Here is a 72,089-nt window from a genome sequence, read left to right on the forward strand (position 1 = left end):
ATTCTTGAATAACAACCTCCTGCAGGCCATGCCCTCAGGCGTCTTCTCTGGCCTGACCCTCCTCAGGCTAAACCTGAGGAGTAACCACTTCACCTCCTTGCCAGTGAGTGGAATTTTCGACCAGCTGAAGTCACTCATCCAAATCGACCTGCATGACAATCCTTGGGATTGTACCTGCGACATTGTGGGCATGAAGCTGTGGGTGGAACAGCTCAAAGTGGGCGTCCTAGTGGACGAGGTGATCTGTAAGGCGCCCAAGAAATTCGCTGAGACCGACATGCGCTCCATTAAGTCGGAGCTGCTATGCCCAGACTATTCAGATGTAGTGGTGTCCACGCCCACACCCTCCTCCATCCAGGTCCCCGCGAGGACCAACGCCGTGACTCCCGCGGTCCGGTTGAACAGCACTGGGGCCCCCGCGGGCTTGGGCGCAGGCGGAGGGGCGTCGTCAGTGCCCTTGTCTGTGTTAATCCTCAGTCTCCTGCTAGTTTTCATCATGTCCGTCTTCGTGGCCGCCGGGCTCTTCGTGCTGGTCATGAAGCGCAGGAAGAAGAACCAGAGCGACCACACCAGCACCAACAACTCCGACGTGAGCTCCTTCAACATGCAGTACAGCGTGTATGGCGGCGGCGGCGGCGCAGGCGGCCACCCACACGCGCACGTGCACCACCGCGGTCCCGTGCTGCCCAAGGTGAAGACACCCGCGGGCCACGTGTACGAATACATCCCCCACCCACTGGGCCACATGTGCAAAAACCCCATCTACCGCTCCCGAGAGGGCAACTCCGTGGAGGATTACAAAGACCTGCAGGAGCTCAAGGTCACCTACAGCAGCAACCACCACCTGCAGCAGCCGCCGCCGCCGCCGCCACCGCAGCAGCCGCAGCAACAGCCCCCGCCGCAGCTGCAGCTGCAGCCCGGGGAGGAGGACAGGCGGGAAAGCCACCACTTGCGGAGCCCCGCCTATAGCGTCAGCACCATCGAGCCCCGGGAGGACCTGCTGTCACCGGTGCAGGACGCCGACCGCTTTTACAGGGGCATTTTAGAACCAGACAAACACTGCTCCACCACCCCCGCCGGCAATAGCCTCCCGGAATATCCCAAATTCCCGTGCAGCCCCGCTGCTTACACTTTCTCCCCCAACTATGACCTGAGACGCCCCCATCAGTATTTGCACCCGGGGGCAGGGGACAGCAGGCTGCGGGAACCGGTGCTCTACAGCCCCCCGAGTGCTGTCTTTGTAGAACCCAACCGGAACGAATATCTGGAGTTAAAAGCAAAACTAAACGTTGAGCCGGACTACCTCGAAGTGCTGGAAAAACAGACCACATTTAGCCAGTTCTAAAAGCAAAGAAACTCCCTGGGAGCTTTTGCATTTAAAACAAGCAAGCAGACACACATAGTGAACACATTGGATTAATTGTGTTGTTTCAACGTTTAGGGTGAAGTGCCTTGGCACGGGATTTCTCAGCCTCGGTGGAAAATATGAAAAGCGTGTGCAGATTCCTTTAAAATTTACACGTGGGAAACATTTGTGTAAACTGGGCACATCACTTTTCTTGCGTGTGGGGCAAATGTGGAGAAGGGCTTTATGGAGGGCGATTTGCTGCGCGGGTGACTTGTGAAAGGTCGCAGTCATTTTTATAGTGGTTGGAAGTGCTAAGAATGGGGGATGATGGCTGCGCATAGATTCTACTCTTCCTTTTTTGCTCCCGCCCCACCCCGCCCCCGCCCCACCTCCCTTTCTCCCCTTTTAAGCCACGGGTGGGTCTAACTGGCTTTTGTGGAGAAATTAGCACACCCCAACTTTAATAGGAAGTTTGTTCTCTTCCCCCCTCCTTCTCTCCTTCCCTCCCCTCCCTTCTCATTTCTTTTCTTTGTTTTTAAAGGATGTGTTTGTATGCATTCTGGACATTTGAATTAAAAAACAAAAGTATTGTGATCTTGAAAAGGATCACCATAGATGTGGACAAATCATTAAAATTACAGAGCTATATGATCCATAATTGATTAGTCAAAATAACTTATTGATGAAATATACAAATATTTTATTGTAGCACCTATTTTTATATGCACATTTAGCATTCCTCTTTCCTTCACTATTTAGCCTATGATTTTGCAGAGGTGTCGCACTGTATTAGGAGCTGCATTTCCAAAACTGATGTGGCATCAGGAAGGCATTTTCAATCATTAAAAATGTGGAGAGTTTAATAGCAAAATCTGTAAAAGCCAATGCAACCCACCCAGTTGAATCTGTATTTTTTTTTTAAGAAAAATGAGCTGATTGTATCCCAATCTATATAAAAAAAAAAGGGCAATTAATCGGGCCATTCCAGTGAGAATTGTGTGCAAGTTTTTGGTTTTATTTGAAAAGATTCGAAAGTATTATTAGTGAACCAAAATGACATGATTTGACTACTATTGTAGCCGATTTTTGATTGTTTAACCAAACCCAATTGCATTTGTACAGATCCACATGTACTGGCACCTCAGAAGACCAAATTATGGACTGTACAAGTCTCTATATAATGTCTTTATCCCTGTGGGCAGCAAGCAATGATGATGATGACAAACAGGATCTCTGTAAGATGGGGCTACTGTTGTTACAGTCTCATATGTATCCCAGCACATGTAATTTTTTAAATAGTTTCTGAATAAACACTTGATAACTACGTCAAATATGAGGGATGGAAGTAATGATTACTTAAGGTGCAAAAGACTTACCTATGTGTAAGTTAAGCCTTTGTTGGTTCAGGGAAGTATGATTTTCTAAATGTGTCACTTAATGTGTTTATTAATGATATTTCAATTATACACATTTTTTCCTGATTGAAGTATTCATCTACTACATGGAGTGTGGTAAGTAGTATATTGCATATTCACTTTTTTCTCAATATAATGTATTTGTCATATCAGTATTATTTATTCAGTCTGTGGCTTTCCATAGTTTTTCTGTTTTTAACTTGTGTAAAACTACCTTCAACAATTATGATGGATTACTTATCTAAAGTTGATCAGTAGTCTAAATGCTCAAAATGTTGGTGGATATGAGTTTATCGTCTTTGAATAAGGTTTTATAGTGATTCTAAACTACAATTTAAGCATAAGAAATGTTTGAATTAATCTGAAACTTAAAGAGCTATGAACTTCACTGCTATTGGTGGATCTCCCTATAATCTCACCTGGAATTTGTACAGTATCAAGGGCTGTTCATGAACTCTGTGTTTAACAAACAATTTCCATGGCATTCTGCCACAAAGAGGCAGCATTCACCCATGAGTAAATTGACAGTAACTACTTGAATTCAGATTGAACAGGTGGTTACAGTTTTCCTGAGGATTTAAAAAAAAAAAAAAGTAATGCTACATTGACCAAGTACAGTAAGCTATTCATATTGTCTGCAACATTTTCTTTTCTAAAGTTTTTTTCAAAGAGGTAAGAAATAAGCATAATAATGCCATGGTATTCGCAGGAAAAAAAGTGCATCTCTTGCTCTTCATCTACCTCCTCTGTATTATTAGATCGAGGATTAGAAAAGAAAAAATAAATACTGGCATTTGACTTCACAGTTGAGACTGTTATCCTTCACAGCAGCAGAGTTTTTTTTAAATGTTAATATCACTTCCTCAACCTTATTATATATAGGTATGACAATTTTATAAATTATAAAATATAAATGTAAAATGTAAACCTCTTTGTAACTTACTTTTATTTCTTAATTGATGCACAAAATAAAAAGATAAGAATGACTTAAATTTAATGACTTAGTTCTGGACAATATAAGTAACTTTCAAAGAAAGTTTAGTGATGTAATTTTCAAAGATTTACAAAATTTTATTTTAAAACTACAGCATAATTTTACCTAATTTTGTCACATACACTCTTTTTAGGGAGTGGTTCATTTTTATCTTTACTCTTCCTAAGGTGTCCAATATTTTATTTTAATCTTGAAAATAACAATTATAGATTGATATTTAAAAGATACTCCTAATTTTTATATTATGTTTTCCCATTGTATTAAGAAAATAAAAGTAAACTCATCCTTTCATAAAGTCGAAAAATTTTTTATCATCTCAGAATCATGAAACTGCACAGAATTAAAAAGTGAATTATTTTTCTCCTACCAATGGTTTCCTGTCAATACATTAACTTTTAAGGTAGATTACAGGCTGTATAATCTTGAATATCTAATTTCTGTTGCTTTGAGTTGTTCACTGAGTAGATAATTAGACTGGGCATATCAGTAGTTAGTGACTGGATTAAGAAACCCTGCAAATTCTCTTCACCGAATTTTGGGGAACAAAATATGTAATGTTTCAGGCATCAGTTAAATTTCAGATGCAATCTAAGCTACTCTTTGTGCTTGTTCGATTTAATATATTGCACAAATCTCATATAAATGTATTTCCAGGTAGATATTACAAAGTATTATTTTATGTCTATGTGATTATTATGTAAATACTTAAATTATCTAAGAGAAAATAAATATATTCCAAGTAAATGTAGATAATTTGTATGCTAATATAAAAATGTATTTACAGCTAAACTATTGATTGAAGTTGTAAGTTAAACCACCTTAGAATAGAGAGCAGACTTGGAACATGTCTTTTGTTTAGTCAAGATTATCACCTTTACACATGAAAAGTGGAAGTTTCTGACAAATTTCCTGGGTACCCAAGTCTGTCCCTCACCACTGTTCCCTTAATACTAGCAAGAAAATCAAACTAGGTTATAATGACAACATCTACGCATACTGTGAAAAAAGTTACTGTTTAAGAATTGAATCCAAGATTGCCGTTTCTGTCCTTATGTATGAATTATATTTGTGTTACTACCTTGTGTTGTTGGCAAAATATTCAAATTAATACTTATAATTTTCTTTTTTCTAGTCTATTATTTCTTTTTTCCTTATATCTCCTCCTTCCCTCCTTCATACTCTCTTTTTTTATTTTTTTCTTCATTATTTTTCAATAAGATAAGGGAAAAAGTGAAAATAGCTTAGTCCTACTTTGAAATGTCAAAAGCTGGCTATTTAATTTCAAGAGTTCCATAGATGGTTACCAAAGTCACATGACTTCAGATTAATGACAGTACAGCAGATCACAAGTATTCTGTTAACTCATTTGGAAATGTGCTCTTCTTGCACTTTTCAGAGGGCTCCAAATTAAAATATTTGCAGGTATGTCAAGACACCTGGAATGACTACTTTTAAGAATAAATTTTACACTAAGAAAAAGGAACTAGAAACATCAAAGCAACAGATTTATAGACTAGAAGCCAGGCAGAGTTAATTAATTAATTTTCAAAGAATAAAATGTTGCAAATGTATAAGCTGTTATTATATTAACCGTTTTATGCATATGTTTCCACAAATCCTTTGAGGTTCTCTACTATTGCAAATAGGTATGTGAGAATAAGATTAAAGTAGTTGGGTAGACATTAGTCAGGTGCTTGAAAATACGTATCTAACAGCTATCTGCTGATAAACTTTATATTCATTGATATGGCATTTGACAGCTGTACATTATTATTATTAATTTCAATTCAACTTAATGCCTTTCTATAACTAATCATATATATTTCCATGAATATATGTAGCATGTATATGACATACAAAAATAGATGGATTATGAGTCATTATATACACATTTTTCCCAAGTTTTTTTACATTTTAATATTTTCAAGAATTTCAAATTATACTTTTATTTTCATGCTTTAGGAATGTTAGGTCGGGCACAGAAAATTTCATGCAGTAAAATATTGGAATGCGACAATAATAAAATACTTTCTGTTTCTTCCTCTGGTTTTAGCAGACCACAGCATACTAGGCACAGGTCAAATACTTCTCATGGTAACTGTGCTAGTATTATAAAAACTGTACTAGTATTAAAAGAACAACATTTAACTCTCAGTTTGAGAGACTTAGATTGTTTCCTATAAAAATCTTCTGAATATCAAAATAGAAATATTTTATAGAAAATTGTTATCAATATATAAAATAATTTGATTTTTTATTTTCTATTAGGTATCAAAACAAAAATGTTATACTGCAAAATGCTTAAGTATGTCAGATACATTTTTATTGGATGTTAGGACAGTCACGTTATAGAGGAGAGTAATAGTCAAGTAAGTCATAGAGATATGTGGAATAGAAATCTTAGAGTTTTTTTAATTAGGCATCTTTATTATTAATCATGAAGAAATACTGTATATTTCTACTATAAAATCAACATGTATATACTTTATAATGGTTCTAAAAGTGGAAGTTATGAACCATTGTTTTGAAGGATGTTTTTCATTTTTGTCATTTTTAATTTTAATTTAACATATGCTTAGATGAGATTATGGCATTATTTTAAAGATTCATTTATACCTGGTCCACATTGAACAAATTTATTTGCAGACTGTGTAGTTCGAGAATTTTTTCAAGATATTATAAATTCAATTATTTCTTGATTGTAATACTTGAATATTGAATCATTTATATTCATTTATATTTATGCAAGCAGCAAAATTCTGTTGGTTTTTGGTGTTCCGGCACGTACATGTTTTATATTTTTACTCACACATTCATTTCTACTACAAGTGATCATTTCTAGCATTCTCAACTAACACACTTTTCAAAAATCTTACTGTATAATTCATTAAAAACAACACAATAATGCCTATTGAAACCAAATTTGCTGTATATTTTCAATTTAGTATCTGCCTATTGAAATAAAATCTGAAGAGTGGCAGTAACCCCAGGTTAATTGATTAGCAAATTTCTTTTAGGATACTATAATACTTTGACTAGCCTGTTTCATACATGAGAAGTTCATCAGTGTCATGCAGACTAAAATTTTATATACTGAATAGAATAATTGATATATAAAAGTGAAAACTTGACTAATAAATGTATATCACCTGTAATAATATATTTACATAAATTATCCACAGAAAAATTATGCTTTTTAACTTTATAAACATGGAATATTTTTTGCTATATTAATATCCAAATTCAAAAGGGTGCTTCACTCTGAAAATTCTAACAATAGTGAAACACTTATAGCTATCAAATTTATTGAAAACTTGAGTTTTAATATCTACTTTAAAACTCCACTTCAAAATATAAAGTTAATGGTACATGTTTTCTTTATATGGCTTAAATCTGCCCTTGTTAAACTTTCCTAAGATATATAATATGCCTGATAGGGTTTCTTCATATTTTTCTTTTTGTTTAGCATTTAGGTACCTAATATTAAAATATACAGTTATGAACTACCACTAGTTAAACTGTAATTTTTAAATGATATACCTCAATTTTATAATCATCTCCAAATTTTTAAAGCTAGTGAACATGAATATATATATATATTTATATATATATGTGCATCCAAATAAGAATGCTGAGATCTTTAAATTACTCATTTTAGAGAATATTCAAAATTATTCACCAGACTGTTATTTAAAACCATTCAGTCAATATAGTGATATATTTGTTACTCAGTTATGATAAAAAATTTCTAATTCTGAAATGGAAATGTAGTACCATACTGGAAATTGATTTTTGTATGTTAAAAGATAATTATTGAGTATTCAGATTATAAATTTTAAATATCCTTTCCAAGATTTTATATATATAAATAAATATATATAAATATATATATATATTAGATATACAAAAAATTATTTAAAGAGGGTCTTTGTATAAAAGTAACCATTTTAGGAAATTACTAATTTCGTATGGCTTTCACAGTGTTGACTTTTAATTTAACAACTAATTCCATCTTCCTTATAACTTTTTAACCTAGACAAGGTATTTTTTTGCTTAGCAAGGTACTTCAGTCATCTGTTGTCCTATTATGTTTTTGGCCTATTCTCTGAATTTAGAAGCTCTGTGCCCAAGGTTAGACATATGAAAAATGGTCTCAATCAATGCCTTGAATTCTCACAACTGAATCATTCTACCACCACCTCCCACCTCCTTGTTTTTTTGAATAAATGGAAAAAAAGATGATGCTACATCTCTTTATTTTGCTAACAAATTAATTTTAAAAATATCCTAATTCAAATTAGTGACATCCCCACATTATTAAAATAAAAATATGACAATTCAATTTCTAACATGACAATCAAGAACTATGTAAGCAGGACTTAATGGGAATAAGGGATGAGGATTTAAAATTGTCATTAAGAACTTATCATTCATTGGTAATTCTAAACATACAATATCTAAAAAATAAAGGTGACAAATTCTTTTTTAGCATATTTAAAAATATACACTTTTGTTGACAGGGTAGGTCATATAATTTACAAAATGCCACTGTTGCATGCTTATAAACCCTTAGAAATTCTTACCAATTTCCTTAAAAATTATTTTAAATTCAAATGCTTTTAGCCTAGATGAACAGCTTCCATATTTCCATATTGTCTTAACCTAGAAACTTCATATAATTTCATATTATCAGCTAGACTATGAGTGTATTTTAACTTTGAACCATGTTTAAATAAAATTTCATCCTCTAATATTGAAATGTATCTCTCATAATCATGGATTTTTATGTATTGTTCTTGGGGAGCTCAGAGTTTATCAAAAGCTTTATGTGTGATATATGAGGTAGCAAATTTTATGTAGATTCATATTAAGGAAATAAAAACTATAAGAAACACCAGAACAAATAATTTTACATTAAAAGGAGGAGCTGGCTTGTTGCATCTTAATATTGTATTTGAAATATAAATGTATTTCTTGGAGTCTCCCAGAGAAGAAATTATTCCTGTTCAAGTGATTTTGTAAAACGCACTGTCCCACAGCCCTTGGACATCATAAGAGAAGTGGTAGCAGTAACTTAAGAGTTATGTGAATACAGAAGGAAAATTGTAGTTGCAGCATACAGCATACACCAGAATCTTTTCCTAAACTGTTCAACTGCTAATATACTTGATGAGAGTGCAAATGGTCAATTCAACGGAAATATGTGAAACATCAGATATTATGAGAATCACTTTTAGAATGACAGGTATAACTAGAAAAATCTGCTCCAACAGAATTAGGACCAAACCTTTTTAAAATGCGGAAAGACAAAATTGCCAGTTTTATTCAATGTCTTGAACAAAATAATGGGTACAATAAATATTTTCTTCACTGTTGCTTATTGGGTCTATGATAGGTTGTTTGTAAATGGATATATACCTACAGGAAGTAAAAGATAATGTAATCAAATTCTCAAACTCTCTGGATATGTTTGTTTCCTTTTAAGATTTTTTTTCTTGAGAAAGAAAACACACAATCTAAAATAATTTTGGATTTTATTTCCCCTATGATTTTTATAACAAAATGTTACTTAGCTTTATATATTGCTATATATATATATCTGTTGCTATATAAATATACTATTAGTTGGATTTTTTTTTCACTGTTGATTTGGTTTAGCCATCATCATCTTAGTTTTTTGCCTCATTGAAAGTATAGGTTGTGCCTCAAATGGGGAAGTAAGAGTTGCAAAATATTTGCTGTTATTTTTATCAAATGGTAGCCAATGGCTAAAGGCAAAATGGTGATTCTGTTATTATTTGTTTCTTTGTCCCCCACAGATTGATGGTGTGTCCTTTGACAACTTTCTTTGTGTCTCTGCTTTAACTTCAACTTGTAAAAATAAATACAATGAACTTGGTTTACAAATAGCTGAAATAAATTTAGATTGTAAGTTTTCTCTACTAGGTGTATGTAAACTGTGACTCTAAAATCAGCAACATAATAATTAATTATTACTGCTATATACATTATATACCTATGAAAGGTATGATTATATCTTTTAGATGAAAACATCTTTATCTTACTGTGTATGTGTCTAAGATTTGTAAAATACTTAGTTTAAAATATATTTTTTAATTTCTCCATTAACTTTTATTTTACAAAATGTAATGTTTGTTGAAAATTAGCAACAACTTTAAAAGTACAACACCTTTGAAAAAGAAAGAAATTAATAGTTTAGTTTTATTAATTTTCTTACATATTTATACCTTTTGAAATGATAACACTGAGCTTTCAGTACATTTAACAAGATATGTGATCAATATTTCTCAAAAAATTAAGTGATATTTCTAAATTAGATGTTAATTTTTTATTTGCTTATTTTGTTTGCACATTTTGGAGTTATATGTGGGGTAATTTCCATTGTATTAGTTTTAATTCAAACAATACTGAGCATACTTACAATATCTAAGGATCTTTGGCCTTTTTTGCAGAGATAATTGGAAAAGGTACAATTAATATGCAATGTAACTTTCATCATTTTAACATTCTAAATTTAGCAGCCGATCTTCTACCTAATGATTAATAATATAAGTTGCTCTAATTTCCTTTTATCCGCTATGGTATAAATTTGACTGTTAATCCAATGATAAAACTATTTCTATTTTTAACAGTTTCAAATATCATTACTATTGCTATTTGCTAGTCTCAGTGACAATCTGAGCTCCTCCTCAGATGGTTAGAGGAATCTTTAAACAGTGTTATAAACAGATAATTCTAATGATGAAAATTTAAAATTGTAGCAATGACAAGTCCACTATAAACATAATAAATAAATCACTACCTTCTCTATTAATGAACAGAAGCTTTAGTACATTAAAACTAATGTCTTGAAAGTTTTAGAAGTGTAGCAAGCTGGTACTCACACCTAATAAAAAGGTCTTAGTGAATATCATCTTATACCTTAGAACATTTGCACTGTTCTTTACAAATGTTGTTTTGATTCCATGCAAGAGAATTAACCCAGAATTATTTTTGACCACAAATTTTTCTTTCTAATTAACTGGCCAAACACAATCTACATAAAATAGGAAATACTTCCTTTAGTATTTACTATATAAATATAGTAAAAACAAACATAGTTTGGATAATGGTTGTATATATCACCATATTCTAGAATTGTGCATAGCATTAAGTAAGCACCTAATGGATTTACAAATATGTACTTATAGATGTCTGCAGACCAAGGTGAACTCAATGAATATCATAAACTGCTTGTGTGCTCCATCATAACGCCATTTATCTTGACATAATCTGCAAAGATGTCTCAAATGTCAATAAGGATATCAGGTGAGTGTTTAGTACTTTGGCATGAAAATTTTTAGAAAGCCATTAGTATGCTATTAATGATATCTAAATATATATTAAACATGGAAAATATTTTTCAAATGGCTCCCTTTTAGTCTATGTTTGTTATAATTAAGTTCAGATAGTTAAGAAAAAATGAAAGTAGAAATAGAGAATTTTGGCATAAGACTCATTTCCCAGGCTTTAATTGTAATTATTTATTTTGCTTTGATAGTATAATTGGTTACATTTTTCAAAAATAATATGAAAAGTAATTGTTTCTGTTCTGCACTTACATTACCATTTTAAAGTTCAGGGTATGCCTTAATGGAGATCCTGGTGAAATTTTCATGCATTTTCAACAAATATGTTCCTGGTTTTGTTAAATCTGGTGAGGTGTTCATCTATTTATAAAGCTTTTCTGGGTACTATGTATCTTCCCCTGGGAGTAGAAAATCAGTTCATCTTTTTAATGAGAATGTTACCTCGAGGGAAAATGTAATCTAGGAGGAATAATACATTCCTCAGGACAGTTGCCTACATAGAAACACATTTTTCTCTGTGGCTGACTGCATGTATATTTCAGTGGAAAAGTTTTAATATTTTAAGATATCATTGCATTTCGTCATAAGGCACCATGACTAAAGGGCACAATACTTTTTAATATATATGGACATATTTTTCTAAGCTTTTTGTACATCAATTATAATTTGGGAAATTTTATTTGCTGTGAAAATTTTACCTGTATTCATATTGGAGGTAAAACAAAATAATTTTAACTTTCAATTTGCATGTTATGTTAAACAAAACATCAGAAAACAGGAGGCATAAGTAAAGAGGCATTGGAGTTTCACTTATAACAGCACAATTTTAGAAGTGTTTTAGCTATTTTGATAGCAAAATATATACTCTTCATTCTCTCTCTAAACTTTAAACTTGTTGAGTACTTAGATGAAGTATTTGCTGTCATCATTTTGAATACTTTGGAGAATGTATACTTTGAGATTGTGAAGCAGTTTGACTTTGTATCCACATCTTTTAATCCTTAACATTCTATTTAAGATTCATATGTTTCAAAGTTCTCACTTCCTTTGCCCATTAAAAATATGGGAATACTACTAAAAAAATCTTTGTTCTTTAAATACCCATTTTTTTTTCTTTCACAAACTCTTTAATAATTTTCCTTCCAAAATAAGAATAAATTTTATATTGAATATATAATGCATTATGTTAATATATTTATACATTTGTATTTTTCCATTATAAAATATATACTTGCATAATCCACCTATAATAAATAACTTTATTTTATGAGATAATAATATTATCAAAGCATTTCAATAGAAATCTGACAGATTACATTTTATAAAACAGATTACATTTTAAGAACAAATATAAAACAGATTACATTTTAAGAATACTATACTTATGTGGAATAATGAAGAATAAATATTAAGCATCTTTTCAAAGCAACTAATATAATCAAAAGGAAACTTAATTGTTATTTTGTATTTAGGACAGATAATTTTTTCCTGTTACTTCTCTAATTTCTTAATATCCAATCAGCTTCATAGTAATGATTCAAAATTAAATCATTTGAATTTCTGTTATTATTTTTAAACAAAATCATTTGTTGTATAAAATAAAAAAATGGTTAACTAATTCATAAACTAAATGTAGCTATTTCATTAAGCATTTAAATAACATTTAAACTAAAATCAATAAAAAACAAATCATTTGAGCAATAAATTTTCTAAATTAGAAATGCAAACCCAATTATAATATTGGGTACTAAAGATGTTTCATCATATGCTGGTGCATAGTAAATACTTTTAAAAATAAAAGTACACAGCTTTTTTTCTAAAATTTGATCCATTTTTTAATACATGAAACATGACTGTAGGAATAGTACTAACATGAGAACTTCAGTTTACCTGACTTTTTGAGTGGGAATATGGGTATTCATATGCATTAGCACCTACATTTATAGTTGAAATTACAATTTTGTTTGTTAACCTGAAAAAAAGACGACATAACTTGTGGACAACTAAGTGAAATATGTAAGCTCTACATATTGATAAATATTCCATCAAAATGTATTATATCCTATTTTGAATAGTTTTGTAAAGTGACTTGGAAAAATACAATCCTATGGGTATTTTCAGAAATTTAAATTATTTTTGTTAAAATTAAATAATATGTATATCTTCAATGCAAATTTTATATAGCTAAATTTCTATTTAGAGATATATTAAAGTAAAATCACATCAAAATGTAGTCATTATATGTAGTGTGAATAATACTATAAGCAATATTACTTCCAGTGCCAGAGAAAGAAGAAAATCATAGTTTAAAGAAGTAATTTTTATTTATAAATAATCTAAAAAATGTTTATGTGGGTTTTCACACGACAATCAATGGTAGTATGAATTTTCACACTCATGCATACTCTGGGTCACAGCTATGAAAAAAATTTAATCATCTCAATAGGAGCAGCAATGTGTGGTTTAATCTTGCTCTCTATTATATGTACTACAATTAAAGATTCCTTTCAATTTGAAAATCTTTCTTTAAACAAGAAATTTTCTGTGCAGACGAAATGGGATTACAGTGAAGCAAAGGAAGCTAAGATTGTAGGTATTACCAAATTAGGACAATTTAAAAAAAATTTTAGATATATAAAAATAATTTTGCTCTGTCATCCAGGCTGGAGTGCAGTAGCGGAATTCCCGCTTAACACAACCTCCACCTCCAGAGTTCAAACCATTCTCCTGCCTCAGTCACCCAAGTAGCTGGCCAGGCTGGTCTAGAACTCCTGACCTCAGGTGATCTGCCCACCTCAGCCTCCCAAAGAGCTGGGATTACAGGCGTGAGCCATTGCGCTGGGCCAAAATAAGAAATCTTAAATTAGGTTTAAGGAGTTCTAAATTTAGTATCCGTTGTATCTGTTACATTGTAAATAAATATATATGATAATCTTCTAGGAATTTGAGGTACATAATTTTTAACAAATTCTTAATCTCACTGCATTATAATCTGCCACGATGTTGCTATTAGACTTGTATACTGAAATATTAGAAGTACTATACAAAATTCCATATGATCTCATTTTCTTGAAATGAATTAGGTTATTGTTGTTGCCATGTTTTTCTTCTAGAAGTCATTCTGTAATAAAACTCTTTGTAGTTGTTATTATCTGCAATTGTTACACCGGACCAATGGGTGCTATAAAGAAAATCTCTACTAAAAAAATGAAAGTCATTTCTTATACCAAATATTTATTCAGTCACAAAAATATATATTCTTATATTTTGGCTGGATATCCCTACAGATTTGTAGCTGAAATGCTAGAATGAGATTGTGTATTACCTAGGATTGGGGGCTTGGAGTCTCACATTTTTCTCATTAACTTTTTATTTTTTCCAGATACAGAATTTTGGTACAAACATTCCTGTATAGTGATTATTTGCATTAACCATATTAACATGTTTACATTATTGTTGGACTATATTTCATGATATATTATTATAGTGTCGATTGCTATAATTATATGTGATTCAGGAATTTTAAAAATATTTATCTCTGTATCTAGATTATCCTATTCCTTTCCGGCACTGAATGTAATATGCATGTTTATCTGATAACTCTTCTGTATTGCTACAAGCCAGAAGGAGTTGGAAACTAAAGTAAAAAGAGTAAATCTTCACTCAAAGTTATTGAAAGGCTCTTGGAAACTGCGACTTGAAGCAAACAACATATAAGGAAAGCAGTTTTACCATAGGTTAATGCTATAAACAAGAGTTAAGTTCCTAGGACATATTTCTAGTCACAAAAACCATCACTACATCTCAAAATAAAGACCAAAAACACTTCTAATACTAAACATTGAAATGTATGTATACACACACACACACACACGTACACACACATACATATTTAAGAAAGATTAATAAAAGCAAGTAAAATTATTTTTTACCCAGTTATTTCATTTCAGGGGCTCCAGTGGCTGCAGCCTATCCCAGCAGCTCAGGGTGAAATGCAAGGAGGTAACCATGGGGCCAGATGCCGTGGCTCTTGCCTGTAATCCCACCACTTTGGGAGGCTGAGGCTGGTGGATCACTTGAGGTCAGGGGTTCCAGACCAGCCTTGCAAACATGATGAAACTTCATCTCTACTACAAATACAAAAATTAGCTAGGTGTAGTGGCACACACTTGTAATCCCAGCTACTCAGGAGGCTGAAGCTTGAACCCTGGAGGCAGAGGTTGCAGCGAGCTGAGATCATGATACTGCACTCCAGCCAGTTGACAGAGGAGACTCTGTCTCAAAAGAAATAAGTAAAAGGAACTAACCTTGGGTAGGACATCATCCCATTGCAGGGTGCACTCACACACACACACACACACACACACACACAAGCAGACACTCACTCCCTCAGACTGAGACAGTGTAGACACACTGATGAACCTGCTATGCACATCTTTGGGATACTAGAGGAAACTGGAGTACTCAGAGAAAACCCATGCCAACACAGGAAGAACGTGCACACTCCACACGGACAGTGGTCCCTGCAGCGTTTTTGTGTTTGTTTCATTGTTTGTTTTTCCCTCATCAAGTTTGTAACGAAACAATGTTGAATGAACTAACATTATTTGAGGAATTGTTGTACATGTATTTTGGCATTTGCGTATATATGGAAATCAAAGATAGTTTAAAGCAATTATAAATCTTTGTACATGTTGACATTATTCAATTCAGTTAAATGCTTTATCATGGTACATTGTGATCACTCTTTAAATGGTTACAATACTTTGAGTTCTGAAAATCTGTTAAATTTACATTGTTCTAATTTTTCATAACTAGGAATTCACTGACTCTGCTTGAGGTATGCTAGGAAAACTGAAGTAGATAAATCATACTTCCCTTTTCAGTCTCTTCTCTCTTTTGGTTTTAATTTTAACTTGAGGTTCATTACTTAAAGAAGTCCTGTTCATGTTGCTGCAAATGTATTCTTTCTAATTGTTAATTTGTTCATGACGTTCTGCTTTATGACACTGATATTACGAAGGTGCATCAGAGATCAAAAAGATTTCAAAGCTGTAGAACATACCTCTAGCTATGGAACCACAGGGTATGTGACAGCAATTACATTAGGGGATGCTGAGCTGGAAACCCAATTCAGCACCAGAGACAGAAATACTGTATTTTAACACATTCATCTGATAGGGAGGGCCACGCCTGCCAACCAAGTAGAAAATGTAGGCTTCTATGATAACTCACCTGCCCTTTGGGGGTTTATATTTTTCATCTTGGTTAAAAAGTATACATTGACAGGGGATTTAATACAAACATTAAAGAAGACATAAGATAGCCACCAAATCTAATTATTTTCAACTACTGGATATCAGAGCTTTAAAAAATTATTTTTAACTGCATTTGCTTCATTTACCAAATGGGATATTGATAGAAAATGGAGTGTATTCTGACAGTCACATTTTTTTTTCTTATGTGCAGGTGATTTTAGTATCTGTCATGTAGTAAATAAATAAATGTAATATTCTTCTAGGAATTTGGGGTAAACAATTTTAAACAAATTCTTAATTTCATTACATTATAATCTGCCACAACATTTCTGTTAGACCTGGATACTAAATATTAAAAGTACTGGATAAAATTTCATTTGATCTCATTTTCTTGGAATTAATTAGGTTATTGTTGTTGCCATGTTTTTCTAATCTAAATAATACTGTAAATTTCAGGATAACTTTTAAAAATATATACTTAATATATTTATTCTGAAATTAGTTAATAGTTTTAAAAACAGGCAAAGAAAATATGCACAGGTTTTTGGCATTTATTGGTTGATGTAATAATTATGTGTATTAAGTAAATATAAATAATTATCATATTAGCAAATCAATGCCAAATAATTTACTAAATATACATAATTATTACTATGAGCATGGGCAAAATTTATTTTGGCGTTTAACTGCTCCGTTTTAACTCATTAATTGATACATATGTCTTTTATTTCCACTTCAATAAATATAATTAAATTTTGTGAAAGCTGTGTTCTAATGAACAAGTTATTCTTTTAAAATATTCCTTTTAATTCTAATTTAAATTTCTTAATTAAAGATATAACTCTGCAATAGTAATAGTATAATGTGATTCTCTTCTAAATTAAACAGATTTCATACTCATTCTTTTAAAATGTAATCAAAACCACAGAATTACTTTTAGTCTTCTGATTGGGATTTTTAAAAATAAAACTCAAACTTAGGCATTAAATACATTTTCTATTAGATAAGATAACAGCATACAATAAAATGATTAAGTAGTGTGATCGTGTCAATATTTCAATATCATTCGTATTTTTAACATACATAAAAATATTTCAGTACATAACCAATAAAGAAGAATTCACATAGCCAGCAATTTTAAACTGGTGCAATAAAGTTATGTTTTGTGTTTGCACATGTAAGAGAACTGAAAACTGAAGAAGTGAGATGCAAACAATGTCTCCTTTGCTCAACATGTTTTTTATGTTATAATATATTCGTTCATGTTGTGTTATACAAATTTTACAGGAAGAGTTGCTCATTTTATCAATTCGTGCATTTTTTAATTTCATATTTTGTAAGCAATCATGAGCATTTTTTCTTATGAATTGCACACAACAAGAACCTGCTGAAGATTAGAAGGAAGGAGCAGCACATAATTTTAGCAATCGTTTTATCTTACCAATCACCAGAAGAAAATCATGCCAAGAAGACATGTGAGATATCATCTCTGTCTGTCATGTTTTCAGGACAGAGTGTGGCTCACTAATGTTGCCCTTGTAAGCTATACTTTGTCAAATGCATATATGATTTTCCTCTTAAGGGGACTGTAAGCTAGATGTTAGCAATGCTCACCCTCTTCAGATTTCATTGTCGAATATACTAATATTTCAAAATAAGGTTTTCATCTAGAAAAAGTTAAGGAGATTTTGAGTGTACAAATATAGCCAATGCAGGGTAAATTTCAATAGAGATTTTTGTTTTAAATCTCTCCCTTTTTAATAGTTTTTACAAATAATCTGACACTAGGTGTCAAGTAATTGAGATAAAAGTGCAAAACCATGTTAAATACTGAACTCTAATAGTGAATTAGTCTCCCTTTTCTACTTGTTTTGCCTTTTTAAATGAAAGATTTCAAGTATGTCATTGCAGCATTATTTTTGACATTTTTTTCTTAGAATGGTTATTTGCAAATAACTCATTTACTATATCACTTTTCTAAAAAATAGATGTTTGAATTATTTAAATATCTCAAGATACTCATTATATAAATGTAGATCATTATTTTTGACAAATTATATTATTGTGAGTAAATATTCAATGTGTAAAATATAGGACTTCTTTATTCCTGTTTTACACTCCAGTGCCCTAATTCCTATCTACTATTTTAATTTTCTTTTTATATGGTATATTGCATAATGTGGAGTCAACTATTTTTTAAAACATTTACATGATGATCTGAAAGTTTCTACTCAGGTAAATAACAAAAAACTAATTTGGGGGACCATGCATTTTAAATTTGTTAAAAATTGTTTTATTTGTGTGTGCATATATAATTAAAATTTGAAAATTGGTAAATTTATTCTACATTTAATCTTGCTGCTTTGAGTTCTCCTGAAGTACGCAATAATGCTTTGAGGAGTTATATAAAATATATCATACAGAAGTGAATGTTGCATTACTGTTATTCAAGAATAATTGGCTTGTATTTTTAATATTTTGGTGGACTCTTCTGTTATTTTATTTCCCTAACCTCTTAAAAATAGTTAAGATTCAGTTATAAATGGTTATGCATTTATATAATTTATTTTGAAAACTACACTAATCTATGAACTTCTTAAGAGTATACAAGCTGAAATGTGAAATAATCTGAGTCACTCAAAAATCTTACTTGGAATAGCCACTAAGAATAGTCACACCAGTTTAGTGTTTCTTGAACTGAAGCATTTTTCTGCTGCTGCACTTGAAATTGCCTGCTCTCCTTAGATTCTCAAGATAGCTGCCTGTGAAATCTCTCTCACCTCCTACACATTCACAGGCTCCAGGGGCTGGTGCAAGGTGCAACCATTGGTGGCAATGTGAAGTTAACAACAACAACAAAAGCAGAGTAACAAGAAAAATTGGAAAAGAGACTATTTCTACGGTTGTTTCCAAACAACCCTGGAATTCTGTATATGCCAGGCACTTTCCAGTGCCTATTCCATTTTTTTCATTCACAGTTCCCAGGAAAAGTCTTAGCTGGAAATGTAAAGCCCTGGGTCTAGTTTCTGTAACGATATTTCCTTGCAATTTCCTTCTGATGTGTAGGTGACTTTTGTCTGTCTGCTTTCAGTAGGAGCATTAGGAGCTTAGCCTGAGTGTGCGTGTGTGCCTGTGTGTGCCTGTGTATTGTTACTACCCCCTGTCTATATGCAAAAACAGACTGGCAGGCAAAGAAGGAAAGGTAAACATTTAACCCTATCTCAGTGTCTTCCTAACATGATGGGGAGGAAAGAAGTGGATCATGGGTTTGTTTTAGATGTAAAAACCACTGTGTGTTGGTAGCTAAATTATATTATGTGGTGGGTTAAGGAGAAAAGAAGTCTTCATTAGAAATAATGGATAGGGGCAGGGAAAACATCAGGAAAAGAAAATCAATTGGGTGAATAGCACTTGGCTTGAGATGTGTTATATCCTCAGGAGCTTCCTTTTATTCTTCACTACACAAAGCTGCTGATCTAACTCTAGTACATGAGATGAATATCCATCTCTAGGATTTTCTCTCCCCACTGTAATATTCCCTAATATTACCAGCCTTGAATTTATTTGGCATGTCTTGAGATGCATAATTACTTTCTTAGAATTGGAGTTGGTCCTGTTGTCTTTATATCTGAAGAAGACAGTAGGAAACAACCTATAAACTGAATGGAAATATGTTTCTGGTAACTTAAATTTGATTTTTAATTTTTTAAAACATTGCCACATATAATTATTTGTAATATTCACCAATGTAATAAATACTTAAGGGGCATTGTAGAGTAGATTATCTTGTTGACAGCACAGAGTTTGGTTTTTGTAGACTTTGATTTATATCAGAAAAGAATTTAATATCATAAACATATTATGGGTGCTAAATATAACCCATCTGTAAATTCAATTTGGGTGTTTCTTAACTATGCATTTAATCCAATTTATTAGTGACAAAAATGTAAAAGGATATATGCCTTTAAAATTAAAACTGCCATTTTATTACTTTGCATTAGGTAATTTAAATGTCAAGTGCTTTTTTGTTTCAGTTACTGACATACACCTTTGAAAATACTGTATAATAAAAAAAGGTGAGGCTATAACATTTCATGCAGTTCTATGTAGATTCTGGTGGAGCAATTTGGATACTTGCAGTAGGTATCTATATCTTTTTAAAAACACACTATGAAAAATATGTGCAATTTTTTGTTCAGACAAATACATACAAATCTAAATAATACTGTAACATTCAGGGTGACTTTAAAAAATATAAATTTAATTATCAAATGAAATATATATATATATGTATATAAAGATTGACTAGGCAGAGGCTGGCTTGAATGAAAGCTTAGTTGTATATATATATATATATAGCCTCTGCCTTGTCAATTTTTAAGAAACCATTGCAACCTTGTGCATTTCTAATCAGAGAATATTCTTTTGGATAGCCTTACTATTTAATGATTAGCCAAGTCATAAATTAAGTGGCCCAACATAATAATGGAGCTGAATTGTGAATGAATTTCTAACTAATTATCTAGTAATACCATGAAATTACATGGTTTCTATCATGTGAGCTGGAGAATTTTTATCTAAACCTTTTATATCCTGATTATGCCTATGAAGTGACAACAGCAGACTGATTTTGCTGAAAAGGCAGAATAGCTGCATTTGTGAAAAATCACCGTTTGAAGGCTGTAAAGCAAAGAGAAAAAGTGGTACATAGGGAAATGCCTTCTGAAAATGAGAAGAAAGCCACCAAAACAGCAGATACATACATACACTATATGTATATACATATCACACTTCTGTGGAGTCAGGTGACTCCCACTCTGACCACTTTCAGAAGGAGCAGCACAATGAGGCAAAAGTGTAAGGTATGTAATGCTTATACTTTACTGCTAAAATCATGCAAGTGTTCATAACCAGCTGGGAGTGAGGACAGTGTAGTATAAAATAAGCAGCAACTGACAATGGTTCATGTAAGAAACTGGCCTATTTTGATTGACCTTTTAACAGAGTGGCCAGAGTTTATATCCTTTTGTGTCCTTTTAGTGTAAATAAATAAATGAATGAGTATGCCTTGTCTTACTAGGTTGATTTGTATTCATTGAGCATCAAGGAGATATTCCACATACAATGCATATTTTAAAATGACAAACTAGAACCAGTAATCACTCTCCACACACTAGCTATCTGGACAGAGAAATGCAAGAGAATATATAATTTTAATATAAGTATACAAATTTATAATTTCTTTTCATCACTTTAATTTGGAAACCTGTTTTTAAAAATTGCCTTTTAAATATTAATTGAATATTTATTTTAATAGTGATTACTTTGAATTATTTTTATTTGGATGTTTCTCTTAATCACATGTATATTAACAAAACATAGTGGAGCTTTCTGCTGTATTTCTGAATTTTCTACTCATCTTCTACTTGAATTTGTCTTTGCTAAAATGTTGGGTAGTCTTGATTAGTTTTGCCACTGCAACCGTTAAAGAAAATACTTTTTATCTGATTCATTATTTGTCTTAGAACTCACAGTTCTTGAGTACATTGTCATTTTCTTTATTTTATCCAGAAAGAATTTATTTGGAATGTAGTGCATATGGATACTCAAAAAGTGATTATTGAAAACATAAATGATAATAGAAATTATGAAGGGATCTCATGCTGAGTTAACTGCTACTACATGGGAATCAACTACCTAGGTGAAAGATACTAGTTTCTGCAAGGCACTAGGGTGAGAATTTATTCTTCTCTTTTCTCTTTCTTATCTTTCTTTTCTGTTACCTTCTTATTTGCTTTCACTTACTAGTGACTTGGAATAATTAGATGATTTCAGTTACAAGACATATTTGCAACCAGATAGGACTTTACTAACTGACGGATCAGGCATAATAAAAGCAATTTACTAACATTTTACTCTAGCTATGCTATTCACACTAAAGACATACTAGTTTCTTTGACTGTTGTGTTTGTAATTTCAAATGTGTTTCTCAGTCTAGCTAGACAATTATAACAAATATATATCTATAAATATAGTTTACATTGGTCAAATATATATTATTATTCTACTTAACTATTAACATATTAGAAAATTATCAATTCTCTTCAAATCAGAGAAAAATTTCTAATTTTAATTCCATAAATCTGTGTAGATTAAGCTTGAATCTATTCCTAAATTCATACAATTTAAGTAGTTCTGGTAATTTCCTTTAATAATAGAATCTAGAATTGAAATAGTCCAAAATGTATTAATAAATGGACGGAATTTTAGAAATATCCTCTCACTGTTTGGTATCCCAGAGAAAGGCATTCGTATATCCAGCTGAACAGCCTCCTGAAGCCCAAGAAAGCAGACCAAAGCAAATAGCTTCTATTGGGTTCGTTGTTGTGATTCCATGACTTGAAATGCAGGAGGACCTACTAATCTTGAAAGGGACTTAGTACCTGATGTAATAATTGAAGAGGAGCTTCCAGAAGCTCCTTTTCTTCAGGAAAGCCTGAAGACGTCTTTTTATCATCTCTTTATATCTGAAATATTCTATGCAAAAAATGGACTTCATTGCCAAAATATTTCATACTACAACTTTGACTAAACTCATAAAATTAAAACATATTTTAGCTTTCAGATTACCAGGAACTGTTCTAAAGTATTGCTCTTTTTGTTCATTTATAGTTTATATCCAAAAATTGGGTATGTTTATAATGATTATTCACTACAATATTGTTGTAGATGATTTTAGAACACTTCAATTCCTTTGTCAAAAAAGAAACATTCACTCCCTTAACTCCCCCAGAAAATACTAGTTTCACTTGTTGGTAGTAAAAATCAGTAGACTATAATAAAGTGTTACTATAGTTAACTTTTTATATTTATTAACATTTATTTATACCTGAAGTCTTATTTCCTTTGGATTTCAATAATTTCTTTTTATAAGTTGAAAGAAAAAGTTAATTTTCATATCTAACTTGGTTTGCTGAAAAATAAGATTCTTTTAACAAGAAATTTACATACAGTAATAAAGCTTTAAAACTTTTACTGCAACTAATTTTTTAAAGATTAGCAATAAGGAATAAACAATAAAAATATAATGCATAGGACATACAAGATGATGTAGCTTACTTGTTGTTTATGTATTAATGTAATATATTTCTTTCTGTGTTGTGAAACAAGATGAAGATAATGGAGAAAAATTATATCAAAACAAAATTTTTCATTTATAAGTACCTAGACTGGATTCCAAATTTTATGCCTATTTGTGCTTGAAATTCTCAGGTTTTATTTAAATACCTAGCATTTTATAGTAATGATGTTCACTGAAAATAAGTATTGTCCTTCAAAAAATATGTTACAAATATGTATTACATTCCCAATATGGGCCAGACACTGAATATAACCATAAAGAAACCTATCATTGTCTCTATTCTGGAATATAGAGCCATATTTTTCTAATAGCAGTTTACATGCAGATGCCTTGTGGATTTCTACATACCTGATTTCTAGTAATTCCATAAATAATCTGTTTCTATATTACTGTGGAAAAATGACTCAGAAGTGACACAGTTCAAGGTCACTCAATAAGCGATGAAGTCAGGACTCAGAAGCAATGCCCTCTGCCTTCAAAAAAACTAAGAATATGTAGAAAAGTTTGTAGAAGAACAGACGACTGGGAGGTCTCTCATGCAGATAGGAGCCTGGGGATATAAAAATATTATAGAAGAGGAAGTATACTCAAGTGTTTGAAAAATAAGTTAAACATATTAATAGAGAAATGTGAGGACTGTCTGATGTGTAGCAGCAGCAACCAAGCCTGGAAGCCACAGATACAAGGGACATTCCTGAGAGTACAAAGCAGTCCCTTTTAACATTAGGATTAAGTTAAGTGGCCTCATTTGCAGAGCATTCTGGAAGATCAAATCATTGTTCACAAAGGAACCTCCTTAAAGAAATGTTGAGGAATTTCTAGGCAATAGGAAAGCAATGAAAAGTTTTTGAGCAGGGTTCTGACATAACTAAATCTTTTTAAGAAAAAACTCATAGAAGAGATATCACTGCTTAAAAAGGAGAATCACTGGAAAAGGAAGATTTCTTGGATAGGCATTTTAGTAACCCAGGTGTTAAACAATGAGAGGAAAAGAGTGACAGTGGAATAGGAAATGAGGAAGCGGTTTCCAACAATAACATATAGAAAGAATGCTCAGGTTTGGACAATAGCGTGAATTCACTTGAACTGAATTGTACAGATACAGGTTTTGTTTGGTTTGGTTTTCCTATCATTGTTGCTATTTTTTTGGTTTCTCCAGTATCCCTGGTGATCAGAACAGTATCTGGCACAGTATCACACCAGTATCTAGCAATCAGAAAGTATTTTAAAATTAATAAATAAATGCAGTCGGTGTAGGAGAAAAACTAGCCAAATACAAATAAACTTGGATGACAATGCTTGACATAGGTGAAGAGGTGTTTTGAAAATATATTTTTATCATTTTATGTTTTGGTATCAGTAATATTTCTCTCATCATTCTGGTTCCCTGGTTAGCTTTTCAAATGCCTTCGCATCTTTCTGAAAATGTATGACTCTGCCAACAATAGAAAATGGAAAGTTGTAAATATCTATCTGTTGTTTTTTGTAGTTTTTACATAATCAACTTACATGAAATATTTCATTATTATTAAGAATAGATTAGCCCGGTGGATTTTTAAAATAACCTTTTTATATGCTTGTGGCATTCATGAGTTGTAAAAACATGATTTTTGCATGTCATTTCCTGAGAACAGAAAATATCAGATTAAAAAATAAGTATTTTCCAATAAGTAGGAACTGGACATCTTCCACACGAGTACCACTTTAGTAAACTGCACTGTTGCTTTTTACTGGGTGTGTGTGTCCTTATAGAAAATGCATATTTTCCTACATGAAGTAATTAATTATTTTGAATCTCCCAGTCCTCTAGTTGTTTAAGTCTCAGGAGGATTCCCAATTTTTAAATAGAGGAAATTATTTCTAAATTTCTCTAAGGCTGTCAAAGATTTCATCCTATTACCGTGAGTTAGCACTATTCCTTTGGTGTTCTTTTGAGACACTTGAGGATTTACTATTTTATTCCATAGAAGAGTCCAGGTAACATAATCCATGCTTGTCTAGTAATATAATAGACTTCCTGCATCAAACTTTCAAAAACTAATTTCATTGAGCACAGTTGATTGCCTAAGCTAGATGGACCCTTGGTTCAACTGCTCCTTTATCTAAAGTGGAGATGCACACACAAGTGGTATAATTTGTTCATGGAGCTGGTGGTGAGATTTTTCCTGTGGGGTGCTCTTTTGCATTTCTATTACTCTGAAGTGTTTCTTAATCTCTTGTGCAACTCATGTGCTATAAATAAAATGAGTAGGATCAGGATTCAGCACCTGGGAATGAAGCTATCTCTGCAAGGACCTTTATGATTTCTTGTGGTAATAGCTATGCTCTGGCCTGTGGGCCTCATTTAACTCCTCACTTGCTGCACAGCTACATGTGCAATATTTCCTTTTTAAGTGCATGTATACAGGTGTCCCTTAGGCACTCATCCTGAGAGAGGAAGCAAAATGTAAAATGGGACATACGTTTTCCAGCCTTTTATTTGTGTCTCAAACTGAGGAAGAAAAGACAACAAACTATGAGATGTGTAGAAATGTTCAGATTCTGAATTTCTTGAATATCTTCCTAAAATATGCACCACAGTGTAAGTGCCACCATCGTTTTTTGAGAAAGGAAATAATTATGAGACCAACTATTTTTAGTTTCAACTGAAGAAATTTAAGGCTTCCTGCACACACTGAAGAAGACTGAGAAATTCAGGAGAGGTATCTGTTTAGCCACCCCCAGTGAAGGCTACCTTGTTCTTTGGTTATCATCCATATGCTTCAGGTCTCTTCTCCTTTCGCTTCTGTGTCTCACTCTTTCTGCTGGATTTCTACATTGCCCATAAACATGCTCACATACCTTTAATATGAATGAAAAGCTTTATTTTATCTTGTTATTCCTCTACGTGTTATGCCTCTTTCCTTCTTTCACTTAATCCCTTTTTAAATCATAATCTACGATTCACTTGTTAAATTATGTCAATTGATATTGTACTTTCCACAACCCGTGTTAATTGTATTTATGATTCCACAACTGTTTTGATAATACACAGCTAAAGTTACCAGTAATTACCTATTTGTAACCCAATAAATATATTTTTGTTTTGTGGACTTCTCTGCTGCGTTTGACATAGTTAGCTGCTCCTGTATTTCATGAACCTATCTCTGGTTAGCTTCCACCTACTTCATATGATTCATCTTGTACTCCAGATGTCCTAATTCATTCTCTTCATCTTTCTTTCTCTCTGGTGTTTTTATTTGAAAAATTTGATGTGCTTTTAAGTCATCTAGGGAGATTATTAAAAATCAAGATGGTTTGGAGACTCTACCTTCATTCTAATTCTGCTAGTCTGCAGATTTTGAGCCCTCTACCTTCATTCTGATTCTGCTGGTTTGCAGATTTCACCATGTGAAAGATTTTGTATATTTAGATCACTACTGCCGAAAACGTAAAAGAAGACAGGGTAAACAGAACCTACTTTGATTACATATTGTAGTTTACCCTTCCAACTACACTTCTCTTTCTCCACGTGTTGCTATTTTATGTGGTAGATATTTCTCAACTCATTCTCTTCTATCCTTGTCTACTAATGCTAATTAAATTTAGGCCGTCCATTTGTCTATTTGTTGTAATGATGTCAAAATATATATAACCTAAAATTGACCATTTTCACCATTTTTAATTATATAGCTCAGCGGCACTAAATATATTCACATTGTTGTGCACCCATCATTTCCATTCATCTCTTTTCATCTTCTTCAACAGAAATTCCATACTTATTTAACAATAACCCCTTATTCCCACTCCCTCCAGCCCCTGGAAACCACCATTCTACTTCCTGTTTATGAATGTGACTACCCCAGGTGCCACATATAAATAGAATCATACAGTATCTGTCCTTTTGTTACTGACTTATTTCACTTAGAATAATCATCAGTATTGTGAAATGTATTAAATTTCTTTTCATTTTTAAGCTAATTCATATTCAGTTATCTGTATATAACACATTTTGTTTACCCATTCAGATGGCGACAAACACTTAGGTTGCTTTCACCTTTTGACTACAGTGAATAATGACTCTATGAACATGAGTGAACAAACGTATCTTTGAGTCAATACTTTAAATTCTTTTGGGTATACACTCAGAAGTGGAACTGCTGTATCATATGTTCATCCTATTTTTAATTTTTTAAAATTAATTTTCTTATGATTTTCCATATTAGCCACACCATTTAACATTTCTACCAGCCCAGCATCAGCCTTGCCACATCTTCGCCAACACTATTTTTTTTTCTTTTTTAATATAGTAGTCATCTTAATGCGCATGGAGTGATTTCTTTTCTTTAATGATTTCCGATGAACATCTTTTCAGTGTGCTCCTTGATCATATGTGCTTTTTGGTGAAATGTTTATTCAAATCCTTTTCTTATTTTTAAAAATTGGGTTGTTTATATTTGCATTGTTGAGTTGTAGAAGTTCATCATATATTCTGAATATTAATCCCTTGTTAGAGATCCACATGATCTGTAAATGTTTTTCTGATTCCATGTGTGGTCTTTTCACTCCATTGCTAGTGTCCTGTGATGCACAGCAGTGTTGGATTTTGGTGTAGTCAGTTTATCTATTTTTCCTCTCGTTGCTGCCTGTTCTTCTGGTATTAAATCCAAGAAAGCACTGCTAAATCCAATGCCATAAAGTTTTTTCCCTGTCTTCTTTTGAGCTTTATAGTTTTACCTCTTATGTTTATTTCTTTGACTCCTTTTGAGTTTCTATAAGGTAAGGGTTCAACCTCATCAACATTTTCTATCTTCATTCATTATTCCACACTTTTATCAGAGTAATTTGTTTAAGTTGTAAAATTTAATCATTTTACATGACATTTATTTGTTTAAAAACCCTCTGATATATCCCTTTTTCTTATGGAATTAAGCTAATTAGACTAACGTATTTAAGACAGCAAAGATTATTTTCAGTGTTAAGGGACTTGCCTCACTCTTCACACTTTCACATAGCACGAACACTATTTATGGCCTTATTGCCTTTGCTGATATTGCTCCTTCCCCTGTAATACCATCTTTCTCCTTCAAATTATACCTAAGTCAGAAAGTCCTCCTTTGCACCTTTTTAAGCACTATACTCAAATAGGGGTCATTTCATGTGCACCATTAAAGCTGATGCTTATCCCTAAATATGACTTTACCAGTTTTATTTTATTTTTTTGATAATGTATGTCTGTCACTTTTCCATGTCAGACCATGAGCTTCCTACGGAGGGGATTGTGTTTTATTCACCTTTATATCACCCACAATGTCAGGTTTAGTATTCAATTAGTGGTTAAGTGGAAATTTGAGAACCATGAACGTTTTGAGATAAGTTGGGGTTTTGAGGTAAGAAGGAGATAAAACTGGGGGTAATGGAAGATCTATCAGCAAGGTAAATGTAGGACTCTCTTAGAATGAGAAAAGTTCAAGAGTAAAGCCCGCATTTGAGAGTACTTCAATTCCTGTGAGTGAGAAATCTGGATAAAGGCAAGAGAATGGATACATAAATGGGATCAGAGAAGATTTGAAGAAGATCATCTGACTTTGGAGGTCAAGAACATCTAGGAAAACAGTGTTCCTTTCTAGGCTAAATGCCAAGTTGAAAAATTGTTCAAAAAGGGGCATAGCTACCTCACTATTAGGAAGCAAAAATCTTTATCAGCAGCAGTTGGTCAGCAGCTGCAGCCATAGATACATTTCCTATAAGAAAAAGGATTATGACCCTAGAAGGAAAGTAAGTGGTGACTCAGCGTCTGGAAGTACCTGGAAGAGAGGACACACTGCCATTTAACCAGTTACAATACATTTCAGTTGGAGCCCATTCCTTAATATAAGGTAGACATCAGAATGAAAATAACAGGAGAAATGGCACACAGTGAGTGAGATTCTTGTTTTTCTGGGCGATTTAATCTGGTACTAAAATCAGATTGTAGTTTTTGTAAAAAGACCTTCATGTTCTGGAAACTCTGAACTATGTATTCTGCTGATAAACTAAGTACAGCGTAATGCCACAATGCAAATTATATTGCCAATTATCTCATCTTTTATTACTTATCAAATCTTATAAAATCTTCAACAAATGCCATGCTTCATTAGACTACCTTTTTTCTATTTCGCTTCTGGCTTGTAACCTCCTGAGATATTTATACTAATCTATCATTACTCTTCTAAATACATAAAACCATTACATTGATATTTCTAACATTAACAGTAATACTCATCATTATATCAGAAGAGCTGCATGTCCCTTAATTTATTTAGTGCTTTTAATCTGCAGTATTTACTTAATGAAAACTGTGTAGTTTTTCTAAATTTGCTATGGTTTTAAGAATTTTAAGGGTTTTTAAAGATTGTGCAAACATTCATGCCTCTATCTTTTTTCCCTGTGGATGCTATTTGGCTCATGCAATGTGTCAGGCAATGTACGTGAGATTAGAAAAGAAGTAAATAGCCCTGTGAAATCCTAGAAAGCTTGCCTAACACCACTATGGTAGATGTAAGCAGAAAAAAGTTTCTTCTGCCCCTTTTTTATTAAAAATATGGGAACTTAATCTAGTGGGGGTAGCTAGGAAAGCAGACTTCATGGAACAGCTGTCTTCTGAGCTATATTTTGAACAAATACTAAATTCTACTGGTATAAAATTTTTGTAGGAATTTCATGCTTTCTGTGCCCTTAATTTCTTCCTTTCTTGCTTGCCTTCTTTCTTTTTCTTTCTTTAGTTTTCTCTCTATCTTCCTCCCTCCCTCTCTTCCTCCTGCCTTCCGTCTTCTCTTTCCTTCCTTTTTATTCTTTGTCTCATTTTCTTTCTTTTCTCCCTTCCTCTTTTCTCCCTCCCACCCTCTTCCACTCTCTCTCTTCTTTCTCTTTCTTTCTTTCTTGCTTTCTCGCTTACTCTCTGTCTCCCTCTCTTCCTTTTCCTTCCCTTCTCCTTCCTTCTTTCCTTCCTTCCTTCCATCTCTTCTTCTGTCATTCTCACATTTTGTAAACATCAGTGATATTCTCTTAGTCCTTTTCTTTCCAAGCTGAAAAATCTTACAATCATGTTAGTGTCTTAACACTAAATACTGAACTATCAATAATGTGGTCTGCAGTTGGATCGACATTATCTGCATCTTGCATTTTGAGTTCCTTCTAACCTACTGGAGAAATGCTTCTGTTAATATATTAATTATGTCATAGCATTGACTCTTCTACTTCAGCCTCCATGAGCTACATCACATGATTTCGTATGAGCTAAATGATTTTGGCATAAGGGTCAATTGCTTCTGTTCATTATGCTTAGCATAGAAGCTGAGAGAGGAGACTAAATTCTATGGCAGAATAAATATAACAATATTTCTCCAGTAGACTGTGAGCAAATCAAAGTACAAACAATGTCTTTTTCACCTTTATATACCTTTTAATGTGTAGTGTGACATTGTAAGAATTCAATAACGCTAATCATAGCTAATATTTATCTGCAACGCCTGGAATACACATTATTCTAGATTCTTAAAAGACATCTTTAACTTTTTACCAAGAATTTTTATTTGATATTCAGTAAGTAAGCTGTTTTATCTAATTCAAGGTCTCATAGCTAAAGAGTGGCAGAATTGAAATTCAATGTGCATTTATCTTATTCAATTGTCTTTAAATTTTCCAGCAAGCCAAGTTCCTGTCATGCTGGTCTCTTTCTTGTTTGGCATATAGCCTATGCCCACCCTGTTTTCTGTACCTTTAACTTAGATTGGACTTTGATTTTGAATTGGCTCTCTCCTCATCCCAAGTCTTCAATGCCTTGTAATTTCTAAGGGTTCCTATCTCCTTGATATTCAGCTACTCCAGCTTTCTTAAAAGATGAAGAGAACTGCGAAGGATGGTGATAGGGCTAGGAATGCAAATAATAATGACTGGCCTGGGAGCCTGAGTCCTGCGCCGCAGCTCCTTCCAGAAACCACATTTCACGGGCCGTGTGCCAGGTCTGTTGTACGGAGGGTGACTTTTCCCTGTGAGGCTCGGCAGGTGAGGGCTTTGCAATCGCCTACAGTCAGACCTAAAAAGCAGACTTTTTATTCATCTACACATCCCACTAACTGTTAAGACCTTGTGGAGATTCACTGTTAGCACTATAGAAGAAAATAGTTTTCACTTTGCTTTGGAAACTTCTCCAAATAGAACTTTAGAAGTGTGGGTTAAGTCTTAATCTTTATAGGCTAAAAAGCAAAGTCGGGGAGCAACTAAATAGGAAGCTGAAAACACCAAGTAGCACTAAGTTGCATATGTTTGTGTTCTTGGATGAAGAGGTCTCTTTTTAGAGCTTGGAGAAATCTGATACTTTTAGTATTTAGCACACATTGCCTGCCATTTAATGAGAAAAAGCTAATAAGGAGGAGGAAGAAAAGGGACACAACAAGAGGATTTGAAAATGGATTAGAAAAGCTGCATAGCAGTAATGTAAAGATAATGTAATAAATTATTTTGTTTATCTTAAGAGAAAAGAGAAAGAGCCATGCCATACTATATTAGATAGGTTTATTTCAAAGACAGCTGATAGAATACTTGAAAAGGTTAGTGTACCAACAAAAATAAATTTCAGATGAGTGCCCCTGAATGTCAGAAAGGTAGTGTAGAATTGTTTTCTTTCCTTTGGTAATAACTCTATGGGGTTGTCCAGGTGAAATTAATTAAACAACAGCTTCAATTGTTTATGTCACACTCTGGCTCTTGGCCACTTTGTAGTTGACTGATGGTCGGAGAATCATTCTTCCAGACATAATAATCCCACAGAATGAGAATAGCTGTAAATGCTTATTATATATGTATGTGTTTAATTATGGATCCCAACTCCAGTACCTCCATAGATGGGATCACTAAAACAGAGAACAAGAGAGCTTCTGGCTCCTGCTGAAGATGTGGGCCCTAGGAGTGAGGAGTCAAAAAGGCTGCCAGGGCATCATTTGAGGCAGGCCAATGCACATTTAAATGATAGCTATGTTCTCAGGGAATGGGGCCATGGAAAAGTCTGCAACAGCCAATGAAATTCCACCCCACTTTAAAGGACACTGCCATCTGCATCTGTTACCTGGTTGAGGGACTCTGGATTTGGGAAGATGTGTGTCTTCCCTGGGGAATTCTCTACTGGTAGATGTTACTAAGTTACAGAGAAAAGGCAACCAGAAATGCAGTGAGCTTGAGGGATTTTTAAAAATAATATTTCCATAGAAAATCAGGGATTACAAAATATGAATCAGTTTTTTTTTTTCATTGTACTTTAGATTCTGGTGTACATGTGCAGATCATGCAAGATTGTTGTCTAAGTACCTTCATGGCAAGTTGGTTTGTTGCCTCCATCCCCCCATAACCTATACCTGACATTTTTCCACACATTATCCCTCCCCACCCTCCCTCCCACTATCCCTCCCCTAGCCACCACCAACGGACCCCGGTGTGTGATACTCCTCTGTGTCAACGTGTTCTCATTGTTATACACCTGCCTATTAATGAGAACATGCAGTGTTTGATTTTCTGTTTTTGTGTCAGTTTGCTGAGAATGGTTTCCAGGTTCATCCATGTCTCTACAAAAGACACGAATGCATCATTTTTTATGGCTGCATAATATATCATGGTGTACCAGTGCCACATTTTCTTTCTCCAGTCTATCACTGATGGGCATTTTGGGTTGGTTCCAGGTCTTTGCTAATGTAAACAGTGCCATGATGAACATGCCTGTGCATGTGTCTTTATAATACAACAATTTATAGTCCTCTGGGTGTATACCCAGTAATGGGATTGCTGGGTCAAATGGAATTTCTATTTCTAGGTCCTTGAGGAATCGCCACACTGTCTTCCACAATGGTTGGACTCATTTACACTCCCACTGACAGTGTAAAAGTGTTCCTATTTCTCCACATCCTCTCCAGAATCAGTCTTCTACTGCTCAAGGAAATAAGAGAAGACTCAAACAGATGGAAAAACATTCCATGCTCATGGTTACGAAGAATCAATATCATGAAAATGGCCATGCTGCCCGAAGTAATTTATAGATTTAATGCTATCCCCATCAAACTACAAATGACCTTCTTCACAGAACTGGAAAAAAACACTTTAAACTTCATATGGAACCAAAAAAGAGCCCACATAGCCAAGTCAATCCAAGGCAAAAAGAACAAAGCTGGTGGCATCATGCTGCCAAACTTCAAGCTACACTACAAGGCAACAGTAATCAAAACAGCATGGTACTGGTATCAAAACAGAGACACAGACCAATGGAACAGAACAGAGGCCTCCGGAGCAACACTACACATCGACAACCATCTAATGTTTGACCAACCAGATAAAAACAAGCAATGGGGAAAGGATCCCCTGTTTAATAAATAGTGTTGGGAAAACTGGCTAGCAAAGTGAAGAAAGCAGAAAGACCCCTTCCTGACACCTTACACTAAAATTAACACCAGATGGATTAAGGACTTAAATATAAGACCTAACACCATAAAAACCCTAGAAGAAATCCTAGGCAAAACCATCCAGGGAATAGGCATAGGCAACGACTTCATGAATTTGTTTTCTTATTATATTTATGATAATCAGAACAATACATTAATGCTATTACTGAGTTAAATATTACTATATATGTAAACTTATTTAAAACAATATTTTATAATACTTAAATGGTTTTAAAAGATTAGAACATATATTTAGTTTGACAGTTGTTTCATGCCATGCAAGTGAATCTTTACACAGTGACCTGAAAAGCTATAATTTCAACAAATTCAGTGTTAGATCAGCATTACAAATAAGTTTAAGATATTAACATTGATCTTGCATAGATTTATCTACTTACACACCTTTAATTATTGAGACTTTTGCCAAGAGTCTCAATCATGTTCTCCAGAAATGGATATCTGCCTGCTTCCAGCCACCCTTTATCTAAAACCATTGCATGTAATATAACTTACCTTTTTTCTCTTTTGCTTTCTTTTTGTGCCCTATATTATGCAATGTTAGTTTGCATGAAATATGATGTAAAATTATGAAACAGGATATATATATACAACTCAGTGGCTTCAAATTTTTTGAATAATTTATTTCTGTAATACACAGAGAGATTTCTAAAGTGTGACATATGGAAATGAGAGATGAAAAACTGTATGACATTATGTTACAGAAATTACAGAGCTTATCAATTCCAGGAATTACTCTAAACCTGAGTAAAACAGGAGCAACAATTATATGATAATAAACATCAAATTTGTGAATTACTTAAATTTTAAATATAAAACATTGAAATGACAAGAGAACAACAATTAGTTACCTTTTTTTGTAGGCATTGCTCCAATGACAAAAAGCACCCAAGAATGATAAATTTCAAGACAGATTGAGAAATTCTTGCTTGCATCACAAATTAAAAAGTATGTTACCTTGGTAAGAAATAATTTTGCAAATCAGTAAAACAACGAACATTCCTATAACAAAATATCGACATTATATTAATAAGATATACCTAAAGAAGAATATATGAAAACAACTTTAAATGTAATTATTCAAATAGAGTAAAATAAACTATAGACTTTTATTCTATTAAAGTACCAGATATTGAAACAAACAAACGAAGCCTATAACACACAATGTTGGATACTGTTTAGGTAAAGGCTCATGTTCACATACAGGCATTAAAATAGGAATATCAATACAGTACAAATAAACAAGAGATGAACTTGGAATATTTTTATATGCACAATTTTAATGACATATGATAAAAGAAAAATAATTACATGTGGAAAAAGTCCCAATGCTAAGGATCTTCTCATCTTAATGTTACTCACTGTAGCAAAAAATTGCAAATGCTGTAATCAAATACAGGGTAAGTTGTTAAATAAATGGTGGTGTTTCACAATAAAAAATTTAAAATGGTTTAGCAGATTGTTGCTTTTAACTTGAATAATTTTAATTTATTTTCAGTTAAAAATTTTTTGCCCAAATTATGGTAATTTTTATCTATAAATACATAATACTGAATGCTACCTGTGTTTTTTATTAGTAGTAGACTTATGTTGCTTTTAAATTTTTAATTCTGTATCCTACCTTTTGTAACATGGTTTTCCTTTAAAGTAAAGAAATATTGAGTTCCAAACCTGAAAAAAGCATTTAGTGTAAATTATCTTTATAAATTCTTTAAAACATATTATATAATTATTAGTTGTATTTCTATTTAAATTCAAATGGTGCCAGAGAAATAACTTTTCAAATACCTATAATGAAAGAAACATTACACTTTATATTTAATTTTTAAAACTATAGGCATTTGATAATCATTAAATGACCTGGCAAGTGGCGAATACATAAAAATTTACTGCACTAATTACAATCAGTGTACACATATAACAATCACAAAGAAACGTGTGCTAGCATATTTTTTTAATCATAAATTGAAGGAGATGAGTCTACCACAATTGTTGGCCATCTGGCTAGGAAAATTTTCCTGGCATACATGATTATGGATATTAAATATCCTTGACAACTAGTTATCAAATGTGACACTGGCTTTCAGTGTGCATATAGGAGAAAAAAAATAAAGCAGTGCCTGTTTAAATAATAACTATATATAATAAAATGCATTAATGAGTTTGTTGAAATAAACCAAATAGATTGTGTGAAATCAACATATTTTTTAATAGTAATCATATTTGGCCATTAATACAATGTATTTTATTTACATTCAAACTTTTAGAATAAATAAAATAGTAAGCTTGAAATGTATTCAATTAACAGAATAAATTTTTGACCCATTTTATGTTTCTCAAATTTTCTATAGGCAATTTTGCAAAATAGTGTTTTTTAAATGAATCAAATAAAAAAAATAACAAGTGCTATTTTAAGAAAAAAACACTACATTGCTTGGTAAAATCTTGAAAATATTTTTTTAACATACATTTGATCTACTTGTCATGATTAAGAATATTTCAAATAAAGTATATCATTGCATATAAAATTTCATATTTCAAATAAAACATTTTATATACTCATTCATAATAAAACATATATGTTTTAGAAAATATCAAAAATTTTTCCCTTGGCTATTCATCCAGACATAATGTAAACATGTCATTCTTTGTCTGATTACTTGGTGCCTATAAATTCCAACTTAGCCAGGAGAATTCCCATCAAACATGTTTTTGAATAGTTTAAACCATATGATTTAGCATTTATTCCTTTTGTTTTTTATTTTTAAATTAAGTTTTAGTATTAATATTTGCATTAAAATAAACTAGTAAGGGTTTGGTAGAACTCCACTCAAGTGTTCTAGTAGTTACACTTGACCATTTAGTTATATCGTCAAGATCATCTGTGACCATAATTCTCTATATAACCCATTCCAGAGCAATGTTCCCAACACCTCCCTTTGAAGTGTGGCCTATTTGGTTGCTTGCCGGCAAGAAAAAGTGTGGACAAAAGAAAAGATAAAATATATTGGTAAGTTTTTTTCCACAAACATGCTGTAGGTTGAGCAATATAAATAATTTATTCAAAGCATAAATAGTCATTAGTATATTTACTTTCAAAACCTGTTGAATTTTAAAAGCTTTGCTCATTGCTGACAAATTATATACTAAACACAGCCTATTGCCATCACCACATAAGCATGAATTTCTTAATGTATTCAACTTTTTTATTAATAACAAAAACTGCTCTTAAATCTCTGAATACTCTTCTACCAATAAATATCAAAATTTTGTCAATTCTTCCTATTATCAAGCTGTTAAAATTATTTCGTTATATGTAATTAAAACTAAATATAACTTATTCAAATTCTTCTCATTTATTCGTTTATACATTTAAAACATAACAATTTTTCATAACTTTTTATGTTACTCAGCAAATACACTAAAGGCCTTGTGTTCCCTATTCTTTTGTATGATGGATGAATTTGTACTCAGCTTTCCAGCTACTTTTTTAAAAGCCTAGAACAGGGCCAGAGTTAGGACATTTTATTCCCTCATTTGAATTGTTATGTAATTTTTAAATTAAATTTGCTTTCATTAATTTCTCTTTTCACCATTTGTTGAAAATGAACAGTGAGGTGATTAAAAGATAGCTAGCAAGAACTAGAGTGGGAGAAACAGATTCCAATAAAAATAAGTGGGTCTTTTAATATTTTTTCAAGGGGCTTTGCTCTAAACATTATATTTCTTTTAGAGTTAAATGATAGAAAAATTTAGCAAAACAACTCAAAGAACTTTCTGTGATTTTTAACTGGCTTTAGAGAGTGAATTCAGACTAAGAACAATGAAAGACAAGGAAAAAATATAACATTCAAATGAGAAATTGAGGCCCAGGAAAATCTGGAATTGATGATAACCTAATCTTATGTTATGTGGGATGTCTGCCTAATTTATTTCTCAGAACCATCTAGGATATTTAAAACAAAGTGACAAATCATTATTATGAGTGGCAAAGGAAGAGATGAAAAATGAATAGCAACATTTTGCAAGAATTTAAGATTTGGAGTGACTTCAAGTAAAGCAAAATTAGCAACTATTATCATAATTAGGCCTAGTTTAGACAAAAGACATACCCATGGCAAGGTCGGCATCTTAGTAAAATGAATGTTAGTAAGATATTACACTTCCTATTATTTTTGTTACTAAGTTACTATTGTCGTCTTTCCTCATTTTGGAAAAGAACTGAAAGTGGAACATCTGCCTTTGATTAAATTGGTGTACCCGTATTTCTGTATGAATCCCAATCATAATTAAAGGTTGCTATTCCTATCTTATCAAAAGATGTTTTGAAAATTACATCTCATTTAGAAAAATTACTTTCTTTTTTATATAATAGTTATACTTTTTTGTTTCTGAAAAATAAAATGACCCATCGTGTAAAGGTTAAAGTAGTTGTTCTGAATACTCTTTAGCTCATGACACCTTTTTTGGCGATAGTTGCCTTTGTGAATTCAGCTAATAATTGAGTATTCTGGACAGCTTTCATATGCTTTTCTTTCTGAAAGTTTATCAAAAGTGCAATATTGTCTAAGAGCTCAGCTCTTTGATTTATGTCTGATACTGCATGGGAGGACTCAGCTAAATTTAAAAGAAAATGAGAGGAGGGAAAAACCTTTCACATTGCTTTTTTTTTTTTTTTTTTTTTTTGAGATGGAGTTTTGCTCTTGTTACCCAGGCTGGAGTGCAATGGTGTGATCTCAGCTCACCACAACCTCTGCCTCCTGGGTTCAGGCAATTCTCCTGCCTCAGCCTCCTGAGTAGCTGGGATTACAGGCACGCGCCACCATGCCCAGCTAATTTTTGGTATTTTTAGTAGAGACGGGGTTTCACCATGTTGACCAGGATGGTCTTGATCACTTGACCTCGTGATCCACCTGCCTCGGCCTCTCAAAGTGCTGGCATTACAGGCTTGAGCCACGGCGCCTGGCCCACTTCACTTTTTTATACATTTAGTTTACATAAAATATAAGTATGGTCACAGCTAAACCCTTTTCTTTTTAATCCTCAGACTTGGGCATTTTCTATTATCCTGTCCTTCGTCCTCTTCTACACCTTTAGTTTACAATGTTTAGGAATGTTCTAATAGAGTCTGAATGGTTGCCACACATTTAAAACAAATGTTTTGCAACATTCACCTCAGATTCTCACTGGCATTTGAAACTCAGAATATATAATAGGAACTACATATTCAACATTTTTTTTCTTACATTTCCCATTTCAGACATCAACTCCAGTACCCTCCTAGGCACTCAGCAAGGAACTCATGACTTATTCTTTTTTTTTTAATTTATTATGGAATATATGCTGTTTATTTATTTATTTATTTATTTATTGAAAGAAAAAAGGAGAGAAGGAGAGGAAGAAAGGAAGAAAAAGAGGGAGAGAGAACAGGAATATTGCTTTATTCTGAAAATGGGCATTAATAATGGCCGATCAATGTTTTGTGTATTTAAAGTGGAGAATGTATATTTTGTGTATTTAAAGTGGAGAGATCCATAAATATTTATTAAGTTTACTTGTTCCGGATCTGAGTTCAAGTCCTGGATATCCTTATTTTCTGTCTCATTGAGTCTAAATCTCTTTATGGGTCTTATGTATCTGGGTGTTAGTATCATTAGCTCTTATTGTTGCATTGATCGTTTTACCACTGTATCTTTGTTGCTTTGAAATCTATTTTATCAAATGAGAGAATTGCAACTCCTGCTTTTTGTTTTTTTATTTATTTTTGCTCTCCATTTGGTTGGTAAATCTTTCTCCAACTCTTTGTTTTGAGTCTTTGTGTATCTTTGGATATAAAAAGGGGTCTGGATGTAGTATACCATTAGGTTTTGGCTGTATCTCTTGATTGGGGGATTTCGTTGATTTAAATTTAGGGTTACTGCCATTTGATGTTAACTGGCTATTTTACCCATTCGTCGATGTAAATTCTTCTTTATGTTGATGTTCTTTACTTTTTGGTATATTTTTAGAAAGACTAATACTGGTTGTTCCTTTCTGTGTGTAATGTTTCTTTCAGAAGTTCTTGTAAAGCAGGCCTGGTGGTAATAAAATCTCTCAGTACTTGCTTGTTCATAAAATATTTTATTTTTCCTTCAATTGTGAAGCTTAGTTTGCCAGGATATGAAATTCTGGGCTGAAAGTTCTGTTCTTTAAGGATGTTGAATATTGGCCTCCACTCTCTTCTGGCTTGTAGGGTTTCTGCTGAGAGATCTGCTGTAAGTCTAATAGGCTTCCCTTTGTGGGTAACCTGACCTTTCTCTCTGGCTGCCCTTAGTATTTTCTCCTTCATTTCAACCCTGGTGAATCTAATGATTATGTTCCTTGGGGTTGCTCTTCTTGAAGAATATCTTTGCAGTGTTCTCTGTATTACCTGGGGTTGAATAGTGTCCTGCTTTGCGAGGTTGGGAAAATTTCCCTGGATAATATCCTGGAGAGTATTTTCCAGCTTGGATTCATTCTCTCCGTCACATTCAGGTACACCTATCAAACGTAGATTAGGTCTTTTCACATAGTCCCATATTTCTTGGAGACTTTGCTCATTCCTTTTTATCCTTTTTTTCTCTATTCTTGTCTTCTCGTTTTATTTCATTAAGTTGGACTTTGACCTCTGATATCCTTTCTTCTGCTTGATCAATTCGGCTATTCAAACTTGTGCATATTTCACTAAGTTCTCGTGTTGTATTTTTCAACTCTGTTAGTTCATTTATATTTCTCTCTATATTGTCTATTCTTTTTAGCATTTCGTCAAACCTTTTTTCAAAGTTCTAAGTTTCTTTACATTGGGTTAGAACAAGTTCTTTTAACTCCCAGAAATTTCTTATCATCCACCTTCTGAAGCCTACTTCAGATAATGGCACACAGTCCTTTTCCATCAGGGCTTGTTCAGTTGCTGATGAGGAACTGCAAACCCCTGTTGAGGGAGAGGGGTTCTGATTTGGGGTATTCTTGGCTTTTTAAGCTGGTTTCTTCCCTTTATTATGAATTTATCCATCTGTCATCTTTACAATTACCGCCTTTCTAATTAGGTTTCTGAGTGGATGTCCAAATTATTGATTCCCAGTGCTGGAATCCAAGCAACCCACTGTGCCAGCCAAAATAGCAGCGATAAGTAAGACTGATGGTGCTCTTCTGCCCGGGAATCTCTGGTCTGGCTTCCTTCTTGAGTCCGTAACAAGTGGCTCTGCCTTCCCGGAGCTCCAAGCATTGGTCAGTAGGGGAACCAGTCCCGTTTACTCTGCATGAAGAGCTGCCACGCCAAGGCGCCGGCAAAACTGCTGCGCCGGCCACAAGAGTCACGCTGGCTACCCGTGGGGCTCCTCCACTGGAAACCTTCTGGTTTGTGAGCAATGAAAATTCATCTGAAAGTGTGGCATCCTCTCGTTCTCTGCGCTTTCACTGGGAGCTACAATCCTGAGCTGTTAGCGATCAGCCATCTTGGATCTCATATTTTATATATATATAAAATGCAAAGAAGATTTATTTGCATGCATAGTGAAGAGGGTTAGGAAACTATATAAAAAGCAAAGCAGTCTTCAGGCAAGTGGAACTGATCAGGACTTAGGTAGCTGACTCTGGGATCACTACAATGGGAAGACTTGCTGTGCTGGCCTCAGAAGCTAAGTCTCTTCACCTGACGTCTTAGCAGACTTTTCAGACAGGCCTTTCTGTTGGAGAAACTCTTCAAATAGCTTCTGTCAGTGTTCCAAAAAAGCTATGTTTTCTCCCTGTTTATGTAGGAAGTCCACTATGATGTTTATGAGCTCAGTTTCTTCATCCTTAGAAGCTGTGGTTTTCAGGTCCTGGAGGACATCGGTTAACATGTTCTCCAACTGCAGAACAGATTTTAGGGCTTGTAAGCCACTTCCCCAGTTATTTCTGTCGGGCCTCTTAGTAACTGGAAGGCAGATCACACTCTCATGTTTTCTTAGATATCTTAGGAACTGCTTTGCATGCTCCCTTTTCATCTCAGCCTGCTCCGAGATAAACTTGGCAAAAGGAGGTATTCCTGTATCTTCAGTGAAATAACAGGCGATGGATAAATAAACATCACTGATAGGCAGCTGATAAGCTGCTACTCGGTTAATAGCAACTTTACACTCTTCAGAGAAGGGAACGTGGGCCTCGTGTTCCATCTCAGCATTAGGGGAAACCAGCCATAAGAAGACTTATTCTTATAAACCAGCCTTTCATTGTCTCTAGGCTTCCTTTAGTTAAGAAGCTCATCAATTTTAGCGGAACTATTGCAATAACCACCTAACTATTCTCAATATAATACATATAGACAACAAATTAGATAATCTCTTTACCCAGGTTAAAGTCTTTTAAGGGCACATTATTTTATCTATGTGTGTGTGTGTGTGTGTGTGTGTGTGTGTGTGTGTACTACTAGAGGATCTTAGTTTATATTTCAATAACATAAAGCTCAAGCATCAACTTTCAAGAAAATTCTTCCTGAGTTATTTGTAAAACCAGTCACTACCCCAACAGAGATGGCCTATGTTACTATCATATCACTAAATATGTATTTCTCCAATTGCATTTCTCCTCTGATCTGTAGAGTCCTGTTACATATCTCCCCTTTCAGAATATGATGAATCTAGTACATGTGACTGTGAGATCAGGTGCCAGCGGCTAAGCATCATTTATATCTCAAGCTACAATATAGGCTCAAATCCACTAATCAATTTAAACCAAAGTGTGTGCATCAGATGGCTTCTTTGATAATATCAAAAAGAATTAATTTATATGACTGGAAATCAGATTTGAAGACAATAGACTGGACTTAATTGTAAGAACAGCAGACAACACAGAAAGGTAACTTTAGGTCCAGATGCCAAAGTCAGGTCCTGTTAAGGAAACTGGAACTTTGAGATTTAGGATGGGGATGTCTGTGCATATGCACTTAAGAACCTTGAATTCCCATATTCCTCTTAACCTCTGGATTTTGGGAAGTGGCTCATTATCCCTGGTTGAAAAATAAAGACTTTTTTTGTTTGACAAATATAGTGATAACACAAATAAAACAGCTTTTTAACAAGACAATGCTTTCCTTCTTTCGGAACTGTCCCAACTTCCTCTTCTGTCCAGCACATACACTACCGGACTGAGAAAGTGCGAGGCGTGCTAAGGGAAAAGAGGCATTATACAAAAAATGACATCCACACCTCTAGATATTAATATTTATTAGTTACAATAACCAATAAACTGATGGAATTGCTCTAGAGGCTTGAGAAAGCAACACTCCAAATTAAATGAAGTGGAGATGTAAGAGCTTCCATCATGAACTCAGAGGAAATAATCTAAAAGATTAAAGAATTGACTGGGGTAGATTGGGCTTACTATAGAAGACAGTAAAAAATTACAAGATGACCACATTCCTCAAAGCAGCTAGGAGGATACTCTATTTAACAATGCAGTACGGAATGTAGTATTGAAAAAAAATCAGTTAGGACTGACTTCTATAAGTCCAGAGTAATAGGAAACGTTATTAGAGAACTAGGCTTCTATTAGTAAAGACATTAACACTTAAATTGCATATAAAATATTGCTTTAATTGATTGGACAGAAAGGTAAAAATGTTATGGATGGAAGATTGCTACAGGAACTTAGAAATGACTGAGGGAAAGATAGACATTACATAACATACTGAATATATGTGCAGATAAATTCAGTAATATATGAACAAAAGGCTGAGAGCAGCCACCCAAACATTATGGAAAGTCGTAATCACTTGCTTAATTTCCCAACCTGATCACGTTTTCAGACAGAAACTGTGACTGGAAGAGAGCACAGGTGATTATGTGGAAAGACACTCATATCCTAGAATATCTACAGAGTAGTGATTCCCTCGGTTTTCTCTTAAGAGACCTACCATCATTTGCCTACTTAACCATACACAAGGTTAACTGGGATATCCAAATCTTTCAAGGGCTATATGGACACAGTGAGTAAATTTACACTGGTACCAAATAACTATGTCCTGGACCAGGCTTAGGTTTCAAAGACATGGCCAGTGATAATGTCACTGGTTCTAAAGTGTAAATTTGTAATAAACATACTTATCAGTTGACAGGACACTTCAACTCAGTTTCCTTGACCTGGACTTGTTATCAGAGGAAAGGTGAATCAGAAGCCCTAAAATTACTCAAATTCCTTCACCTTTAGTCAAGAAAATTCAAAGCAAGATTGCCTCCCAGCAAAAGTGGCAGAAATTATTGCCACCCTCCAAAACTTGAAAGATGTAATTTGTGACTGTGATATTTCTACTTAATTCAATAGTCTGGCTTCTGGGTTGGGGGGGGAATCACATGGATAATGGCAGAGGCCAGGATTACCACAAATTTAACCAATTAGTATCCCTAATTGTAATTGCCATGCCAGTAGTAGTATTCTTTACCATGTGGGATAATATTACTTGTGACTCTTGAGCTGGTGAATGTATTTTTTTCTTTATGGGTTGGAGAAACATTAGAAGCAATTCCCATTTACTTAGTATATACTCATTCTCTTTTTCTAGTGCTATGTAACTCCTCTGCCCTGTTTTCTCATATATTCCAAAGGAATTCAGATGTTCTAGACATGGTGAAGAATATCACATTCATCTACCCATATTGATAACATAATATTGTGTTTGATGAGTGAGAAATGGCAAATGTTCTGAATGCCTTGGTAATACATATGTGCTCTAGAACATGCAAGGTAACCCTTACAACAACTTAAGGGCTTGCTACATCAGTAAAGTTCTAGGGTCCAATTGTCTAGGACATGCTAGGATTTTACACTCCAAACTGAAAGGCAAGTCACTGTGTCTTATGCTTCTGAAAGCTAAGAAAATAAAAACAAAGATTGGAAGACATCCTTCAATTTTGATAGCAGCATGTTTCATATTGTGGAATACTGCTATAACCCATTTGTTGCTGTGTAAGGCTGCTAGATTTGAATGAGGCCTACAATAGGAGAAGGGTTTGTTAACAACACTAAATTGTGATATAAAAGGACCCACTGTTTTGGTTATATAAGATCCCAAGGCACTTGAGCCATCTGTGGTAGAAAAATATGTCATGTAGATTACCAAGTGTTTGCTAAGACTGACAAATACTGGTAAAACAGTCATAGTGTGTACAAATGCAAGGGCTCTGGAATACAGAAAGGCCATCTGCGGCAGAAAACTAGAAAATATTTCCACATTAGCTCTTGGCATACTCCTGTGACCTACTGGAAAGAGCATCTGGCCATGGGACAGCAAGTGGTCACACGTCCTAAACTTTTCGTTATGAGGTAGACACTGGCAGATCCACAGTCATAAATGTGGGTCTGCAGCAATCCACCCCAAAATGGAAGTGAGCTCAAGCATACCCAGAAAGGACAAGTAAGCTGCATAAACATGGGCCCCCAACCCATGTCACCTTCTAATGCTACACTAGTGCCTCTTCCTCAACGGATAGCTATGGACCCATGGCCTCTCTGTGAGGAGCTGATGAAGGAAGAAAACACCTGAACTTGGTTCATAAAGGGGTCAGCTTGGTATGATGGGATTAGCTAAATATTGGCTGTTTTTGTTTTTTTACAAGAACTCATCTCAAAAATGGCCATGAATGAGAGCAGTGAGGGAAATTCTGTCAATATACAGACTAGGATGCATTAAATGGAGATAGAAAAGCCTAAGAAATAGTACATACTATTAGGCAATAGAGATTGGTTCAGTTTGGTGGGTCAGATTATTGGAAAAACTGATATTGCAAATACTGATGACAAGGAGACCTGGGGAAGAGGTATGTGGATGTACCTATGGACACAGGAACCAAGTATGAAGATCTTTGTATCACAAATCAGTATCCAAAAGAAGCGTCACTAAACAAGTAAGTAGAGAACTGATTATCCAGTCAATACGTTTCTGCCAGTCTATGTCCTAAGCTAACCCAGTGTGTATGTAATGGATTCCTGGATATCAGTGCTATGGTGGCAGAAGTATCTGATGCTTCTGCCCAATAGCACAGGGTTCTCCAAACTAAGTGCTGATTACTTAAGCTACAGAATAAATGACCTGCCAACAGCGGAAACCAAAACTGAGTTCCCAATATGATAACCTCATCAAATAGAACAACCAGTCTCTTAGATGCAAGCTTATTAGTTCAGATCCCTTTCACACTGAACAAGCAATATTTCCTGTTGATTTGTCAAATATTCTTGGATGAATTTGCTGCCTTTATTGCCTACAGAGCCCACAGAGGCATTATCCAAGGGCTTCTAGATTATTTAATCTTCCAACGTGGCATGCCACGTAACATCTCACACCAAAGAAGCTGCTTTCCAGCAAAGAATGTGTAGGGAGCATGTGACAATGGAATCCATTTGCCCCATCCATATGATGCATTCCAAGTTTCTTTCTGACAGAGCAATTAAATAGCATTTTGAAGACACAGCTAAGAAGCCAGCTAGGAGATGGTAATCTTGGGGAAAAAGGCTCTATCTTTCGAAATAGAATATATACCTTAATCCAATGTCATTATATGGTACTATGCCCATATAATGGTAAAATACATGACCCCAGGAAACAAAAGGTATAAGTAGGAGTGACCCCACGCAATAACACTACCAGTGACCTGATTGAGTAACTTCTGACTCTCCTTCCTAGTTTCTAGATGAAAAGTGCCTCTACTGGATGGGGCACAGTAGAGGTCCCACTAAACCTATGCTGTAGCCACCAGCTACCCAGTTTAGGTTCCTCATGATAACAGACGAACAAGAGAAGAAAGGAATTAATGTTCTGGTGCAAGTAATTGACACTGAGCATCATGAGGGGCAACATTAGAGGAGGAAGAAGAAATTGCTTTGTATTCAGGTGATCTGTCACAGAATTCTTGTGTCTATTTCTTTTTTCTTTTTTTTTTTTTTTTGAGACTGAGTTTCACTCTTGTTGCCAAGGCTGGAGTGCAATCGTGCGATCTCAGCTCACTGAAACCTCTGCCTCCTGGGTTCAAGCTATTCTCCTGCCTCCCGAGTAGCTGGGATTATAGGCATTTCCACTGCACCCGGCTAATTGCGTATTTTAGGGTTTTTGTATATTTATGGGTTTCTCCACAATGGTCAGGCTGGTCTTGAACTCCTGACCTCAGGTAATCCACCCACCTCCCAAAGCGCTGGGATTACAGGTGTGAGCCACCATGCCCAGCCTCTTGTGTCTATTTCTAACTTCAAATAGGCAAGTACAGCAATAATAGCTTGATGGGGTCCTGGTAACCTTTCAAGAAAGTCTGGGTCAAGCCACTCTGTAAACCACCTAGATCGGCAGAAGTACTAAACACCTAATGGGAATCTAGATTTTAAGAGATGTCCAAAATTTAGAGAATGGCTAGCAACAAGGAGCTAAGTAACAGTTGCAGCAGCAAGGGGTGTAACTGGGCACACTCTTCCTCATCTTGTAAGTTTTCCCAGACATTGTGGTAACCGGCATTTTGAAATAGCAGTGCCAGAATGAAGTGAATTTAATGTTAGAAACAGAGTTGAATGACAAAAGAGGTAACTTGTGGCTGCTTTTGGTGCTCCACCCAGATCCACTGTACAGGCTGTTTTTCCTATCCCCAGATGTTGTGAGTCTTGGCGGGAAACAGCTGACAATTATCCCCTTCTCCAGAGAATGGTCTAAACCTAAGAGGAATCACCATACCTGTCAGTCTCTATCCTACCTCGGGGGAATTAAGCAATGAATTATTGCCTTAAGGTGGGCCTTGTTGCAGTTTTGTCCATAAAGTTATCCTGTGTGATAATACTTGGTGTAATCTCCGGCAGAACCTGCATTACTTAGTTTTCCCCTCCGCTCTTCCTATTCTATTTCCTTCATTCCCTTTCTCTTAAGAGCACATTTCTGATGAAACACTCGAATCAAAATCCCCATTTCATGCTCAACTTCTAGAGGACTAGACCTAAGACACAAACCTAAATTGATAATTTTATTTTAATACATAGATATGCCTATAGAATATATTGGCTATAATAATATAATATAATGTATTTATATTATATTATATATAATATGTTAAATTATATAATATTTATATTACATTATAATATAATAATTAATATTTATTGTGTACTATATTTATGTGACATATAATTCTGTTCAATAAATTAACCTTTTCTTTCATATTCATTATATGTTTCAATAGAAAAAATAGATCTTAGATATAGAAATTTCACAATAGGTAGGCAAATAAATGTTCAATAGAAAAGAGTAACCAAAATATTAACAATCCACTTAACATACTAATGATGTTAATACATTATCGTTATCACTAATTCTAAGCTCTGTTAAATAATGCATAGAATTAAGATACTGTTACTAATTCTCCTGTGAAGAAATGTATATCTCTAAGCGATGTTACTTATTTTATAGTAAAAAGTAAAATTATTTAGTATTTAGTAAGGTAACCAAAAGTTTTCTGTTATGTATTGCCTTAAAACTCACGGATAATATGACACTACTTGTAAGTACAAGTTAACCGTAGTTTATAAAAATGTGAACACTTTCCTTATAATTTTAAAAGTTACTTGATTAGTTTGTTTTCATGCTGCTAATAAAGACATACCCTAGACTGCGTAATTTATAAAGGAAAGAGGTTTAATTGCCCCACAGTGCCACATGGCTAAGGAGGCCTCAAAATCAGGGCTGAAGGTGAATGAGGAGGAAAGTTACATTGCACATGGCAGCAGGCAAGACAGAGTGTGTGTTGCCTGTAATCACAGCTACTCGGGAGGCTGAGGCAGGAGAATTGCCTGAACCCAGGAGGCGAAGGTTGCGGTGAGCCGAGATTGCGCCATTGCACTCCAGCCTGAGTGAAAAGAGCGAAACTCCATCTCAAAAAAAAAAAAAAAAACCATCAGATTTTGTGAGACTTATTCATTATCATGAGAACAGCATGGGAAAAACCCCTCTCTACAACTCAACGACATCCCACCAGGATCCACCCATAACATGTAGGGATCATGGCAACTATAATTCAAGATGAGATTTGGATGTGGACACAGCCAAACCATAACAGTGACTTAGAGAAATCTTTATTTGTAAAGTATGTAAGTCCTATCTGCCCAAGTCATCCCCATCCACACAAAGAAATTGGAAATTGATAGAGAAAATGGTAATAATTTTAATACACACAGTTTACTTGGCTTTGAGTGAACTTTCTTAAGATATGAAGAGCATGAGTTCAACATTTTCCTATGTGAACATAATCAAAATTAGGAGAAGTTATTTATATTGACAATTGAAATTCTATCTAAAAATGTGTATAATGATAGAAAGGCATAAAGAATTTCTTTTGTATTCAAGTTTTATAATTATGCATCCACTTGTGTCTGAGTATAAATATACATTCTGAGGGAATTGACATATATTAATTATTTTTCATACAATTAAAAATCTTAATCATATTAATGAAAAAGATGCTAACTTCTATCATATTCAAACACTCAAAAAGCTCCCCAAATGTATAAACTGAATAATCAGAAAAGTTATATGAAAAGAGAAACAGATGAGCTTTATCTACATAAATTAGCAATATAATATAAAAACATTTAAGATTTTCTCACACAAAAGCGCAAATACAAACAGTCTAGAGAAGATATTGAGGGCAGCAGCAGCCCATGCCAGCAGTTTGAGAGGCATGGCTGGGACTGTGTGCTTCATGGAACTCTCTCTCTGAGACAGCGAGCGTGAGAGCGAGAGCAAGAGAGAGAGAGAAAGAGAGATTTATACATATACATATATAAAATGAAACGGTACCTAAATATACAAAATATTATTAATCCTAATAGAATAAAAATACAAGCACAATTTATTCTCCCAATTTGTATATATTTATCTGTTGTTTGAATATTAATAAAGTGTTATATGACTGTTAAAGAGAAATATGTGTTTTCCATACTGCTAAAGGGAAAGTAATTGAACAATTTTAGAGAGCTATTTTCAAAAAGTCATTAAATTTTAAAATGTGAATATGCTGTAATCAGCAATTTTAGTTCTAGGAATTGCTATAAAAATCTAGGTGCAGAGGGCCATACACAAAATATATAGATTAATTGCAGAAAGATTTCTAATAAAAATGGTGATGTGCTTTCCATTTCTACCCATACAAAATTGATTAATTTTTATCATACACATAAATTGTAATGCATATAGCTGCTTTAAAATTGAAGTGCCTATTATTCATGTATATCAAAACATAAGCATTTATATAAGTATGAATTTACAAATATATATTTATTTGGGAATATATGTATATACAATATATTTATAGGTATTTGTCTATCCATATTAATAACTTTTCTGAAATATAACTGAAGAGAAGCTTCAGATTATGACATTATATTTTATACTTTTTAGTTTGTTAAAATGATAAATCATAATGCCTACCAATTTTACAAGTTGGATACGTAATAATTGTACATATTGACAGGATAAATGTAATATTTTGATATATGTTTACAATGTGTAATGATAAAAGCAGAATATTTAAGAAATTCATCACATTTATCAATTTTTTGTGTTGAGAACATTTTAAATCTTCTCTTCCAGCTTTATTGATTATAATATATTGTTATACCAACAGTCACCCTACTGTGCTATACAGCACTACAATTTTTTTCTTCTATCAAAATGCGTGTTTGCACCTCTCCTCATTCCCCTCCTGCCAGTCTCCTGTAACAATCAGCCCACTCTCTACCTCCATGGGATCAATGATTTAGCTCCTTCATATGAGGACACGGGATATTTTTCTTTCCATGCCTGACTTATTTCACTTAACATAAGTTATGAATGGCCTCCAGTTCCATTCATGTTACTGCAAATAACAGAATTTCATTCATCATATATACATTCATATCTATATCTATATCTATATATCTGCTGTGTACATTGATTTTGTTTCTTACAATTTCACTGTTTGTCTACTAGTTCCAGCACTATATTGTTAGAATCTTTAGTACTTTCTATACATATACATGTCATCAGTGTCATCAGCCAACAAACACTTTTGCTTTATACTTTCCTATTCAAATATTTTGTATTTATTTATTTATTGCCTAATTGTTCTAGCTAGAATGTCTAGTATTCTAGCTATAGTGGCTTCAGTGGGCATCCTCATCTTGTTTGTCTGGTTTCTCATCTTAGAGGAGATGTTTTCAGTGTTTCACCATTGAGTATAGTGTTAGCTCTGGGTTTGTCATTACTTGGCCTTTAGTGTATTGAGGCATGGTCCTTATACTTCTAATTTGCTGAGAATTTTTACCATAAAATAATGCTACATTTTGTCACATGCTTTTTCTGCATCTATTGAGATGAACATGTGTTTTTCCGGCCTTTATTTTCATGGATTATAGTTTGATGCAATCCTATCGGTTTAGGCAATGATTTCTGGCTAGGACTCCAAAACCCAGGCAACAAAAGCAAAAATAGACAAATATAATTAACCTAATTGGAATCCTTCTGCATCAAACTAATATCCTTCTGTACAAAAAGAGAAGCAATTAAAAGAGTAAAAAGACCATAATTTAAAAAAACAATTTTAAAATTCATATGAAACCAAAAAACAGATCAAATAGTGAATACAGCCCTAAGCAAAAAGAACAAATCTGGAGGCATCACACTACTCAACTTCAAACTATAGTACAAGTCTACCATAAAAAAGAAATCATGGTATTGGTACAAGTACGAACACATAGACTAATGGAACACAACAGAGGTCTCAGAAATAAGCCTGTACCCACCACCATTTGATCCTCAATAAACCTGACAAAAACAAGCAATCAGGAAAGGATTCCCTATATACTAAATTCCCTATATACTAATACATACTGGGAGAACTAGCTAGCTATATGCAGAAAATTGAAAACTCGTCCCTTCCTTATACCTTACATAAAAATTAACTCAAGATGGATTAAAGACTTAAATGTAAAACTCAAAACTATAAAACCCCTAGAAGAAAATCTAAGCAATACCATTCAGGACATAGGCATGGGCAAAGATTTCAAGAAAATGCCAAAGGCAATTGCAACAAAAGCAAAAATTGAAAATTGAGATTTAATTAAACTAAAGAGCTTCTGCACAGAAAAAGAAACTATCATCAGAGTGAACAAACAACCTACAGAATGGAAGAATATTTTCACAATCTATCCACCTGACAAAGGTCTATTATACAGAGCCTACAGGCAACATAAACAATTTTACAAAACAAAGAACCCTATTAAAAGTGGGCAAAGGACATGAACAGACATTTATCAAAATAAGACATACATATGGCCAACAAACATATAAAAAGAAGCTCAACATCACTGATCATTAGAGAAATGCAAATTAAATCCACAATAAGATCATCTCATGCCATTCAGAATGATGATTATTAATGACTTACAGATGCTAGTAAGTGGTAGAGAAAAAGGAACACTTTTACACTGTTGATGGCTGTGTAAATTAGATCAACCATTGTGGAAGACATTGTGGCAATTCCTCGAAGACCTAGAGGCCAAAATGCCATTCGATACAGCAATCTTATTACTGAGTATACAACTGAAAGAATATGAATCATTCTATTAATAAAGATACATGCACATGGCCTGTAATCTCAGCACTTTGGGAGGCTGAGGCAGGTGGATCACTTGAGGTCAGGAGTTTGAGACCAACCTGACCAACATGGTGAAACCCCGTCTATACTTAAAAAAAAAAAATACAAAAAACATCTAGACATGGTGGCGGGTGCCTGTAATCCCAGCTACTCAGGGGACTGAGGCAGGAGAATTGCTTGAACCTGAGGTGGAGAGGTTGCAGTGAGCCAAGATGTCTTAAAAAAAAAAGATATATGCACACAAATGTTCATTGCAGCACTATTCACAATAGCAAAGACATGACATCAACCTAAATGTTCATCAATCATAGATTAGATAAAGAAAATGTAGTACATATACACCACAGATTACTATGCAGCCACAAAAAGAACAAGATCATGTCATTTGCAGGGACGTGGATGGAGTAGGAAGCCATTATTTTCAGCAACTCAGGAACAGAAAACCAAACATTCCATGTTCTCACCTGTAAGTGCGAGCTGAATTATCAAATCATGTGGACACATGGTGGGGAACAACACACACTGGGGCCTATCAGAAGTGTGGGGCATGGAGGTCTGTCAGAGGTGGAGGGTGTGGGGAGGGAACATCAGGAAGAATAGCTAATAAATGCTGGGCTTAATACCTACATGATGGGATGATATGTGGAGAAAACCACCATGGCACACATTTACCTGTGTAACAAACCTGCACATCCTGCACATGTGCACTTTGTGCCCCTGAACTTAATATAAAACTTGAAGAAAAAAATTCAATAGCATGAATGAAAACATAAATAAATAAGTGAAAAGATAACCCACTGATTTGGAGAAAATATGTACAGCCCATATTTTTGACAAGATACTAATACTCCAAATTTATAAGTAACACAAACAACTCAAAAGCAAATAATAATAATAATTGATTAAAAATGGGTAAAGAACCTGAACAAACCTGTCTCAAAAGAAAACAAACTAAAGGCTAACAGATATATCAAAAGATGTTCAACATCTCTTATAATTAAGGAAATGCAAATCAAAATCACAGTGAGACATCACCTCTCACTTGTTAGAACATCTACTGCCAAAACAAGAATGATAACCAGTGTTGGTGAGGATGTAGAGAAAAAAATTCTGGTACATTGTTGGTGAGAATGTAAATTAACATGGGCATTACAGAAAACAGTAAGAAATTCCCCAAAAAACTAAAAATAGAATTATCAGATGATCTACTAATATCACCTTTGTGTACATATCCATAGAAATTGAAATCAGTATGTCAAAGAAACATATGCACTTCCATGTTTGTTTCAGCATTACTCACAATAGCCACAATGTGAAATCAGCCAAGTGTACATCAATGAATGAATGAATGAGTAAAATGTGGCTTACATACACAATGGAATACCATACAGCTTTAAGAAGAAAGAAAACTCTGTCACTTGCAACAGCATGGATGAGCCTGGACAACATTACAGTAGGTAAAACAAGACTGGCAGAGAAAGACAAATACTGCATGATTTCACTTGTATATGAAATCTTCCAAAATCAAACTCCTAAAATCTGAGAGCAGAATAGCGGTTATCAGAGGCTGAGGAAGAGAAGGATGGGAAAGGTTTACCAAAGGCTAACAAGTTTCGGTTAGAGAGGAGGAAAAATTTTTTGTAATCTATTGCACAGCATAGTAACCACAGCTAATAATAACTGTATTTCAAAATTGCTGAAAGAGATTTTAAACATCACCACAAAAATTAGATGAGACAATGAATGTGCTAATTAGCTTGATTTAATCTTTCTACACTGTAAGCATATATCAAACCTCACATATATCTACCCCACATAGATACACAATTAATATTTTCAATTAAAAATTAAATATACCTGTAATCCCAGCACTTTGGGAGGCCGAGGCGGGTGGATCATGAGGTCAAGAGATTGAGACCATCCTGGTCAACATGGTAAAACCCTGTCTCTACTAAAAATACAAAAAATTAGCTGGGCATGCTGGTGCATGCCTGTAATCTCAGCTACTCAGGAGGCTGAGACAGGAGAATTGCCTGAATCCAGGAGGTGGAGGTTGCGGTGAGCCGAGATCGCGCCATTGCACTCCAGCCTGGGTAACAAGAGCGAAACTCCGTCTCCAGAAAAAAAAAAAAAATTAAATATAAAATAAATTTTACCAGTCTCATGCTCCATAAAAATTTTAATATTTATATAACAAAGATCAAAATATCTAAAATGAAAGTCATATTACAGATCTAGTGAACATATAAATTCTGACAGCTCATTAGTTTGGTAGCATGCTATACTGAAGTACATCTGGCATGCATCATGGGTTTGAGCATACTCAAGGTCATGTTTTCATTTTGAATATCATGAACAGTGAACTATTTATTAAGTTTACAATATGTGTGCAATGAAATAATTTCGTTGCACACCTTGACTGTCCATTATATCACCAAAGTCATTGAGCTACTGTGAGGGCTGGGGCCATGGGAGACAGTGTTGGTGGCCATTGGGTTGAGTGGGTCATTCAAGTGGATCAGGAGCTTCACTCGTTGTTCTAGGTTACCCCGAGGAAAGGTATATGGAGCTTCCTTTAGCCAATTTGTTCCACTTAAATTCATCCCAAACTGGATTTGGTCATATGTAATTATTTAATAAAATGTGTAACAATTGGCACATCAAAAAAGTAATTGAATCATTCTCAATAAGTCAATTACCACAACTTTAAAAATCTATGCATCGGGATTCCAGGAGAAGATGGCGCTGTAGGACCAACTCAGGATTGAAGCTCCCAGTGAATCTGCAGATGATGAGTGGATGCCACATTTCCAGATGGATCTTTATTGTCCAGGAGATTCCCAGGTGTAGGAGCCGCACGGGCCGCCAGCCTGGCTATTCGGGCCACCACAGCAGGGCAGTGCAGCGGCACTCCGTACAAAGTACACTGGTTTGGTTGCCCTGTTAAACTGCAAATTGGAGATTTCGGAAGGCAGATTAGCACATTCCTCTGATTAAACGGGACTTATGCAGAAAGCCAGGCCAGGAGATTCCCCGGCAGCAATGTGATTCCAGCTGGTGCAGTGGGTCACTGCAGGGGAAATCACACAGATCCCAGCCCCCTTTCAGCAGGCAACTGGAACACCTGGGAGAGAGTCAACAGTTCAACTTAAAAAAAAAAGAAAAGGGCTTTGAGGCAGGGAGCCAGATGATCAGGCTCGGCAGATCCCACCCCCACAAAAACAAACAAAACAGCAATTGGAAACGCTCGGGGTTGAGAGTTTCACAGCAAGCACAGCTGAACCCAGGATGGTGCAGCTTGGAGGGGAGGGGCATCTGCCATTACCAAGGCACTTGACCCCTACAGAGGTACACTGCCATTGCTGATGCAGCCTGCTGTTGCTGAGGCAACCCGCTGATGCTGAGGCAACCCACCATAACAGAGAGAGTCCGCCACTACAGAGGCGGGCCATCATCACCACTGCAGCTCTAACCACACCCATATAAACAGGACTACAGGGAATTACACACGGCAGCAGGGTGGAGCCCACAGCAAAAGGGCAGAGCCCACAACAGCTCAGCATAGCCACTACAGGCAAGCAGTAATTAGACTGCCTCCTTTATGGGCAGGACATTGCAATGGATACTCATAAATAAAGACCTAATTCCCTGGGAGAGACCACCTGAGGAAAGAAAATGGGCTTTATGAGTTCTGCTGCAGCAGAGGTAAACGTACCTGCCTAGCAGACCTGAATGAACAACGGAGCTCACAGCTCAGCACTTGAGCTCCTATAAAGTACAGACTGTCTCCTCAAGTATAAAGTACACACAGTCTCCTCAAGCAGCTCCCTGACCCCTGTATATCCAAAGAGTCACCTCACAAAGGACTGATCAGACTGATATTTGGCAGGCATCATTCAGGGACAAAGATAGCAGAAGAAGAAACGGGTAGCATCCCTCACTGTTCTGCAGCTGCTACAGGTGTGCCCCAGGCAAGCAGGGCCTGGAGTGGACCTAAGTAGTCCTAGAGCAGAGAGGCCAGACTGTTAGAAGGAAAACTAAGAAACAGAAATATTTCATCATCAACAATCTGGACGTCCACTCAGAGACCCAATCGGAAAATCAGCAACTACTCAGACCACAGGTGGATAAATCCACAAAGATGGAAAGAAACCAGCACAAAAAGGAGGAAAACACCCAAAACCAGAACACCTCGCCTCCTACAAGGAACCACAACTCCTCACCAACAAGGGAACAAAGCTGGATGGAGAATGAGTGAGATGAAATGACAGAATCAGACTTCGGAAGGCGAGTAATGAGAAACTTCCGTGAGCTAAAAGTACACTTTCTAACTCAATGCAAAGAAACGAAGAACCTTGAAAAAAGATTTGAGGAAATGATAACAAAAATGGACAACTTAGAGAAGAATATGGGTGAATTGAAGGAGCTGAAAAACACAACACGAGAACTTTGCGAAGCATGAACAAGTTTCAACAGCTGAATTGACCAAGCAGAATAAAGGATATCAGAAGTCGAAGATCAACTCAACGAAATAAAACGAGAAGCCAAGATTAGAGAAAAAAGCACAAAAAGGAATGAACAAAGTCTCCAAGAAATGTGGGACTATGTGAAGAGACCTAATCTACGTTTGATAGGTGTACCAGAAGAGGACAAAGAGAATGAATCCAAGCTGGAAAATACTCTTCAAAATATTATCCAGGAAAATTTCCCCAACCTAGCAAGGCAGGCCAATATTCAAGTCCAGGAAATACAGAGAACACCACAAAGATATTCTGCAAAAAAAGCAACCCCAAGGCACATAATCGTCAGATTCACCAAGGATGAAATGAAGAAGAAAATGCTAAGGGCAGTCAGAGAGAAACGTCAGGTCACCCACAAAGGGAAGCCCATAAGACTCACAGCACATCTCTCAGCAGAAAACCTACAAGAGAGAAGAGAGTGGGGGCCAATATTCAACATCCTTATAGAAAAGAACTTTCAACCCAGAATTCCATGTCCAGCCAAACTGAGCTTCATAAGTGAAGGAAAAATAAAATCCTTTGCGAACAAGCAAGTACTCAGAGAGTTTGTCACCACCAGGCCTGCTTTACAAGAGCTCCTGAAAGAGGCACTACACATAGAAAGCAACAACCAGTACCAACCATTCCAAAAACATATCAAATGCTAAAGAGCATCAACATAATGAAGAATCTACAACAACTAACAGGCAAAACAGCCTGCTAGCATCAAAATGGCAGTATCAAATTCAAACATAACAATATTAACCCTAAATGTAAATGGGCTAAATGCACCAATCAAAAGACAAAGACTGGCAAATTGGATAAAAATCCAAACCCCATCAGTGTACTGTATCCAGGAAACCCATCTCACATGCAAGGATGCACAAAGGCTCAAAATAAAGGGATGGAGGAAGATTTACCAAGCAAATGGAGAGCAAAAAAAAAGCAGGAGTTGCAATTTTTGTCTCTGATAAAATAGACTTTAAAGCAAGAAAGATCAAAAAAGACAAAGAAGGCCATTACATAATGGTAAAAGGATCGATACAACAAGAAGAGCTAACAATTCTAAATGTATATGGAGCCAATACAGGAGCACACAGATATATAAGGCAAGTTCTTAATGACTTACAAAGTGACCTAGACTCCCACACAATAATAGTGGGAGACTTTAACACTCCACTGTCAATATTAGACAGATCAACCAGACAGAAAATCAACAAGGATATCCAGGGCTTGAACTCAGACCTGGAACAAGCAAACCTGATAGACATTTACAGAACTCTCCACCCCAAATCCACAGAATATACATTCTTCTCAGCACCACATAACACCTACTCTAAAACTGACCACATAATTGGAAGTAAATCACTCCTCAGCAAATGCAAAGCAACTGAAATTATAACAGTCTCTCAGACCATAGTGCAATCAAGTTAGAACTCAGAATTCAGAAACCAACCCAGAATTGCACAGCTTCATGGAAACTGAACAACTGGCTCTTGAATGTTGACTGGATAAACAATGAAATGAAGACAGAAATAAAAAAGTTTTTTGAAACCAATGAGAACGAAGACACAACATACGTGAATCTCTGGGACACATTTAAAGCAGCCTCTAGAGGAAAATATATAGCTATAAGTGCCCACATGAGAAGAGTGAAGAGATCCCAAATTGAAACTCTAATGTCAAAATTGAAAGAGCTGGGGGAGCAAGATCAAAAAAACTCAAAACATAGCAGAAGACAAGAAATAACTAAGATGAGAGCAGAACTGAAGGAGATAGAGACACAAAAAACCCTTCAAAAAATCAATAAATCCAAGAGGTGGTTTTTTGAAAAGATCAACAAAATAGACAGACCACTACCGAGATTAATAAAAAAGAAAAAAGAGAATAACCAAATAGATGCAATAAAAAACGATAAAGGGGAAATCACCACAGATTCCACAGAAATTCAAACCATCATCAGAGAATATTACAAATAACTCTATGCACATAAACTAGTAAACCTGGAAGGAATGGATAAATGCCTTGACATGTGTCCTCCCAAGCCTAAACCAGGAGGAAGCCAAAACTATGAATAGACCAATAACAAGGTCTGAAGTTGAGGCAGCAATTAAGAGCCTACCACAGAAAAAAAGCCCAGATCCAGATGGGTTCACAGCCGAATTCTACAAGACACACAAAGAGGAACTCTTACCATTCCTTCTGAAACTATTCGAAATAATCCAAAAAAGAGGGAATCCTTCCCAAATCATTTTATGAGACCAACATCATCCTGATACCAAAACCCGGCAGAGACTCAACAAGAAAAGAAAACTTCAGGCCAATATCCATGATGAACATAGACACAAAAATATTCAATAAAATACTGGCAAGCCAATTGCAACAGCACATCAAAAACCTTATTCACCATGATCAAGTAGGATTCATCCGGGGATGCAAGGCTGGTTCAACATATGCAAGTCTATAAACATAATTCACCACATAAACAGAAACAAAAACAAAAACCACATGATTATCTCAATTGATGCAGAGAAGGCCTTTGACAAAATTCAACAGCCCTTTATGCTAAAAACCCTCAATAAACTCGGTATTGATGGAACGTATCTCAAAATAATAAAAGCTATTTACGACAAACCAACAGCCAATATCATACTGAATGGGCAAAAACTGGAAGCAGTCCCTTTGAAATCTGGCACTGGACAAGGGTGCCCTCTCTCACCACTCCTATTCAATATAGTACTGGAAGTTCTAGCCAGAGCAATCAGGCAAGAAAAAGAAATAAAGGGTATTCAAATAGGAAAGGAGGAAGCCAAATTGTCTCTATTTGCAGACGACATGATAGTATACCTAGAAGACCCCATCGCCTCAGCCCAAAAACTCCTGAAACTGATAAGCAACTTCAGCAAAGTCTCATGATATAAAATCAATGTGCAAAAATCACAAGCATTCGTCTACACCAATAACAGACTTAAAGAGAGCCAAATCAAGAATGAACTGCCATTCATAATTGCTACGAAAGAATAAAATACCTTGGAATACAACTCACAAGGAACGTAAGAGATCTCTTCAAGGAGAACTACAAGCCACTGCTCAACGAAATAAGAGAGGACACAAACAGATGGAGAAACATTCCATGTTCATGGTTAGGAAGAATTAATATCGTGAAAATGGCTATACTGCCCAAAGTAATTTACAGAATCAATGCTATCCCCATCAAGCTACCAGTGACCTTCTTCACAGAACTGGAAAAAATCACCTTGAACTTCACATGGAACCAAAAGAAAGCCCACATAGCCAAGTCAATTCTAAGCAAAAAGAACACAGTGGGAAGCATCAAACTATCCTACAAGGCTACAGTAATCAAAACAGCATGGTACTGGTACCAAAACAGAGATATAGACCAATGGAACAGAACAGAGGTATCGGAGGCAACATAACATACCTACTACCATACAATCTTTGATAAACCTGACAAAAACAAGCAATGGGAAAAGGATTCTCTGTTTAATAAACAGTGTTGGGAAAACTGGCTAGCCATGTGCAGAAAGCAGAAACTGGACCCCTTCCTGACACCTTACACTAAAATTAACTCCAGATGGATTAAAGACTTAAACCTAAGACCTGGCACCATAAAGACCCTAGAAGAAAATCTAGGCAAAACCATTCAGGACATAGGAGTAGGCAAGGACTTCATGACCAAAACACCAAAAGCATTGGCAACAAACGCCAAAATAGACAAATTGGACCTAATCAAACTCCACAGCTTCTGCACAGCAAAAGAAACAGTCTCTAGAGTGAATCGGCAACTAACAGAATGGGAAAAAATTTTTGCAGTTTATCCATCTGACAAAGGGCTGATATCCAGATTTCACAAAGAACTAAAACAGATTTACAAAAATAAAAATAAACAAGCCCATTCAAAAATGGGCAAAGGATATGAACAGACACTTTACAAAAGAAGACATACATGAGGCCAACAAACATATGAAAAAATGCTCATCATCACTGGTCATCAGAGAAATGCAAATCAAAACTACATTGAGATACCATCTCACGTCAGTTAGAATGGTGACCATTAAAAAATCTGGAGACAACAGATGCTGGAGAGGATGTGGAGAAATAGGAACACTTTTACACTGTTGGTGGGAGTGTAAATTAGTCCAACCACTGTGGAAGACAGTGTGGCGATTGCTCAAGGACCTAGAAATAGAAATTCCATTTGACCCACCAATCCCATTACTGGGTATATATCCAAAGAACTATAAATCATTCTACTATAAGGACACATGCACAGGAATGTTCATTGCAGCAGTGTTTACAATAGCAAAGACCTGGAATCAACCCAAATGCTCATCAATGATAGACTGGACTAGAAAAATGTGGCACATATACAACATGGAATATTATGCAGCCATCAAAAACAATGAGTTTGTGTCCTTTGTAGGGACATGGATGAAACTGGAGAACGTCATTCTCAGCAAACTGACACAAGAACAGAAAATGAAATACCGCATATTGTCACTTATAGGTGGGTGATGAGCAATGAGAACATGTGGACACAGGGAGGGGAGCACTACACACTGGGGTCTATTGTGAAGGAATAGGGGAGAGACGGGGTGGGGGAGCTGGGGAAGGATAGCATGGGGAGAAATGCCAAATGTGGGTGAAGGGGAGGAAGACAGCAAATCACACTGCCATGTGTGTACCTATGCAACTATCTTGCATGTTCTGCACATGTACCCCAAAACCCAAAATAAATAAATAAATATATAAATAAGTAAATAAAATCTATGCATCAAAGATAAATACTGCTAAAAAAATGCACTACCTTTTGCTTATTTCTCCATTATCTTTTACGAAGTGGTGCCATGATGATGCAGTGTGTCTTTGAGACACTCTTCTTGGCTCCTAATATACCCATTGACAGATTTTTGCTGGCATCACCCAGGGCACAGAGTAACCGTCTGTCCTTCAGCCTATGATCAAGATAAAAAATCTAAGATTCTACTTGATACCAGTTTTGTAGTTTGTGAAGAAAGTACAAAATCCCAGAAAGGTAAGTGTATCTGTGAGGTTTGAGAATCTTATTTAGAGTCTTGTGCAGAAGTCTAGAAGGTGCTACATTTTTGGCTTTGGGGTCCAGGAAGATCACTTTATATTGACTTTTTCTAATTTGTTTACTTTTTTATGCTTGTTGCTGAATGGCATTCCACTTCAAAAAGAGAACTAGGATTAAAATAACCTCTAGGAATTCGTTTGACCTTCCAGAAATCTTTCTGAGGTATCCTGCTTACTTCACTATCTGAGCCCAATTTGGCTCAAGCTTGTGTTTTAAATAAGTACCAATTAGAGCACTGGAACTTAGAGACCAAGTTTTTGAGTGATATTGTGAAGATATTAATTAATAGATTTTTAATTGTGGCCCTAATAACATGGAAACTTTCTATATCCTTAGAATAAGGCCCCCAAATTTGCTAAGAAATCTGTACCTAAAATACCTTCACTTTTGGAAGTCAAATTAATACAAAGTCAAATAACACTATCAATGTAATAACTCATGTGATTCAAAGGTAGGATATTTAAAAAATATAATAAAGTTTGATTAAATTAATAAATCAATATTTAAGTAAATGAAAGAAATTTATATTTTTTACTTCAGTCTCTTAGGATATCAAAAGATTTAATGCACAACATCTGAAAACATTTTTATTTATTTCCTCTTTTCTCAGAATGTGTCACATGCCAGATTTTCTTAAGCCTTCCATTTTTCAGCCCTATTCCACCAGAAATATCTACTGTGATATCCCAGCCGAGGTCACTACTACTCCCTCTTCCCCTTCCTCCAACTTGCCATTTTGGCTCTTTGTATTAGATATTTTCTTACATCTATTTTCCACTTAAACTCATTTGCTAATTTGCATAGGGAATGCAAATGATTTTCTTCATAAGGTGAATACAATGTACAATTTGAGAATTGGTCAGGATTTGTACCAATTGTTAAACAATGCTTAACAAACTGAATAAGGGTGTTTTCATATCAGTTTGTTTTATCCTCAGCAGATACAAGAATTTTAAAGGCAGTTTTTCTCTCTTAAGAGTATTTACATAAAGGTGTGTGCCTATTTAACTTGATAATGTTAGAACTCATTATTAATTAAGGTAAAGAGGGACTTACTCATGAAGGTATTGCAAGTTTTAGAGAATAAGAAATATATATGTGAAAGGAAAATGAGAAATATACTAAAGGAAAAATTAAAACAATGAAAGATGGCCCAGCCCCCTAAATATAGGGCTGGAATGAGGCAGATAATTAGTTATAAGCTGTCAGCCTATTTAGTAACAGTGGATTCTGGAAAAATCCAAGAGAGTGAACTAGAGCAATCCAGGTAGTTAACAATAATCTTTGAAAGTTGTAAAATACAAAAATATCAATAATTAATTCAATTCAGCGACCTCATACAGATGGATAAAGCAACTACATAATACTTCTGTACAGGTATGAAAAAATGTAGACAAATAATGAACAACAGTTTTCAGTTCCACTCTGTGTGTTTTTTAAGGTGCTATTCAGTGTTTCGTGGTGACAGTTTGTGTGTGGTAGTAAGGGGATATCAGGATGCCACATTTAATGAAAGAGCATGCCTGGGAAATGTATGGATTTATTTTGAAAGGAAAGTTCTCAGAAGAAATGTACAAAATGGGAAGTCAAGGTTAAGTCTAACTTTGTATTAGATACTATGTCTACAATAAATAGGGTAATCATATAATTTCTTTTCCAAACTGGGACACTTATGAGTGTGAAAGCAAGTGCTATTAATAGTTACCAAGAAACAATAAATACAAATTAGGGCTGAACTAGGCAAACAGGACGTGTAGTGCCTGCAACAACAGAGGCTGAACCTTTGATTAAATTATCCTTCTCAGTGAAGTATCAGTGTGCATGATTTGTGAAAGTAACACATACTTTTGGCAGTCAACAGCTAATTGGCATTACAGGTCTAATGACCTTCACTATGCTGAAAGGAGAAGGATATTATGAAGATGTACTTATGAGACAATAAGCAGAATGAAAGGAAATGCGGCTGTATGCCCAGTTTTGGTACTAAAAATAGGTCTACCAGATAGACCTACAAGAAAGGAGAAAGAGACACCCCAAACAAAAGTAAAGATGAAATAATGTTGATGGTAGAATATAGACCATGGAGAATCAAAAGCTACTTGACATAGCCAGGTAAGATCAGAACAGTACTGGATACTAAGTGAATAATACTGTCAGTAATACAAAGCCATCAAAAGCACCACGCGTTCTTACTATGAAAATGGTCTGCCACATTCTGAGTAAAATAGTGTTGTTTTTTTTTTTTTTTTTGAGAACCAATAACCCTGCTGTCTGAATACAGAGATTCTAAAATGTCAAAATTAACTCCAACTTTATCATAATCTTTAAGATTAAAAAATTTATAGTACCATCACCATAAATACAGACATAAAATAAGCAGACATATTTAAAGGAATTAAAGAAAAATAACTGAGTCCCAACTTGAAGGAGTGCATCTTTCTCAAAATGGAAAATAAGCTGGTCCTTGGTTGTGTAATGTAATATGCTCTGCTAATTTTCAATTAAATTTAAAAATGTATTTTAATTTTAAAAAGACAATTAGTAAAAAAAATAATTACTTATAGGAAATATATAAGTTAAGGAAATAAAACTAAAATCAGATAAAGGGTTAGATCATATCTACATATCCAAAAAAGTAGATCGACTCAGGATTAAAATACCTCATGTGTGGTATTTCTCATATTTCCAGTGATCAGCTGAACTCAGGTGATAAACAATGATCAGATTTCTTGGAACTCTATGATTGATACTAGTATTTTTCTTAGTCCTAATTTTCTTGAAATTTATGGCCACAGGAAGTGGGAATATACAATATGTAGAGACTGTTTTATAGCTAAGGCAGGCAAGATTAATCAATTGAGTTAATAATACTGGTATTGGAGAACTAATTTTTAAAATTGTTATTAAGATTTTGCCAAATAGGTGAAGACATTTAACAGTCAAGAAATTTCTGGTAGTACCAATCAGTTGTGCCTGATATGCTTATAAATACTAGGTAGGATACAGGGTGAGTTCTGAAAGATGTATTTAGATAGATAATTGTCTAACATAGAATACATGTAGACCTCGGACAAAAACAACATAGATTATTGCTGCAGATTTATTATTATTCCAAAATATTCTCTGCTTACTTCTCCACAAAAGAATTTTGTGCCGTCTCTCATAGCCCTGCAACTTTCCACATCTCTATTCCCTACAGGAGAAATATACTTCATCGACAAATTGACATTGGTTTTGTCACCTGATTGGATTTGTCTAATGGGATATGACCATACATAAATGATGCCATTTACATCTATAAGTTTTAAGAGCCATTTCTTTCCCATGAGAATAGCATGTTTGCAACAGAAGCTGTTTCTCTAGCTCCAGAGTGAAAATAAAGCAGAGCCACAAGAGCCAAGTGACAGGAGTGACTTTACCACATGAGTGAGAAAAGGCTCGATATAAGATGCAGAGTAAGCCACTGAAAATTTTCAGATTTTCATTTATTAGGACAAAGTTAATATAGGTAACCTTCCAAGAGTATTAGATCTGGGTAGATTAGTTGCAGTTTAAAGGAAATAATGCAAATATATTTTCTTTATAAACTCTGTATTGATATAGTGTTGCTAAACAAAAATCTAATCCCAGAAAGAGGATTATGAATGACTACAATGAACCCAGAAAGTTACTAAGTCTATGAGACCTTAATGTTACACACCAAAAAATACCCTAAAATGTGGAGTTCTAGCTAATATTCTCTATTCTCTTGAATTAAAAATTGATTCTACTCCATATTACCAAAGGAAATACATCAGTTCAAAGTTGGGTCACACTGAAGGTAGGCAGAAAACAGAACAAATTCCATCAGCAACCTATCTAGTTATAAGAACACTTTCAAGAGACGGGTAGCATTTGCTAAGTCAGGGCTCAGAAAGTCCCTGCTATACAGATCATCCAGAAATCATGGGAAGATTAGAAAACAAACAGACATAACTAAAGGAATTAAAGAAAAATAACTGAGAGTCCCAACTCAAAGGAGTACATCTTTCTCAAAAGGAAAATAAGCTGGTCCTTGGTTGTAAAATGTAATATGTTCAGATAATGTCCAATAACAACCCTCCAAGGAGAGAGGAGCATCAACTAATATAGAAATCAGTGAAAGAGACTGTAGCTGTACTTTTGCTTGGCCTCATTACATCTAATGCAATTTTTAAGCTTCATGCAATAATAACTGCTACTTTATAATTACTGTAATTAAGTGCATAGAGGAGAAAAGAGACCTGTGGTATACATTTACTGAGGGGTTTGATATGTGGAAATGAAGTGTAGTTGGTGAAAAAGGAATTGCCTCTTTAAAGGGAGTGCCAGAAATGATTGATGGGGGTAGTGATGGTGGGAAGGGGTGGTATCAAATTTCAGAAATAGTCTTACCACTAAATATATTATTGGCTCAAGCTGGATAAATTTAAACTATTGCCCAGTGGATATATCTATAATAAAAGATTAGAGAATGTAATGGTCTAGTCAGAGTGAATGTGATCACATGAGAAAATTTATGCTTTATTATAAATGAAATATACTTTATATACAAGTAGGAAAACCTAGGCAATTTTGATTGAACAATTAATAGATGGATAGTAGGATAGACAGGTAGATAGGTAGATAGAAAAACAGTGACATGTCACTTAATAATGAAAGTATGTTATATGACATATAAGACAGTTTTGTCATTAGGCAAACATCATGGAGTCTACTTACACAGTTCTACACAGTATAGGCTACTACAAACCTGAGCTACATGGTATCGCTCAATGATCCTAGGCTACAAACCTGTACAGCATGTTACTGCACTGAATAATGTAGGCAACTGTAGAACAATTATATGTGTGTATCTAAGCATATGTAAACACAGAAAAGTAAAAACGTGGTATTATAATCTATGGAAACACCATTGTATATGTGAACCTTTAGTTGACTGAAACATCATTATGTAGTGCCTGACTGTATGCTGATAAGAATTCAAAATGTAATAAGAACACAGGATTTCAGGAGCTAGTGTCATTACAATTCCCAGGAAGAAAATAACGGATCCCTGAAATTCAGTACGCCTTGGAAATTATGTCAGGAGGCTGGGTAGCTATGCTGTAATACTTCGGTAATAAAGGAAAATTGTCTCCTGACGGTTGTAGAGGATTCTATGACTCTAAGGTCAAAATGTTCTTATTTGGTGAAGTGACAATCAGTTTCTAGCCCCAAAAGGGCTGAGCAGAGGGAGTGTAGATGCAGAATATAACTTTAAATTTATAATAATAAATTTAAATGTGCAAAAGATATGGGTCATGCTAAGACATGTGTGTGGTCAGGGGGATATTTACAGAGCAGATTTTCAATTGCATTAGAAAGAAATGCAATGTTCCAAGGTTTCTGAGGACAAAGGATAATTCTCACTCACTAATAGAAATTAACTCTGGCCTTCCTTCAAAAAAAAAAAAAAAATCCATGATTTGCCTTTGTCTGGGCACTGAAGAATTACGCCCCAGTTACTTGCAAGTGAAAAATCATGTGGCCTAAGACTACAATTTTGAATCCAAAGTTGTTTTATATTAAGGGATGAATGTAGAAAATTAGCCTTTGAATATTTATATTGACAGCATGCAAGATAGGGTCAGAGTAGGATGACAGGAGCATACAATTTAAATAGGGACACTATCTACCCTACACAACTCTGATTTTCAGCAAAAATAAGAAGACCTGAGGCAAGAGATTTCAGGACTCTGGAAACATTTCTACTATCTTCCTACCAATACACTGAAACCAACATATTATTCCAATAATAGCTGTAGTTTCTCCAAAATGAATATAGGCTTTTCTTACCAATTATCAATCCATTATGGTCGTTGAAGAGATCCTAGTCTTAAAGATTTTCCTATGAAAGACTTTTCTCCAAGACTGAGGACTTTGATAACAGTGGGTTTACTTTGAGAATGTAAAGTGTAATGGATTATGAATATATATATAAAATATATGTGTATATATACATATATAATATATATAGTACATAACGTAATATATTATGTAGTGTATATACATATATACAAATGTATATTTATAATACCTATAATACTATATATTATGAATATACCTATATCTATAGGTACACCTATATAACTATGATATAGAAAAAGTATGTACAATACAATATATATAATATTTTATATAATATTACCTATAACATGTAATTATGAAAAAATATATTTAGGGACCTCTTCCATTGAATGTCCTCTAATGTGATACATTAATGAAAGCTTCATGTCCTAAGAATACTCAATTAAGCATTCTGAAATTCAGGAAAATAACTAAAATCAATGACGGTAATTCTAATTTATAAAAATGTTTTAGGCATTGTCTTTAATAACAATTAAAAATGAAATATTTAATTGGTCATGTATATAATATACATATCCACACATATATGTATTCATATATATGTAATGTATACACACATATGTATATATTCTTAATAAATTATATATTAGGTTGGTGCAAAAGTAATTGCAGTTTTTGCTGTTACTTTTGATGGCAAAACCCACCAGTTGCTTTTGCACCAACCGAACATAATTATATGTGATATATAATATTACATATAATATATATATATAGACATACATATATTCTTCATAAGTTTCAGTAACTTGAAAGCCATTGGGAAATTAAAAAATAAAATTTATCTCTACAGGGGAGAAATATTTATTTAGTTATAGCCTTATCTTCTTTCTCTTTTTATGCCAGCGTGAGAACTAGAAACATTCTAGAGGAAGAACTAGAATGCATTTTATTAATTGTTTGGAAATACCTTATCCCCTGCTCTTATCCCTGCTTGTCCTTTATAAGTACACAAATCACAGAGTATCTTATCAAAGAATGTGTCCTATAGTTAGTCAATTTCTAATTCACTTGATAATATGAATCATATATAAGAGCAGGTATGCTATGATGTGAAAAGTAATCTGAAAAAAGGTAAATTAGAATATATATTGTGGAAAATTTACATATTTATCCCAAATCTAGATGGCAAAGAGGATTTCTACCTTGAATCAATTAGCCTGCTGTGACAGACGTAATGGTGCTAGTCACCTGAAACTGGACCCCTAGATTCTGGGACCTAATGGGATTGCACTTGTTCTTTGCTGCCTAAGTGTCTCTAACCTATTTAAGGAGAGATTTATACCACTATTTTACAAATAAATCTAACTAAAATCTAATGGGATTTCACTGTGAGAGAGTTTGAGGGGAACAGTAATTGAGGAACTTCCATTGTAATACTAGGAAAGTGTATTAAAACGTAAACAGAGTTAGATCTTTTCTTTCATAGGTTATCTAATATCCTAGAAATCTCTTAGGGATACTACTCTGTTGTTGGCTGTAGGTACCTCCTCCATTGAAAGACCTCAATGTGATAGATTAATGCAAGTACCATGTCCTAAGAATCATCAGTCAATTGAACTTTGTGAAATTCAGGAAAATGACTAAAATCAGTGAGGGTGATTTTAATTTATAAAAGTGTTTTAGGCATTGCCTTTAATAACAATTATAAGTGAAATGCTTAATTGTTTTTTGTCTGTCATGTTTTTATTTGTGTGTTTTTTTTTTTAATATGAGATTATGCTTAGTCCAGAGTGGTACATTCTGAAATGAGAAGAAAATAATTATTTTACTAAATTTTGGTACAATGTTGGATTTATGGGCCTATAAAAATTATGGAATTTCATGGTGAGTAAAACAGACACAATTTTGCTATCATCAAAATCTACAGTCTAGTGGGAGAATTGGTTATTAAAAATACGATAATCCGGTAGCTCATGCCTGTAATTACAGAACTTTGACAGACTGAAGTAGGTGGATCACCTGAGGTCAGGAGTTCCAGACCAGCCTGGCCAACACAGCAATACCCTGTCTCAACTAAAAATACAAAAAAAAAAAAAAAAAGCCAGGCTTGGTGGTGGGCACCTGCTGTCCCAGCTACTCAGGAGGCTGAGGTAGAAGAATTGCTTGAACCCAGGAGGTGGAGGTTGCAGTGAGCTGAACCAAGATTGCACCACTGCACTCCAGCCTGGGAGACAGAGTGAGACATCATCTCAAAATAAAATAAAATAAAAAATATAATTGTTATGAAGGACAAATGTAGCTTGCTATGAAAAGTGCAAGATCTAATTTGGTCTAGAAAAATGTCTTTAGTGTTTCTCTGAAAATACTTGTTTTTGATGTTTTCAGTGAGATCTAAAAGAGAAGTGATCAGCTACAAAAGAAAAGAGATAAAAATAAGACAAAATATTTTGGAGAAAGGTAACAGAAGGTGTGATGGTCTAAGACAAAAAGCAGTATTGCTCATTTGAGAAAATGACGGAAGGTCAGTGTGGAAGGAAACGAGAGGATATTAGAAGGTAAGGTTGAAGAGAAGTCAAAATCAAATTAACAGTGAACCTTGTTATATTGTTAAAAGTAGGAAAACCATTGAAATATTAGAAACTAGATAGACACATTCAGATTTGCATTATTAAATAATGGATTTTCCTCTTCTGTGGGGAAAGAATTTGAAAGGCACCATGATAGTGGAACTACAAGCTTATTGCATTAATTCAAGGAGTAGATGATGATAGCTTTGATTAGGATACTGGCAAAGAAGGTGCTAAGAGAGTTTGTTATTTAGGAGACAAAAGTGATAGAGCATCAGAATTCACAATATTGAGGAGGAGAGAGGAGTGTATCTTGAAAGATTCTCAGCTTTTCACCTTGTACAATTGTAAAGATATTCTCATGGCTCAGTATGATGGAAGCCAGGAGATGAAGAAAGGATAAGTTCACTTTTAGACATGGTAACATACAAATGGACAGTTGGATATATGCGGCTAGCATTCAAAAAGAGACAGTTGAGATTCAGAACCATATTTACATATTGACTGTCATGGTATATACCTGATAACTAGGCCTTGGGTGTTGTGTGCACACTAATCTTAAGGCATTCCAATGAGAACGGACAAAAGAGAGAAATTTTAAAATTAATGACTGGATAGAAGAAGATAGATTATCCAGAGTGAGAAGAAAGAGTTAGAGAAGTAAGACTAATGCCAGGGGAGTGTGATATCCAATAAAGAAATATGCTTTTAATTTTATTACCATTATTATTATTTTATTCATGGGTTATAATTATTGTTAATATGAAATGCTTCTGAAATATCTGGCAAGGTGAATATTGGAAAAAATCTCCCGTACATATAAGACATATAAGCGAGAGCTCTCCAAGTAGAGGGGTCAGTGGACAGATTAGAATGAGATGAAGATCGGCAGAACAGCGAAGAAGATCCTTACAGAAGTTCGGCTGTGAAGGCAATAATGCAGAGTGGCAGATGGATAGGAAATTAGTTTTAAGGAGGATTTTATTTGTTTTTTAATATCGCTTAAGGTTAGAGCAATTCAAGCGCATTTAAATGGAAAAGGAAAAGATAAAGTAAATAGGTAGAATGCAATATACTGAAAATGGGATTTTATTTAATTGTATAATTAATCAAACCTAGAGGATGGAGGAGCAGCTGCAATGCACAGCCTCAGAGCTCCTAAAGAGGAACAATAGAGGCAGGGGCATATCCTGAAAATCAATGTTTAGGACACCACAGCCTTCTTCTAAATATTCACACATGAACACATTTAATTCCCAGACATGTGAGCTAGAAACTGCTAACATCTTCATTTTATAGATGAGAGATTAAGTAAACTGCTCATGGCTAATTCTGTGCCTCATAGAGGCAGCAATCAAACCTAGAAAACTTGACGCCAGGGTCAGGGTCATTAG

The 72,089-nt window shown here is 34.5% G+C and overlaps 1 protein-coding gene and 1 long non-coding RNA gene across 7 annotated transcripts in view; both read left to right on the plus strand.

The window, feature by feature from the left end:
* SLITRK5 (SLIT and NTRK like family member 5) overlaps window positions 1-2,679 on the plus strand; it is an 8,203-nt gene extending 5,524 nt beyond the window's left edge. For all 5 annotated transcript variants that reach the window (XM_017969928.5, XM_035292451.3, XM_035292457.3 and 2 more), the window contains one exon: window positions 1-2,679. This exon is cut by the window's left edge and continues 1,537 nt beyond it. In XM_017969928.5, the coding sequence (XP_017825417.4) occupies window positions 1-1,345 (1,345 nt within the window). In that variant the 3' untranslated portion in view covers window positions 1,346-2,679.
* An 8,287-nt stretch (window positions 2,680-10,966) lies between these two features.
* On the plus strand, window positions 10,967-54,071 carry LOC108590673 (uncharacterized). 2 transcript variants are annotated; one of them, XR_001910290.4, is made up of 4 exons: window positions 10,967-11,086; window positions 36,906-36,999; window positions 47,613-47,696; window positions 53,933-54,071. It is a non-coding gene; the product is annotated as an uncharacterized LOC108590673 (long non-coding RNA). The 2 variants fall into 2 exon arrangements; XR_013525483.1 differs by lacking the exon at window positions 10,967-11,086 and adding an exon at window positions 35,288-35,389.
* The last annotated feature ends 18,018 nt before the right edge of the window (window positions 54,072-72,089 follow it).

This window comes from Callithrix jacchus, chromosome 1 (assembly GCF_049354715.1).
Source record: "Callithrix jacchus isolate 240 chromosome 1, calJac240_pri, whole genome shotgun sequence".
Taxonomy (NCBI): Eukaryota; Metazoa; Chordata; class Mammalia; order Primates; family Cebidae; genus Callithrix; species Callithrix jacchus.